This window comes from Quercus robur, chromosome 8, assembly GCF_932294415.1.
Source record: "Quercus robur chromosome 8, dhQueRobu3.1, whole genome shotgun sequence".
NCBI lineage: Eukaryota > Viridiplantae > Streptophyta > Magnoliopsida > Fagales > Fagaceae > Quercus > Quercus robur.
Genome location: NC_065541.1, coordinates 30,600,691 through 30,672,779, shown reverse-complemented (window position 1 = coordinate 30,672,779; position 72,089 = coordinate 30,600,691). Strand labels below are relative to the sequence as shown.

The window sequence follows — 72,089 nt, the reverse complement described above, 5'->3', positions numbered from 1 at the left end:
AATGGGATAGTAAGGAGTTGGGATTACAATTGAGATATTTCCATGGTGAAAAAAAAACAAAAAAACAAAAGAACATGTTAGTTTTATGTCCAAATGCTTTAAGCATGCCCCTATTTCATTTTGCAATTAAAGGGGAGAAGTTCCATGATTTGAACTTCTTGTCATTGAATGAGTTTCTAAAGTGACACAAATCTTAAAATAACCTTTTTGTGGCAAGCGACTGAACATTTGCATAGGTTTTGAAAAATCTTGGTTAGAACCCATTTTTCACAATGAAAATTTTAAGGTACAACACCTTGTCCTTTTTAGGAAAAAATTTGGCACAAATTGTATAGCAAAGGTTTTTACAATGATCAAAGCAAATATGAAGCTCTTTTTTGATACAATATTCACAATGATCCTTGGACGAAGAAATCAATTTTGATACAAAGGTATGTTTGATACAATGAAAACAAAGTTCAATCCTTTTAGCAATTTTGAAGAAAAATTTGGCCTCTCTCTTGTCTCCATGGAAAGATTCGGTTGCTTGTCACCCAATTTTTATCTGTACAATTAGGCGAAAGATATCATCAAATGCATGCATGCCCTTGTAGGGTCGAGGGCCTTTAGGGCTCAGTTGGATACTAATGCACAAGTGGTTTTGGGACCGTCCCTCCAGAGTTTCTCAATGCTGTGAAAGCAAGCAAAGATTATACCTTCATTTGAGAATTGTTTCCCTACAAACGAAATGCTTAAGGACATGCTCCTATCATTTTTAGAAATTTGGCTTAAACCCTTGAACGGGTTTTTATCATGGTGAGTTTCTATAGTGATGTAGAATTAATGCACAAGCTTGGCAAGTAACCGAAACTTTCATATCATGCTTGAAATTGTGGGATGGACCCTTCTCTTTTGATTACAAAGAAAGCAATGCTTTTACAAAACTCTGGCTTTTTACAATGCCCCCGAAACATAGGCTATCTATAATGGCTCCAACAGTGGGCCCAATATAAGGGAATTCAAATTTACAAGATGTGGAGGCTTCATTCTTGATGGCCTTGCCTTCTCGGAGAAGATCTTGGACTCTTAGCAATGTCCTCCTTCCTACGGAGTTACGGCTACTTGCCATAAATTTTGTCTGTACACATGTACATGATGGAGCGATTGGTGTATGCATGCATGCCTTTGTAGGGTTAGAAACCCTTAGGGTCTGGATATGATTTAGTGTGCAAGCAACAGGGTTGCTTTTCGCTAGAGGTTAATCACAGATGCTGTGTAAGTAGGATGGATAGAACCTAGAGTAGAGCATAACTATTTGGTGTAAGCAAAAAAGGCAAACTTGCAAATGGAAACTAGACACTTTCCCTTTGACTCGTTTTTGAAAGCAATCCTAACAAGGATATCCTACCCTAGGCTTGGATGTTCACTTGTCTTGGCTCTTCTTAGTTCTCACGGGTTTTGACTTACTCTAGGCTAACTATATGAGACACGGCTTAACTGGTAAGTTGGTCCTATTCTTAGGGGGGACCTCGATCATCAAATCCTTCCTTTCATAGAAGTTGTGGAATAGAGCAAATCAAGGGGGGCCTTTTCAGCTACTCCTATCCATCCATGGACCTAGAATTGCCTACAAGTCCCAATAACTATCTAAGGTATACGCATCCAGCATTCACTTTAACGCTAAGTCCAGGTTCAACCCAATATGAGGGGTGATGTCATACATTTTGAAATGAAAGGGGAAAGACTTTCCAAGCACAATAGATATATGAACAGATAAAGGTGTAGCAAAAATTAAATCTACTACCCTAGGTTTGCACATGTGAAGGAAAGTTGTAAAACTTGCTTAGGAAAGCAGGAAAGCTTCACATATACGAAAATACCTCAAAGCCGGTTTTTTGGAAAACCATTTAAAAACATTTTGAAAAACATTTTTGAGTTTTGAAAATAGTTTACTAAGGATATTGTAAAAGCACTTTTTCAAAAAGAAAGCCCCAAAGGCTAATGCCAATTTCAGCATTTTTGAAAGCCAATGTCCAAAGATTAAGATTTTATCAAAAGCTTAAAAAGCTAAACTCTCTAAGTATCCCCAGTGGAGTCGCCAGTCTGTCGATGCCTCTCGGCGGTTCGACCACCCATCATGGCAATGCTAGGACACGCCTGAAGCATAAAAGATCGAAGCTCGAGTGCTATGAAGAACGGTTTACCTCTAGCATGTGACTAGAAAATGAGTTAATTTTAACTGAGTTACTAAAGGTAAGTGAAGTTGCCACCAATCATTGAGTTTTTTCTAAGGTGTGATTGGTCATTTAACTCTATTTGATTTTATTACCAATCCAAGGCTAAGAAAAAGGTCATTGTTCTTAATCTAACACAAACAGATAAAAAATCTTGATTCTTGAGTTCGGAAGTCTGGCGTGTGGGGAAGGTGTTAGACACCCCATAATGCATGTCCAAGTACATTCCTTTGTTTTGGTAAAATCTTAATTTTCAAACATTGGCAATCAAAAACAAGCTATTGGCATTAGCTTTCGGGGCTTTAAATGAATTGGGCTTTGAGGTTTGGTTTTGGAAAGGGTGTGGTCTTGATCAATGCTTCCCTAGTGTGTTTGGAATCATTGCTGAATTTCCATGATGAAAATTCGACAGTATTTCGCCTTATTTTCATGGCACAAATCAGGCAGCATTTCGCCTCAGGTGCGTCATAGTACATGAAACACTATTCTCACCAAGCTTTCACCGTGAGAACACAACAACAGAGGTACCCTATTTTCAAGGCAAAAATTCAATAGAGTTTCACAATTGGTGCGTTATGTCACACTGGTAGGGTTTCGTGCATGTGTATATGGCGCGCGCCAACATGCGCATGTTAGGACAAGCCGGAGCCCTTCAAAGCTCCAAACATATTGATGCATGTCACATACACGGGGAAACTGATGTCACTTGGTGACATGGGGATGGACGATCACACTGCGATGATTATGCACACAATATAGCATGAATATGCACCTACAGCAATTGTCTTGGGCATATACCTACTCCACAAAGTCAAGAGCACTCATGACTAGAGAAGGTCACTCACGTAGCCACGAGAGTCCATCACACAAAGTGCGCAATCACCCACATACACGCACACGCACACACACACGCACACACACACACACGCACACACACACACACACACACACACACACACACACACACATATATATATATATATATATACACGTACATCATGCACAATGTTATCACATAGAGTGGACAAGTAATGCAAACATTGCCAATGCTCCAAGGGCATAGCTTAGCAAGGTATAGGAAATGTAAATCAGACATTGCCATACCGAAGGGACGCAGCCCAAGCAAAGTGGAGGAAAGATAAAGGGTACATGGAGAGAAAACCCTAATACAAGATTCTAGGGAAAAAGGCTAGAAGAGGGGGAGAGAGAAAACCACTCAAGGAGACAAGGCCTCCTAATGTACTAAACATTGCCCTTTTTGGGCTTACGTCTTCTTGCTTGCATCCTTGCCCTTGTTGCTCGTGCCTAAGAAGTCGTGTCCTTGCTCCAAGCATGTACATGCAACAAACAAAGAAAGTAGCCAGTAGCAAGCAAAGGGGATAACAAAGAGGTAAAGAAAGCATGCAAAGAGACACACTAGCAAAGAAAGCCAAATGGGGGCAAACAAACATGTTAAGCACACGAAGGAGCAAAAAAGCATGTTATCAAACAAAACGGTGTGTCCTAGGAGGACAAATGTAGGTTTGGATTGTGTATCCATAGTTCCATGAGATTGGAGTATGGACGACACATGTGCCATCAAACAAAATTCCTATAAGATAGTAGGAATTAGGCATGATGACTAGGGGTGTGCAGCCAAACGACCAAAACCGACCCAACCCAACCCAACCCACCAGGTTAGGTTGGTTTTTAGGGCTTGGTGGGTTGGGTTAGGTTACAAAAAAATTTTTGATAGCAAGTCGGGTTGGGTTTGGGTCATAAAATTCCAAACCCGCCAAACCCAACCCGACCTACCCATATATTTAATATTATATATAAATAATATTATATAATTAATAATTTTTTTTTTAAAAATAACTAGCTCTTCCTATTTTATATAAAAGCCAATTAGTTCACACAAACCCTAGTAAATTACTATTGTTATTTAGTCATTAGTGTTTTTGCCTTTAATGAGTTACATTGATACTAATCTTTGGGTTTTATTTAATATATTTATATTTATATTTTTTTCTACTCAATTTAATAATAATAATAAATAAATAAAATTCCAAACCATGTGGGTTGAGTTGGACTTATGTGATGGGTTGGGTTGGGTTTGGTTGGGTTGAAATTTTTTTGACCCACTATGGTGGGTTAGGTCAAAAAATCCCCTTAACCCAACCTAACCCGACCCATGCACACCCCTAACATAAGCAAGCAAGGACTCATGCATGAACATGTAGGAAAGCATGCAAAAATGCAAAGCAAGGAATGCCAAATTGGTGGCATAAAGCAAGCAAGGCATGCATAACATCATTGACTCGAAGTCGATCTCGAGTGGGTCCAAAAACTCTAATTTTGATCCAGCTTTCGAAACGAGCTGAAACTAATGCTGTTGCAAATATTATCAAATTCTCGTTTCAACGACTATTCATGGGTCAAAATCGGAGTTAGAAAGGTCGAGATATTGAGAAAACTGTGAAAACTGCGTCTGCAAACTTCCGAGAGCCATAACTTTTGATCTGATCGTTGGATTTTTGAGTTCCATACCTTTTTAAAAACTGAAAATGAAGATCTATCCAATGGTGTTGAGATTAGCTAGATTAGAGGAGGATTGAGGCCAGCGGCCTTACAATGGCTGCCACCTCGATTTTCGCACTTAGGGCTATAAATAGCCCCAAGCATGCCCCAGATAGGGAGGAGACACATTTTTCTAAAATTTTCCTTTTGCCTAGCTGCTCTCGACATTTTTTCTCTCTCCCAAACACCAAAAAACACCCAAAAACACTCTAAAAAACACATCAAAGTCTCTTGATTCTTTCCTTTTCACCAAGAACACAAGGTATTGCTTTTGCACTCAATCTTCCTTTCCTTGTTTCTACAATTTGGATTTGGGGTTTAGGGGTGTGGATGTAGCTTTTTAGCTATCATCGACACCCCTAACCTTCTAAATCTTTTTCCTAGCATGTTCTTGCTCTTTTTGCCATGATAATATGCTTTTTTGCTTTCTTTGACATGTTTGCTTTACCTTGTTTCTAGCATGTTCTTAGCTTAGATCCATGTTCTTTTATGCTTGCTCACATGCTTATATGTTTAGATCTACATGCTTAGGGTTTTTATGCCATGTTTTGTGCTTAGATCTATGTCATTACAAGCTTATATGTTTAGATCTACATGCTTAGGGTTTTTTATGCCATGTTTTGTGCTTAGATCTATGTCCTTACATGCTTATATGTTTAGATCAACATGCTTAGGGTTTTATGCCATGTTTCTTTTGTTTCGTTCCTCCCTTTCCTTTGCGTTGATTTTAGGGTTATGTGCTCATGTGCTTGATACCATGTCTATGGTTATGCTTTGCTCGAATCTATGTGCTCGTATGCCTTTTGCCATGTTTTATGCTTAGATCCGCATCCATACATGCTTATATGTTTGGATTCATGTTCTTCAATGTTTATGTGCTAGCTTTCACATGTTCACACGCGCGTTGCCATGCCTATGCCTAGATCTACATTTTTACATGCTTGCGTGCTCGGATCTAGGTTTTCACATGCTTATATGTCCAAATCTATATTTTCACATGCTTATGTGCTTAGATCTATGCTCTGCTTGCTTTCTGCCATCTTTAATGTGCTTATGCGCTCCATGCCATGTTTGTGTGTTTAGACCTAGGCTATGTTTGCCTTGTCATGTGCTATTATAGCCCTTTTGTTGCTTTACCTTTCTTTCTTGTGTTTTGGCCATGTGGTTAGGACCCGATCTAGACCTTGTGGTCTTTGTCATCATCCATATACCTTGGTCCATATCAAAGGGTTTGGATCACCCGTGTGCATGCCTATGCTTGCTTGCTTCTATGCTTTATCTTCCATGCTAGCCTTTCTAGTTCTAGGCTTTGCGATGCTTAACACCCTTAACAGGTTGTGGTTGTGTGGTTACATCTGATGCCCATGAGGCCTTGTATGGATGTAACCACTTGGGAGGCATCTCTTTGATGCCGGTTGCTTCATGCATACCTCTCCCTTTTTCACTCCGTGTGATGATATACTTACCATGCTTATTTGCGCCACCCGTTACCTTTCTATGCATCTTTACATGCTTACTTACATGTTCATGCATGAGTCTTACTTGCTAGTGTGTTGTCCATGCTTCAACACAATGAAGTCATGGACATTCGATCCAAACCTACATTTGTCCCTCACGGACACCCCCTTTATGTGTTTTCCTTGCTTGTTTGCCGTCTTTGCTTGTTGGTTAGCTTTCTTGCTTTTGTCACATGTTGTGCTTGCCATATCTATCTTGCTTGTTTACTTTGTAACCTTGTGCTTTTATCTACGTTTTTTCCTTCCATTGCTTGTCTGCTGGTTTTCTTGTCTCAGCCTTTGCATATACACATATGGAGTGAGGACACATGGAGCTAAGGCATGATATCCTAGGCTCAAGCAAAAAGGGCAAGTCGCGAGCACGTGGTTGAGCCAAGTGACTGCAATCAGTAGGTTTAGGAGTTTAGTCTTTTCCCTTTGGTTATTTACTCTTTAAACCCCTTCCTTCCTCCTCCCTTTCTCCCTTAGATGGTTTGTATTAGGTATATCATGCTTTGTACCATTCGTCCTTATCTCTAGAGTATTGCGACCCTTGTTTATTTTCCTGCACCTATATTTTAGGCCATATTCTAGGGATGCAGGCATTTACTTTCTACTTTGTGTGCTAGCATTGTGCATGATGCACATATATATATATATATATATACCTGCTTGCCCCTTTCCGGTGTGACTGTCGCGATTCGTGTCACTTAAGGCTAGCAATGCCTAATTTCTGCTACAAAACTAAGGTGACTTCTTGCCGTATTTTCGCAATGGAAATCTAGCACTATGCTTGAATGCCTTAGGAAAGCATAGATTGGGACCACACCCTTTCAAAAGCCAAAACTTCAAAGCCCCCATGCATGCAAAGCCCCGAAAGCCAATGCCAAAATCATGTTTTTACTGCCAATCTCCAAAAATTAAGGTTTTATCAAAATAAAGGACTGTCCTTGGGCAGGCATTGTGGGGTGCCTAACACCTTCCCCATACGTAACCAAACTTCCGGACCTAAGAATCAAGATTTTTGCCATCGACATTAGATTAGGAAAAATGACCTTTTTCTTAACCTAGGATCGATAATAAAATTAACTTGAAACAAGTGACCAATTACACCTTAGAAAAACCCAATGATTGGTGGCGACTCCACTTACCTTTGGTAATCCCTTAAAATTTGGCCCAAATTCCTGCCATAAAACCAAAGGTAGACCTACCTTCCTCTACCGAGAGAGAGAGCACCCGAAACTCCTCGCAAACCATCCACATTCACATCGAGAGGGGCCTCCAATGGGCCCTACGTGCACGAGCTATCACCACGGCAGGTGATCGAATAACGGCCCATGGCGATGGTGGTTTTTTCCGCTACCTAAAGATCGAGGCCAGGTGTCAACAGACTGGTGACTCCGCTGGGGATCGATGAGAGTTTAGTCTTTAGAGCTTTTGATAAAACCATAATCTTTAGACATTGGCTTTCAAAAATACAGAAATTGGCATTGGCCTCCGAGGCTCTCCTTTTGAAAAGGACTTCTACTATATCCTAGTAAACCATTTTCAGAAGAGCAAAAATCTTTTTCCAAAAGGGGAGGTTTTGAGTTATTTTCACATGGGCTTTACCACTTTCCTCACATGCTTTATCGCTTTCCTCACATGCAAACATAGGGTAGCAAAATTTAAATTTCCGCTACACCTTTATCCACTTTCCATATATATATATATATATATATATATATATATATCTGTTGTGCTTTGAAAAAGTCTTTCCCCTTCATTAAGAATTGCATGACATTTACACCCTTTTTAAGCCAAACCCAAGCTCCGCATCTCTTTGGGGATTTCATCACCCCATCTATAGATGCCCAAATGTAAATATCGGCAGTGTTGCCCATAGTTAGTTTAGGGCTGATGTTGTAGACACTTTTGGGTCCATGGGTGGATAGGAGTAGATGAAAAGGCCCCCTCAATCCTTCCTACCCCATAACTTCCATGAAGGGAGGGGTATGGCGATTGAGTACCCTAGGATAGGAAGCATCTACTAGTTAAGCCTTTGCATAGAGTTGACCTAGTTATGTCAAACTCGTGAGGACTAGATCAAGCCAGAGCCCATCAGGATTAGGTGAAACTTAAAGAGTGAACATCCAAGCCTAGGAAAGTATACCCTTATAGGGCTAGAGGTAAGGGAAAAGTGTTTTGTAACAAGTGTGCTCTACTCTAGGTTCTTTCTATCCAACTTACACAGCATCCATGATTAAACCCCTAGGAAAAGCAACCCTGTTGTTTGTACATGTTAGACCATACCCTATCCCTAAGGGTTCACAACCCTACAAGGGCACTCATGCATACACTAATTAGTTTTATCACCTAATAGTGCAAAGATAAAATTTATGGCAAGTAACCGAAACTTCGTTCAGGAGGAAATGCTAACAAAAAACTGTCAAGAATCCTAAGATATCATGAGTCCAAGAATTCTCCCAAGGAAGACCCAAAAAAGATTGCTTGGAGACCAAGGTCCTCAAAGAGATCCAAATTGCTAAGTGATCCATGCTATCTAAATTACCAAGATGTCAAAATTGCCAAAAGGTCCTAGATGTCAAGAATCCAAGGGCTCCTCAAGAGATCCAAAGGTCCAAGAAATCCATGATGTCCAAGTTACCAAGAGATCCAAGTGTCCAAGAGCTTCCCTGAGAAGTCCACAGTATCAGAAGCCGAGTTTTTCCTCGTAATTGCATTTCCCTATATTGTAAAAGGCCCATCATTGGAGCCAATGAACCCAGCGTTGTAAAAGCAAATCTTATACAAGCATGTAAACAAAAAGGGTTCGTCTTGCATTGCCAAACATATCATGAAAGTTTCGGTTACTTGTCAATCTTGTGCATTAATTTTGCATCACAGTAGAAACTCACCATGATAAATACCTGATCAAGGGTGCAAAGCAAATTTTTGAAAATGATAGGAGCATGTCCTTAAGCATTTTGTTTGCAGGGTAGCGATTCTCCAATAAAAGTATGATCTTTACCTACTTGCATAACATTAAGAAACCCTAAGGGAGATGGTTCTAAAACCGCTTGTGCATTAGAACCCACCTAAGTCCTAAGGGTCCCAACCCTACAAGGGCATGCATGCATTTTCTGATAGCTCCCACCTATTTGTGTAGATAATAAATTGGGTAATAGGCAACTAATTTTTTCCATAGAGACATGCAAGAGGCTAAGTTTTTTCTTCAAAATTGCAAAAAAAAAAAAAAAAAAAAAAAAAAAAAGCTTTCTTTTCCTTATATCAAATGCCTTTGCATCAAAATTGGTTTCTTTGTCCAAGGACCTTTGTGAATATCATTACAAAAACCTTTGCCATACAAATTGTGCCAAATTTTTCATAAAAGGACAAGGTGTTGCACCTTAAAAATTTTCATTGTGTAAAAGGGTCCATCCCAAGACTTTTCAAAACCTATGCTAACACTCAATTGCTTGGCACAATTTGGTCATGTTAAGATTTGCATCACTTTAGGAACTCATTCAATAACAAGAATTCCAAATCATGGAACTTCTCCCCCATAATTGCAAAATGAAACAGGGGCATGCTTAAAGCATTTGGACATAAGACTAACATTTGCTTTGGTATTTGTTTCCGCCATGAAAATATCCCAATCCATCTCGAGGTGTGAGAAGAAATGTGGGAAGTTCAAGATTCTTATGTCTCCTAGCTTATACAAAAGGACATGTGCAACAACAAAGATTGCAAACCAAAGTCTCGGTTCATGTTAGTTAAGAATCTTCAAGGGGCTCTTTAGACGGTCGAAGGACAAGAAAAATGCCATACTGGGGCAGAATTTTTCTCGATCCTTCTCCCATGCAAAAAGAGATGAAGCCAGTGGCAGTAAAAGCATTATGAATCCTGGTGCAATTTTCATAGGGTTGTCTCCGACGGACCAAAGGGTCATCCATGTTCTTCAAATTCACCATAGTTGAGGTCATGATAGAAGCTTGTGGAGCCATTGTTAAATACAAGAGCCCTGAATAGCTCATTCAAGAACTCACTCCAAGGAGTCGAAGATTGCAATAAACTTACTTCGAGTTACCTCATGGATGAGGGCCTAGGTATTTCCAATTTTGTTGGATCCTCTTAAGGCCAAGATTCCCTACTAACTTCAATCTTTTGAATTCCCTTTTCAGGAATCGGCTTTGCCCTATCAAGTATCCAGAGAGGCATAACCTAAGTTGCCTACTCCAATGAATTCTGACTAATTTCTTTCAAGGAAGCCACCAAGGGCCCTAAACTCCCTATCTCAAACATGAGCAACAGCCAATTCTAGTGAAACATTAACATCATGATTGGTGAGATCAATGACCCACAAGACGTCCATATGGACTGGAAGAAGGACAAGCCTTTAGGACCTCTCAATATGATACTGGGGCAGATTTTTAGTGGTCTCATTACCATAAGACCGCTAAAAATCCATCTTGTGCAACCTCCACATTATCCATGAAGACTAGCTTGTCCACATTATCCATGAAGACTAGCTATCGCAAGCCAAGGAGCAGAATTTTGCCAAAAATCAGAGTTGATCTATATAGTTTGCAAACTCCTTTGTTAAGGCATCTCAAAATGGTAAAAAGATCCCAACATCTCTCAAGCAAGGTCATACAGCTCAAGTTTCGTTAGCATCAGCTTGCCTCAGTAGGCTTTTCCTTTGAGTCTCCCTCAGAAAAATCTTCTTTGGCCGTCAGGTAATCTGGGTGTTTCCTCTGGGTATTCCCCTAAGACAAAATCTTCTTTCCCCTTTTTGGGTAGATTAGGGATTTCCATCAGATTCCCCTCAGAAAAATCTTCTTTTACCTTCCGGTAGTCTAGGTGTTTTCTTTTGGTATTCCCCAAGGAGATATCTACTTTTGCTTTCGGGTGGTCTATGTATTTCCTTCAGGTATTCCTCAAATAAGATTTGCACTTGCCTTTGGGTAGTCTAGGTGTCTCCCTCAGGTTCCCCTTAAAAAAAAGATATTCTTTTGCCTCCGGGTAGTCTAGATGGTTCCTTCGGGTCTTCCTCAGAAAAAAATTTCTCTCACCTTCAGGTCTTCCTAAAAAAAATCCTCCTTTCCTCCAAGAATTCTGAGATGTCTTTGGGTTTCTTGATATGTGAATCCTCACACCCTTCAGTTGAAAATCTCATCAAGTTGTAAAAGTGATTGAGAGACCATGGAAAACGCCACACTGGGGGCAGCTTTTTTCGCACGGTCTCTCCCCTACGAATAGACTTCTTTTCGATAGCCTCAACAGCATCTTGAACTTTAGCAAGGACCGCAGTCACAATTTCTTTGCAATGCCATCAGAAGATCTTTTCAGCTTGCTCGAAGCATTCCTTGGAAGCCTGACTTCTGCATTGACAATAAAAAAAATGGCAAACAAAGCCTACATTCAGGGAGAATCATGAACTATCTCCAGTTTTATCGAATATTTCCGTGAGCAAAGCCTTGATCTAACTTGGACCATTTCCTCCTCAGGAACATTCAAACAGTATTGGGACCACCTCAGTCATGGTGATTCACTTGACAAATCTTAAATCCATGAGAATTTAGCTCCGGCTACTTCAGCAGTACAATGTTAGAACTTGCTCGTAATGAGTGCGCACATGTGAACCATGGAGGAAGAGTAAAGGGATTAAATTTGGTCAAATGAGAGCCAAAATGCTTCCAATTTTATCGAGTTTGTCATAGCCCAGACATTTCACTAACTCCCTTCAATCAATTTCCATTTCAGGGATATGCTTTAATCGAGCCAAAAATACGTCATTCACATCGCATTCTTCAATGAATAGTGATGACCAAATATCTGAGCATTTGTGATAAAGCCATTCACTTACTCAACACCCAAGCGACAGTGCCCCATCAAATTTCAGGGAATTGCATTAACATCCCTTATTGTCATTCTCATGTTGCCTTTCTTAGTTCCCTAATGTGGCACACTGCCTTGATAGGTCATTTTGATGATTGACATGAAAATGAAGTTTGTTACTTGTGCCTCACAAGAATCTTCACCACAAATCAGAAAATCTTCATCCCAAGAAGTATGCCAAGCATGGAGTCAATCACTTAAGGCTTCTTTACAAGGGGAAGACCTCCATCCCTTAGGTGGATCTTTGCAAAAGCTTCTGGGTATTGGGAATCCCATCCATCCGAAATGCTGGAACCCAGATTTAGCCCTGTCACTACATCCTGAACACTGTCTAAACAAAACCTTCTCTCAATTCTGTTGGCTTAGGTTTGTTGCAATCTTGTACACATTTTTTCAAAAAAAAAAGAAGGGATTTTTCAAAATAAGATCAAAGCATAAAGGTTCAAATTAAAACATAAAATCATGAAAATCTATGTTTTAAAGCGCATGCATCTTCTAAGAGTGGCAAGTCAATGCCAAAAACCCTTTTGTGGGAAAAGAGTTGTTTGAGTGAAGTGGTTGTCCCTTACTAGAGATAGGGGCATGTGATACCCAAACCCTCACCTCATGATATCCCATCTCAACAACTTCACATTCCTAAAACGTTCACCACTTTTGCAAATTGCACATTTAATTCTTGACAACCAACCCCCCCTTGGGGAGGTCCTACCCAAGATTGGTGGAGGTCCTACTCAATCTTCCTTTCCTTGGTTCTACAATCTGGATTTGGGGTTTAGAGGTGTGGATGTAGCTTTTTAGCTATCATCGACACCCCTAACCTTCTAAATCTTTTTCCAAGCATGTTCTTGCTCTTTTTGCCATGATAATATGCTTTGTTGCTTTCTTTGACATGTTTGCTTTACCTTGTTTCTAGCATGTTCTTAGCTTAGATCCATGTTCTTTTATGCTTGCTCACATGCTTATATGTTTAGATCTACATGCTTAGGGTTTTTATCCCATGTTTTGTGCTTAGATCTATGTCATTACAAGCTTATATGTTTAGATCTACATGCCTAGGGTTTTTATGCCATGTTTTGTGCTTAGATCTATGTCCTTACATGCTTATATATTTAGATCTACATGGTTAGAGTTTTATGCCATGTTTCCTTTGTTTCGTTCCTCTCTTTGCTTTGCGTTGATGTTAGGGTTATGTGCTCATGTGCTTGATACCATGTCTATGGTTATGCTTTGCTCGGATCTATGTGCTCGTATGCTTTTCGCCATGTTTTATGCTTAGATTTGCATCTGTACATGCTTATATGCTTGGATTCATGTTCTTCCATGTTTATGTGCTAGCTTTCACATGTTCACACGCGCATTGCTATGCCTATGCCCAGATCTACATTTTTACATGCTTGCTTGCTCAGATCTAGGTTTTCACATGCTTATATGTCTAGATCTATATTTTCACATGCTTGTGTGCTTGGATTTATGCTCTACTTGCTTTATGCCATCTTCCATGTGCTTCTGAGCTCCATGCCATGTTTGTGTGCTTAGACCTAAGCTATGTTTGTCTTGGCATGTGCTATTGTAGCCCTTTTGTCACCTTACCTTTCTTTCTTGTATTTTAGCCACGTGGTTAGGACCCGATCTAGACCCTCTAGTCTTTGTCATCGTCCATATACCTTGGCCCATATCAAAGGGTTTAGATCACCCGTTTGCATGTCTATGCTTGCTTGCTTCTATGCTTTATCTTCCATGCTAACCTCTCTAGTTCTAGGCTTTGCTATGCTTAATGCCCTTAGCGGGTTGTGGTTGTGTGGTTACATCTAATGCCCATGAGGCCTTGCCTGGATGTAACCACTTGGGAGGCATCTCTATGATGCCAGTTGCTTCGTGCATACATCTCCCTTTTTTGCTCTGTTTGGCATGTGCTATTGTAGCCCTTTTGTCGCTTTACCTTTCTTTCTTGTATTTTAGCCACGTGGTTAGGACCTGATCAGACCCTCTGATCTTTGTCATCGTCCATATACCTTGGCCCATATCAAAGGGTTTAGATCACCCGTTTGCATGTCTATGCTTGCTTGCTTCTATGCTTTATCTTCCATGCTAACCTCTCTAGTTCTAGGCTTTGCTATGCTTTATGCCCTTAGCGAGTTGCAGGGCCGGCTCTATGGTAGAGCAAAAAATGCAACCGCCTAAGGCCCCAAGTTAAAAAAAGGCCCCTAAATTTTAACCAATAGGATTATTTATAATCAATAAATAAAATAAATTTTTTTATTAGATGAAAAAAAAATAAAAAAATAGAGAAAAATGCAACGTCGTCCACAATATTTTTCACAACACTTGTACAACTAATGCTAAGTAGCAAGTTATTACAGCCTATTGTTGATGACAAAAAAATAATTATAGTGATATTTTCAAATAAAAAACAAAAAACAGTTTAAAATCTAGGATTTGTTGTAAAAAATATTGTGAATGTTGCACTTCTAAAAAAAAAGAATAATAATAAGAGTTTAATTAGCAAACTTTTACTAGTTTTCATCTAAATCTACCAGTAACACAACTGTTTTACTTACCACTATCAATCTACCACATCAACAAGTATGAAAAATTTTGTCAAATTTTTTTTGTCTTAAAAATTCAAAAAAAAAAAAAAAAATTCTATGTAGTTCATGTTAATTAGTAGTAATTTTACATCTAAATAAGATGATCAATTTTCGCCTTAGGCCCCCAAATGCATCAAGCCGCCCCTGGCGAGTTGTGGTTGTGTGGTTACATCTAATGCCCATGAGGCCTTGCCTGGATGTAACCACTTGGGAGGCATCTCTGTGATGCCGGTTGCTTTGTGCATACCTCTCCCTTTTTCACTCCGTGTGATGATATGCTTACCATGCTTGTTTGCACCACCCGTTGGTTTTCTATGCATCTTTACACGCTTGCTTACATGTTCATGCATGAGTCTTGCTTACTAGTGTGTCGTCCATGCTTCAATACAATGAAGTCATGGACATTTGATACAAACCTACATTTGTCCCTCGTGGACACCCCCTTTGTGTGTTTTCCTTGCTTGTTTTCCCTCTTTGCTAGTTGATTAGCTTTCTTGCTTTTGTCACATGCTGTGCTTGCCATATCTATCTTGTTTGTTTGCTTTGTAACCTTTTGCTTTTATCTATGCTTTTTCCTTCCATTGCTTGTCTGCTATTTTTTTGTCTTTGCCTTTGCATGTACACATATGGAGTGAGGACGCATGGAGCTAGGGCATGATCTCCTAGGCTCAAGGAAAAAGGGCAAGGATGCAAGCACGTGGTCAATGCAAGCGACTGCCATGCATGCAAAGCCTTGAAAGCCAATGCCAAAATCGTGTTTTTACTGCTAATCTCCAAAAATTAAGGTTTTATCAAAATAAATGACTGTTCTTGGACAAGCGTTGTGGGGTACCTAACATCTTCCCTACACATAACCAAACTTTTGGACCTAAGAATCAAGATTTTTGCCATCCACATTAGTTTAGGAAAAATGACATTTTTCTTAACCGAGGATTGGTAATAAAATCAACTAGAAACAGGTGACCAATCACACCTTAGAAAAACCCAATGATTGGTGGTGACTCCATTTACCTTTGAAAATCCCTTAAAATTTGGCCTAGACTCCTGCCATAAAACAAAAGGTAGACCTACCTTCCTTTACCGAAAGAGAGAGAGCACCCAAAGCTCCGTACAAACCATACACATTCACATCAAGAGGGGCCTCCAATGGGCCCCGTGCGTGAGTTGTTGCCACGGCAGGTGGTCGAATGAAGGCCCATGGCAACGGTGGTTTTCTTTCCGCCACCCAAAGATTGAGGTTGGGCGTCGACAATGGCATAGCAACCAACATGTAGATCTAGACACATAAACATGGCACGTAGCACACAAAGTATAGATCTAAGCATAAACATGGCAAAGAGCATATAAATATGTATATCTAGGCATAAGCATGGCAAAGAGCACATAAACATGTAGATCTAGGCATAAACTTGGCAAAAAGCATATAGACATGTAAATCTAAGCATAGACACAATATTTAGACATATCTTGGCCCAAGAAGTCTAGGCCAACATCATCAAAGTGATAAAGCATGATAGAAAGCAAGGAGACATGCTAGAAAAGCTATAAAACATGCTAGGAAGCAAGATAAAGCAAAAATATATTATGGAAAGCAATCAAACATGTTATGAAGCAAGATAAAGCAGTGTAGATTGTAGATGAAAAGCTACATCTACACCCTTAGAACCTTAGATCCAAGGTCCTAAGACCAAGGTGAAGAAAAAGTGTGCAAGAACACTACCTTTTGATTGTTGAGAAAAGAGAGGAATCAAAGGTTTTTGGATGTGTTTAGGAGAGAATTTAGAGAATAAAAGAGAGAGAATCTGCCTAGAAAAGTTCTCCAAAATGCCCAAAATCATCTCCTCTTGAAATATGGGGGTCTAGGGGGTATTTATAACTGTTTGGCTGCTGGGTTGGGTATGCTGATATTAGTAATTTCATCTTTTTCCTCCAGCTTTTTGGTTCTGACTTCAGTTGCATATTTGAAGGCCTTCATGAACTCCAATTGAGCTAATCTTGGTGTCCCTAGAAAGTTCTAGATGTTTGATTTCTAAAACACTAAAAAAATTGAAAATCCAACGGTTGGATCAAAAGTGGTAGTCAGATCAAAATTAGGATTTTTAGTGCTTTCGGGAGTTAACCTCGGGTCAAACTTGGTCAAAGTTGACAAAAATTTTCGAGTAGTGCGAGTGTGATGTAAAAGCATGAAAAATATTGTTTTGGAATGATTTTGATCTTCAGTCAACCTAGAGTTGACTAGGGGCATTTTGACCTAAAATGGCATTTCGAGTGCTCCGATGCCCGAACAGGTTGTACCATGTCAATTTAGGTGTTTTCGCAGCCACACGGAGAAAAGTTAATATTTTTGAAATTTTCGGGGTTTAGCACGCAAATTGAGAGTGGACAAAATACGGTATCTATAAGCACCATTGGTTGTTGTTTGCGTAGTGATTGGTTTTTGTTTTTATTTTTGATATTTCGCTTGAATCGGTTTTGTTAGAATGCGTTATTACAATTATACTCGTGAACCATATGTTCTCGATTTCTTTGGATGGCCAGTATCCCATATGTTTATTGGATCATCAGATAATGCAGATATTGAAATTCAAGATAAATTCAAGACAACAAAATCAAGCCTATCTCCAGTTCAAGATCTAAGTCTATCTCTGGTTCAACTTCAAAATACTAGGATAACGTAGAGTGAGTGAACTTTTTAGTAACCCATTTTGTGTTAGACATTTTATCAATCACTCTTAAGTTCATCTTATAATGTTCTTGTCCTAAGCCCGCTAGAGACCACTCTTTGCTTTGACATTAACCCACTGGCGTTGCTCATCTTATTCCTTTGCCTCAGGTACACATCCCTCCCAATCTCTTATCACTATAGCAGAATGGAAGTGTTTATTAGATATTGCAGCAACACTTAAAATTTTAAAAGAGTTGAGGGAGGTTATTGTCGGTGAATTATCTACCTATCACAGCTAAGTGCTAAGATTTAGGTTGCATTAGGCATTGGCTTGGAAAGCCATTTTTTTTACTATTTAGCTTATTTTTGTTACTATTCCGCTTATTTTTGCTACTATTTATAAGTCTCATTGCATTTTTTGGTACTATTCATGGGTCTCACTATACCAGTTTAGCTACCTTTTAGCTTTATCTATAGTATCTTTAGCAAAAAAATTTCAATTTCAATTAAATAAGCTATTTCTAAATGGACTCTTCTTTGTGTGTTTTTTATTTGATTTTGTTACATTATCTAATTATTGCTAAGTATTAATTTTACAAAACCACTGCCTTTTGATCTTGTTTTCTTTTGTTTTTGTATGCTATTTTTGTTATAGAATGAGAGAGATATAAAAGGAAAGCAAAAATACATATTTATTCCTGTTTTTAACAAAAATGCGTTACAGAAGACAAATGGAGCAAAACTTAAGTGGGTAAAGTGACAATATTCAAACCACTAGTAGGCAATGTGAATTTGGGCCAAAGTACAGGTAGGTTTTCTGTAATTACCCCTAAAATAAAGGTACGATACAAAAACAAATTAATCACTATTGATGGTACCCTTGTGTGTGTGTTTGTTTCTTTAAAAAAAAAAAAAGTAATTTTCTTACATTGTTTAAGAGAGTGTATTAAGTGTAGTATAACTTGTTGCACCGTCCTTTAAAAGTTACCATAGCTTTTGAATGGAGTTTATTATAAACATTTGTGTTAGAATTATTTTCCCTCTTCCTTGAGTATGTGTTTGTTTAAAAAAATAAATAAATAAAAGGAGTCACCTTAACATTCACATTCATTAGCTTTCAACAACGGTGTGCCACTCGTTTTGCTTTGATATGATTTACAGATCTAGACTAGACATGAATCCGCCTAAGATGGCTTTTTAGTTTCTTTTATAAGTCGAGCTGACCATTTTAATTTAAGGTCCCGTTAGTTGGCAAATTTATGAAATCTTCAATTGACCTGTAGTTGATTTGGAACTTATTAAGTTGACTTAATCTCTATATATATATAAAATCGAAACTTTTGAAACTTCCACATTTTTCCACATCAGTATTATTTAAAAAAATAAAACTATTAAAAAAATAAAACCCTAAAAAAAATATAAAACTATTAATACATCAGCATTATTTTTGGCAGCCATACTCTAATTCTCAGGATTTTGAAGCGAACGCAGCCACAGTCCTCATCGTCCTCCTCAGCGCACTCACCAAATACAAATACAATCTACTAATATGCAGGCTGAACAATGGGTTAATAATACGACCAAAGCTACAGAGAATGAACAGCCAGAAGTAGAATCAGAGGGTCAACCTTATAGGTCAGTATAAGTGTATAACCATCTTTGCTGTCTCTTATAGCTATTAATGTTGATGGGAAATTGTTAGTTGTTCACCACAACCCTTCACATTTTCCGGTAGGCTTGGATTGGGTGCAAAGGTCTCACGCCAAGCCAAATTTGGACCTTCAAACGACCCACTTGAAAAGAAACTACGTGCTAAGTTAAACACTGGAAAAAGAAAAGCTGCTATTATTGCCAAGGAATATACTCCATCTGCTAGAGATGGAGGTGATAATATGAGGATGACGATTTAGACAGCAGAACAAATGCATTTGACAAGAAGCGAGCAAGAGCTCCTATGACTGTATGTTCATAGGCAAATAAAAAACATAACTATTTTTCCGTGTCTGTGGAGTCCTTGAGGGTTCTGTCTCTTTTGTTATCTGTCACATATACTTTTTTTTTGGGAATGCCACATATATTCTTCCTGTGGAAGATTTGATTCTACTGAATTAATTTTATATAAAATATTCATTAGAGGTGTTAACTTTTCATTGTATTGTGATTCATCTATTTGATTTTTAAATAGTTTTTATGTTTGTATTTGTGATTAAAATGAGCCGCACTCACAATCATTTTTGACAATTTTGAGGTGGTGCTCTTGATATCTGCTACGTACGTCTATGACTATTTTCTCCCTTTTTTTGTCTGAAATATTTGACCCTCTTTAAATATACCAGCATAAATAAATACCCTTCTCAACAAAAAAAGAAAAAAAAGCTCAAATAAATACGACTGCGATACATTCGGTGCACCTACCAAATGTGAATGTAACAGAACCTCATTAATGTTGTCATGTTCACATTGTATGGTAAACCTTGTACTATATAATTAACTATGATAGTGATTTTTTTTAAAATAAAATTTATGCTAAAATAGATTTTGAATCTCATAATTTAGAATTGGTATTAAAAAAACAAGATATTAAGTTTTATAAGGATGTGGTGTAAAATTAGGGGCGGCTACACTTGTACTTCGGGGGTTCAAATGAACCCCCAAACTTGAATAAAAAAAAATATATATATATATATATATATATAATGTTTTTTATTAATTTAATTACCCTTAAAAATATTTTTGCACACCCTGTTCATAAATCAACTTTACCCAAAATCAAACAACAACATAGATCAACTTACCCCAAAACTAATTAACAACCCAAATCACAAATCACTCTCCCTTCTCTCATGAATCTCATTTTATCTCTCTTCTCTATCTTATTTTCTATGTATCTTCAACTCTAAGAATAAAATGTGAGTGTTTGTAAGTTGTGAATTTCTCTTTCTTTATTATAAATTTATATTACATGTGTGAGTGCGTGTTTGATACTAATAGTATGCGTTTTTTTTTTTTTTTGTTATAATTTTATTTGTGTGTATTGTGATATGTGTGAATGTGTACATGTATAGTATAAATATAATATAACTCTACATAATTTAATAACCAAGAAATATAGAGGATTTGTTACATGTGTATATTGTTATCATGTTAGAATAACATTTTGTTATAAAACTAGTGATTCAAGAAAGAAAAAAAGTAAATTTAGTGATTGTTGAATGCATTATTTATTTATAGATGAGTGTGGTAATGTGGACCAATGATTAATATAAGGTAAATAATTTATAAAAAAAATAACAAACAATTAATGACAATTGCATAAAAAAAAATGTTATACAAACTTAACAATATATAATTTTTACACCAACATTGACAATAGATAATGACAATTGATAATAAACCATCATGTGACAATTTCAAAATATGAAAATTTGTAAAAAGAAATTGTAAAACTTCATGTATTTGTGTTTTTTTTCCCCCTCTATAACTCAATATATTCAAGTTCTCTTTTTATTAAATTTTGTTTAATTTAAATTCCTAATGACCCTCTTCAAAAAAATTCATGGAGCTGCCACTGTGTAAAACCCAACTTTTACACCTTCCAATCCTAACATACCATATTATCTTATCACATATTAAAAAATAAACACAACCACACTCAATCAATTCTAATACCCGTCTAAAAAAATCCAACCAAATTGAGAGTTTATTAAGATATTATTAGGTGTGGTAGGATGTATTGAGTTTTAAGTAAAAAACTAATGTTGCAATAACTTATTGGATGGTGTAAAAAAAAGTTTACACTCAATCCTTATCAAATTCGGACTAAAAAAACAAAGACATTAAATTCTATAAAGATGTAGTGCAAGATTCAAGTTTTATACCCTAAACTCAGCATTGTCACATTATCATATCATATATTAAAAAATAGGCATAACCACATCAAATCATTTTTTTTTTTTTTTTGATGAATACATCAAATCAATTTTAATACTTATATAAAAATCTAACCAAACAGAGAGTTTATTAAAATGTTATTAGGTGTAGTAAAATATATTGTGTTTAAAAAAAAATTTGATATGACAATCTCTTATTGAATTATGTAAATTATAGATTTTACACCTCATCTTTAACAAATTTAGACTCGAAAAAAAATCCCACATTTTTTAAAAAAAATTTAAAAATAAACACAACAATTTTAAAAAGGTATCAATTCAAATCACATACTCATTTAAGGTGACGTCATTAATAATAATACTTAAATAAAATGAATGTTGTATGGATACTTCACTGCATGTTATTATTTATTATATTTAAATATCATTTCATTTGAAGTCACACTATGCCATTTTTTAAATATATTTTACTCTACACATGGTGAGTTCATATTTTGAATTGAAAAGTTTTTGAAAAATTAAGATTTTATATGAATAATTTAAAAGTATGAATCTTTATTTGAAATCCTAAATATATATATATATATATATATATATATATATATATATATGATGACGTCGATTACCGTCACCAATGGGTCACACCGTACTCGCGACTCGAATTGAACCTGCACGACGAAACAAACTAAAGAATCCTTCAGAGAGCACCGGTGTGGTGCCGGCCAAAGACTCTCCGACGGTCAAGTTAGACTTCCTCTGTTTTACTTAGTGCGTTAGAGAGGGTTCATAAAAGCATACCTCGATTTCTGTGGGTATTACGCCTTTTATAGTGATAAGGGGTTGACTTTCCCTTTTTGGTTCCCACATCTTTTCAATGTGGGACTCTATTCCCAATTCTTCCAAACGTGGTGAGCAAGGATTCTCATTACCGGATCATGGGCCCTTGCTGCGTCAGTAGTGATGGGCCTCCAAAGCTGGGACCATACCTACGCAGGCCCAAGAGACCCAATCCGTCAGGCCCATTAAGGTAAGCCCATCATGCCCAATATTTTATCATCTTCAGTTGCCCCCTTCACCCCGATGATCCGTCACCTTTAAGGTCAAAGGATCAGTGGGGTGACGATCCTTACATATGGATATGACGGATTCATGCAAAATAGAACGACGGTCCTAGCTGGATCAACCCGTCAAAGGGAGAATCATCCAGTTGACGGATACATGGCAGGTACAAATCTGTTGGTACGTACTGACAGGTTGTCAGCATTTATTAAGCATGCCACGTGTCACTCTCTGAATGGTCGTTGTATAGGATCGAAGCGTCGCTTCGTCTTCCGTGCACTTCCTATATATATAAGGCGCCTCACTCTTTCATTTTTCAATTTTCACTCAGAAAACACTTGTCAGAGCGAAGCCGTCAACCCTGTCAGAGCAAAGCCGTCAACCTTATCTGTGCAATCCGTCGAGGACGAATACTCGCTGATTACACCAACCGTCACCTGTCCTCTGCTAAGTTCGGTAAGTGCTTCTAATTTACTATAGTCAAGTTACATTCTCTTCCATGCATTGTTGTTAGGCTTTCCATACCCGTCAACACTTTCAAACCCGTCGGTCTTAGGTTTTATTGTCAATTGTAGGAAATGTCTAGTGCGTCAAGTAACCAGTCGGTGGTTCGTGATGGGACGGAATACGAGGATGTATACCCGTCCGGTCATAAAGACCAAGAGAGCCCCGGCGAAAGTAGGAGTCCGTCTGCCTCCTCTTCATCCTCAACAAATGAGGATGTGGAGATAGTCGAAGTAGAGGGTTCCGATGATGACGGGGATCAACAACTGGAGTCCGTTGTAGGCGCTGATGGACTAAGGCAGTTCATCATGTTGCCAGAGTGGACTGTTCATAGGTTTACATCCGTCATCAGGGAGAGACATTTCAGCACCTTCAGGACCAACTTCCAAATCCCAGACTATGTCTCCATCCATCTACCATATGTGTCGGAGAAGTGTTATTACGAAGGGGTAGACGGTGTAGGAGTGTACGAACAGGCATTGAAGGCTGGACTTCGATTCCCGCTTTCTACCCTTCATAGGGAACTCTTGCAGTATCTGGGGTTGTCCGTCACCCAGATATCCCCTAACGCCTGGAGGGTCTTCATAGCCATGGAGATTCTCTACGGTGCAATGTCAAACGGGGAAAGGAAATTGACGGTCCGTGAATTTCTTCACTGTTACCGTCCAGACGAGATTTCTGGATCAAGGGGGATGTACAGTTTTGCCAGTCGGAGCCCCTTGTTGAAGGTGATCTTTGAGACCCCAGACTCAAATAGAGATTGGAAGAGTCGGTACTTCTTCCTGGAGGGTGATAGATGGATGAACCATCCAGGGGAGACGGAGTTCATGCCCGTCGACACAACTTGGGCAGTTATAAATCAGACACGTATGCATCCGTCTAAATTTTGTGTTGCTTTTCATATCCGTCCAGTTATATGTGTATATCTTGATCATCTTTCTTTGCAGGTAGACGGCGCCCACAAGTCAGCCTCGAGGAGTTTAGCTTCCTTGAAAAGGTTTGCAAGAAGACTACGCCGGAGGAAAGGACTTGGGCGAAGTTGGTGAACCCGAGGACCATACATTGGTACTGCGACGGTCCTGAGCCCACCCAAGAAGCGATAAGATACGACGAGCGAGTTCACAAACGTAAGCCCGTCAACTTTACTTTGTCATTTACTTTGCTCTATTTTGTTTTAATTTCATCCGTCATTATTTGCAGAGATGGATGACGCAAAGAGGAGAGCTTTGATCAAGTCCCAAGCCGTCAAGAAGAGGGAATCCGGCGAGGAGGTTCCTAAGGCATCAGCTTCAATCCCTAAAAGGAAACTGACGACAAAATCCGACCGTCCCTTTAAGCAACCAAAGGTCTCTCTTGAACCTGTGGTTGGCTTAATGGCTGAGGGTAACAAGGCCGTCACCCCAGCGAAGCAGGGGAAGGGCAAAGGATTGATGGCGGTCCCAGACGGTAAGCAAGAGAGACCCCCTTCCCTTCTTCGTGATGACTCCAAGTATGCATTGGAGAAACTGTCGTCCATCATCACGGCAGAAGACTATGAAGACCTGGGAAACCATTCGACGGAGGCCATGGGGGAGACGGGCCTCTTCGCCGTCGCTCAGGTTGGTTATGTTTGTCAAATAAGTTTTTGTTTTTCATTCTTCCTGTTACTTACATTATGTGACGGTCTCTTTTCTACTTGCAGTCCTTGGTCATGATGAAGGGACTACTTGACCGGTGTCTCAACCGTGAGAGTAGCTTGGACCGGGTGCGCGCGAAGGCGCAGCAGACGGAGGAAGAGCTCGGACAACTTCAGAGATGGAGGTCCAAGATGGGGAAGAAGCTGGAGCTTTCTGAGCAGGCGAGGAAGGAGCTTGAGGAGAAGACGGCCACTTCGCTGACGGTCATAGAGAACAAAGAAGCTGAGATAAAACAACTCAAAGAAGAGATCCGTCAGGCTAAAGTGGCAGCCGTCGAGGAGTACCGATGCTCAGAGTCCTGTTTGGGCGAGCTGTCGGACTCCTTCCTCCAAGGATTCGATGATTCCCTCCGTCAAGTCAAGAAGGCTTATCCAGAGCTGGACTTGACAATGGTCAAACTTGAGGACCAAGCCCAGACTTCTGCCCTCCCCGTCGCCTCCGAAAATACGGAGGACCTTTTTGGAGACGGTGCTGCTCAGGGAGACGGAGAGTCCGCCCCGTCGAAGGATGTCCCAGATGCTGAAGAAAAGAAAGATTGATGCATATGTACTTTATTTTGTGAACAATCCGTCTTTCTTTTTTATTCATTTTTTAAGACAAACCGTCCCCTTTTTTTTTGTATTGAACATTTGCCTTTGGGGCTTTTGGCTTAAAAGTTCACATGCTTTTTATAATTGTTTGGTGCTCTGTTTAAAACTCCGTCTACCTTCTTGAGGGATTATTTTTGTGAGAATATTTGTTAATCTGTGATTATCCGTCCACATTGCAGACTTGTTATCTTGTGTTGATTGAGCTTTTACATCGGTGAGGATTTTCCTTCTCCGTCTGTTTTGAGGGGTTTATTATGCGGACCGTCCACTTTGTGGCGTTGTTCATCACTTTTAAATATATCGCGTATTTAATGGACTTGTAGATAATTTTAACGTAGCCAGTATACGTCCACTTTGCGAAAACGTCCATCTATTGTATCCGTCCACCTTGGGACTTTATTTCATGTAGGACAGTCCGTCCATCTCAAGGACTTTATTTCATGTATTTCAACATCTTAGTGATCTGTCCACTTTGTGGACTAATTGCATCACCTTTGTGATCCGTCCACTTTGTGGACCTATGTCACATCACCTAAGTAGTCCGTCCACTTGGTGGACTTACGTTTCATCACCTTAGTGATCCGTCCACTTTGTGGACTCGTATTTCATCACTTTAGTGATCCGTCCACTTTGTGGACTCATATTTCATCACCTTAGTGATCCGTCCACTTTGTGGACTTTTGTTTCATCACCTTAGTGATCCGTCCACTTTGTGGACTTTTGTTTCATCACCTTAGTGATCCGTCCACTTTGTGGACTCATATTTCATCACCTTAGTGATCCGTCCACTTTGTGGACTTTTGTTTCATCACCTTAGTGATCTGTCCACTTTGTGGACTTTTGTTTCATCACCTTAGTGATCCGTCCACTTTGTGGACTTTTGTTTCATCACCTTAGTGATCCGTCCACTTTGTGGACTCATATTTCATCACCTTAGTGATCCGTCCACTTTGTGGACTTTTGTTTCATCACCTTAGTGATCTGTCCACTTTGTGGACTTTTGTTTCATCACCTTAGTGATCCGTCCACTTTGTGGACTTTTGTTTCATCACCTTAGTGATCTGTCCACTTTGTGGACTTATGTTTCACTACCTTAGTGATCCGTCCACTTTGTGGACTCAGGGTGATCGTCCCTGTAGGACGATCCGTCCATCTTGTGGACTTCATATTGTGTCCGTCCATCTTGTGGACTTATGGTTATCATCCCTGTAGGATGATCCGTCCACCTTGTGGACGTAGTGGGATCGTCCCTGTAGGATAATCCGTCCATCTTGTGGACGTAGTGGGATCGTCCCTGTAGGATAATCCGTCCATCTTGCGGACTTCTATCGTTTCCGTTAACTTTTGTGGGCAATTGCAATGACATACATTCAAGTAGAAGATCAAAAATTGCATCTGATTGTAGAATGCGTAAAGGAAAAGTGCCTGCCCCCTTGGGCTTAAAAAAGGCACGACAATATTGTAGCAAAAATAGTTAAACAGTGCCAATAAAAGTTAATAATTCCCAAAAAGTCTTAAAAGAGAAACTGGTTGTCGTGTCGCTATCACTGGTAGTATTTCCTCAAGTGCTCGGCATTCCACGGATGTGGTAGCTTTTCTCCGTCTATTGTCTCCAGGTGGTATGTCCCTTTCCTTTTCCACGACGTAACTCTGTAGGGTCCTTCCCAGTTGGGGCCGAGTTTTCCTTGTGTAGGGTCTCTAGTTGTACCCATGACCCTCCTGAGTACGAGGTCTCCAACTTGGAAGCTTCTTTGTCGGACCCGGGAGTTGAAATGTTTGGACATGCGATCCTGGTATCTAGCGATCCTCTGTTCTGCTTCCGACCTGACCTCGTCTATAAGGTCCAGCTGTAGCCTCATGGATTCGTCATTCCTTCCCTCGTCGTGGTTGTGAACCCTGTAGCTCGTGAGCCCAACTTCCGCTGGGATGACTGCCTCGCTCCCGTAGGTCAGTCGAAACGGTGTCTCTCCTGTCGGAGTCCTCGCCGTTGTCCTATATGCCCACAGTATGCTTGGCAGTTCTTCTGGCCATATGCCCTTTGCCCCCTCGAGCCGAGTTTTGATAATCTTTAGCAAGGATCGGTTTGTGACCTCAACCTGACCGTTAGCCTGAGGATGGGCGGGGGATGAGTAGTGGTTTTTTATTCCTAGTTGTGAGCAGAAATCACGGAAGGGGCCGTTATCGAACTGCCTCCCGTTATCTGAGACAAGGACTCTAGGAATACCAAACCTACATACTATGTTCCGCCAGACAAAACTTCTAATGTTCTTTTCTGTAATGGTGGCCAAGGCTTCCGCTTCTACCCATTTCGTGAAGTAGTCAATGCCCACTACCAAGAACTTTAGCTGCCTTATCGCCGTTGGGAAAGGTCCCATGATGTCCAGTCCCCACTGAGCGAACGGCCATGGAGCCGTTATGGGGGTCAGCTCTTCAGCTGGCTGTCCGATAAAATTGCTGAACCTCTGGCATTTGTCGCATCTTTTAACATAGGACTCAGCATCCTTTTGCATGGTCGGCCAGTAATAACCAGCTCGTAACAGCTTGTGCACCAACGACCGCGATCCAGAATGGTTCCCGCATATTCCTTCGTGTACTTCCCTCATCACGTAGTCTGCCTCTTCAACCCCGAGACATCTTTGGTAAGGACGGGAGAAACCTCTCTTGTAAAGAATGTCTTTTATCAAGACGAACCTTGCCGCTCGGACTTTTAGCTTTCTCGCTGCCTCCTTCTCCTCAGGCAATATCCCGTCCTTTAAGTATGAAGCTATCGGCGTAGTCCAGTTTCTTTCGGAGCGTATCTCCTGCATGTTGTCGGGGTCTATTAGCGGAAAGATTTGAACAAAGGGAAGTACATTACCCAGTGTTATCATGTGTTCTGCTGAAGCGGCTTTGGCTAGCCGATCAGCGAGCTCGTTGTCTCCCCTGGGGATCTGGACGAACGTTGCTTTTAGCCCGTCGACTCTAGCCCTCACTTGATCGAGATATCTCTTCAACCTTTCCCCTTTGCATTCATAATCTCCGTTTACTTGATTGGTCACGACTTGAGAGTCGCAATGCACGACCACACTTTCAGCTCCGGCGGCTTTGGCTAGGTCGAGTCCTGCTGCTACTGCTTCGTATTCTGCTTCATTGTTGGTAATGGGGAAGTCGAGACGGACCATACATTCAATCTTGTCTCCTTCAGGTGACAGCAATACTATGCCGGCTCCTCCAACTCGCTTATTGGATGATCCGTCGGTGTAGATGTTCCACTGGGGGGGTTCTTCTGCCCCCTTGTCCGCGTCATGCGTAAACTCAGCTATGAAGTCGGCTACAGCTTGTCCTTTGATGGCCACACGTGGACGATACTTGATGTCAAACTCACTCAATTCTATTGCCCACAGCGTCAGTCGACCTGCGGCCTCAGGATTACTTAGTGCCCTTCGCAAGGGCTTGTCGGTCACTACGTTCACGGTATGGGCTTGAAAGTAGGGCTTGAGCTTGCGAGCCGCCGTGACCAACGCAAAAGCGAATTTCTCCATAGGTTGGTATCTTTCCTCGGCACCGCGGAGCGCCCGGCCGGCGTAGTACACGGGCTTCTGTGCCCTGTCCTCCTCTCTGATTAAGGCCGCGCTGACGGCCACAGTGGAGACGGCCAAATAGAGGAAGAGCTCTTCACCTGGTTGCGAGGGGCTCAGTAGAGGTGGTGAAGATAGATAGGTTTTTAACTCCTCGAATGCTCGTTGACACTCGTCCGTCCACTCGAATGACTTTTTCAATGTTCGGAAGAAAGGTAAACATTTGTCCGTCGCTCTCGACACGAATCTATTCAATGCCGCTACCTTGCCGTTAAGGCTCTGTACTTCCTTCACGTTTCTCGGGGGGGCCATCTCCATTATGGCTCGGATTTTGTCCGGGTTAGCTTCAATCCCCCTTTGAGATACCATGAATCCTAGGAATTTTCCTGCCGTTACACCAAACGCGCACTTTCCTGGATTGAGCTTCATGTTGTAGGATCGGAGTGTGCCGAATGTTTCCTTGAGATCTTCCAAATGGTCTTCCTCCTTCCGGCTCTTCACCAGCATGTCGTCGACATAAACTTGGACGTTCCTCCCGATTTGCTGTGCGAACATCTTGTTCATTAGTCTCTGGTATGTTGCCCCTGCATTCTTCAGACCGAATGGCATTACTTTGTAACAGAAGAGACCTTGACTGGTTACAAACGAAGTCTTCTCCTGGTCGTCCTCGTGCATGCGGATCTGGTTATAACCCGAGAAAGCATCCATGAAGCTTAGCAATTGGTGTTGAGCCGTCGAGTCCACTAGGATGTCGACCCTTGGGAGGGGATAGCTATCTTTGGGGCATGCTTTGTTAAGATCGGTGAAGTCCACGCACATCCGCCATTTGCCACTCGTTTTCTTCACCATTACCACATTCGCCAGCCAATCGGGGTAGTAGACTTCCCTGATAAAGCTTGCATCTTGGAGTTTGCGGACCTCTTCCGCTATTGCTTGGTCTCGCTCCGGGGCGAATACTCTCTTCTTTTGTCGGACGGGTGGGAACGAGGGCAACACATTCAACTTATGTACCATGACCGAGGGATCGATTCCTGGCATATCGTCATGGCTCCAAGCGAACACATCCTTATTGCTCCTCAAGAAAGCTACGAGCTCTTGACGGATTGCGGGTTTGACAAGCGTTCCGATCCTGGTAGTTCGATCTGAATTGGAACTGTCGAGAACTATCTCCTCTAGCTTCTCAGTAGGTTCTGCCGTCGTTCGGTGTTCTTCTATGTTCAAGGCCTGGATCTGGTCTTCCGCCTCCATCATAGCTACGTAGCATTCTCGTGCGGCAATTTGGCTTCCGCGTAGCTCTCCTACCCCATACTCCGTTGGGAACTTGATCATCAGGTGGTATGTTGATGTTGCCGCCTTCCACGAGTTGAGAGTGGGCCGTCCAATAATAGCATTGTAGGCTGACGAGCAATCGACCACCAGGAATGTTACGTCCTTCGTGATTTGTTGGGGGTAGTCTCCTACCGTCACCGGTAACGTGACGGCGCCCAAAGGGAATATCCTACTCCCCCCGAAGCCAACGAGCGGGGCGTTTGTCGGTATTAGCAGTTCTCTATCAATCCTCATTTGTTGGAATGCCGGATAATACATGATGTCGGCCGAACTACCGTTGTCGACCAACACCCGGTGGATGTTGTAGTCGCCTGCCCGCAAGGTGACGACGAGTGCATCGTCGTGTGGATGGTGTAGGCGTCTTGCATCCTCCTCCGAGAACCCGATAATGGGGCCTTCCCTTCTAGCCATCTTTGGTACCGTGCCTGCCAGCTGGACATTCTGTACCATCCGAAGGTACGTTTTGCGAGCCTTTTTGGACGATCCGGCCGCAGCTGTTCCTCCAATTATCATCCTTATGTCCCCTATTGGGGGCCTTGGCCGCTCGTTTTCTCGACGGGGGTGTTGTTCTTGTTGGGGTTGATCCATTCTTTCCTTGCTGACGAACTTCTTCAGCTTTCCTTGTCGGATAAGGTTTTCGATTTGTTGCTTCAAGTCGTAACAATCGGCAGTGTCGTGACCATGGTCACGGTGGAAGCGGCAATATTTGTCTCTTGACCTTTTGTTGGGATCACTCTTCAGCTTTCCCGGAAACGTCAGGGATCCTTCGTCCTTAATCTGCATTAGGAATTGGTCTATCGGAGCGGTCAACGGGGTGAAACTTGTGAACCTTCCACCCATGGGTTTTGGACGTCTCTCGTCCCTTCGATCTCCCATCCGTCCTTTTTTTCGCCCCTGGTCCTGTCGGGGATCCTCTTGTCTGTCTCTTTTCTTCGGTCTGTCTTCTCTTGCTAGTAGAGCGTCTTCAGCGTTCATATACTTGGTGGCCCTGTAAAGCACCTCCGACATTGTCTTTGGGTCGTTTTTGTATAGGGAGAACAAAAACTTACCCCCCTTCAGCCCGTTTGTGAACGCGGCCACCAATATTTTGTCGTCGGCTTCGTCGATCGTGAGCGCTTCTTTATTGAAGCGTGATATGTAGGCCCGTAACGTCTCCTCCTCTCTCTGCTTGATGTTCATCAGACAAGCCGTGGATTTCTTGTACCGATGTCCTCCAATGAAGTGTGTAGTGAACTGAGCGCTCAGCTCTCTGAAGGTGCCGATGGAGTTTGGTGTCAGGCGGCTGAACCAAATCCTTGCCGCGCCCTTCAGGGTTGTAGGGAATGCCCTACACATAATTGCGTCCGCCACTCCCTGGAGGTGCATCAGGGTCTTGAAGGTCTCTAGGTGATCGAGGGGGTCCTTGACTCCGTCATAACTGTCCATGCTCGGCATGCGGAACTTACTCGGCAGGGGGAAGGAGTTGACGGACGCCGTAAATGGCGAGTCAGTCCGGTTGACAAGGTCGTCAAGATCGCTGGACACTCGCCCCTTGAGAGCGTTCATCAGGACTTCCATCTGTTCCTTCATCGCCTGCATCTCTGCGATGATGGGTTGTGGAGCTGTGTCCGTCACTGAGGGGATGCTAGCGTCCCGTCGCACTTGTTTGCTCGGTGCGTTGCTCTCCTGCGGTCCGTCATTATTTCTCCTCTCCGCACTGTTCCCTTCTTGATCTCCCTGGCTATTCACGGCTGCACTCTTTTGATTCAGCTGTTCCGTCAGGTCGTGGTTTTGTTTGGTGAGGCGCTCCACAGCTGCGGCGAGCGTCTTGACCTGTCTCTCAAGGGCAGTCGTAGGAGCTTCTTCTTGGACGTCATTTGTGGTTGCCATCGAGCGCGTGAGTACCATGTAACTCCTTTATCTAGGAAATGTTACCGTACCCGGTCGTCGATTTCCCACAGACGGCGCCAACTGATGACGTCGATTACCGTCACCAATGGGTCACACCGTACTCGCGACTCGAATTGAACCTGCACGACGAAACAAACTAAAGAATCCTTCAGAGAGCACCGGTGTGGTGCCGGCCAAAGACTCTCCGACGGTCAAGTTAGACTTCCTCTGTTTTACTTAGTGCGTTAGAGAGGGTTCATAAAAGCATACCTCGATTTCTGTGGGTATTACGCCTTTTATAGTGATAAGGGGTTGACTTTCCCTTTTTGGTTCCCACATCTTTTCAATGTGGGACTCTATTCCCAATTCTTCCAAACGTGGTGAGCAAGGATTCTCATTACCGGATCATGGGCCCTTGCTGCGTCAGTAGTGATGGGCCTCCAAAGCTGGGACCATACCTACGCAGGCCCAAGAGACCCAATCCGTCAGGCCCATTAAGGTAAGCCCATCATGCCCAATATTTTATCATCTTCAATATATATATATATATATTATGGAATTGGCGGGTTAAACTCGGTTGACTGGGAGAACGCTACCAAAGGAGAGTGACTTAGGCTGGGTTTGGATCCAGCGTTTAGCGTTTGCGTTTACGTTTCTTCAATTTTTTTTTTTTTTTTTTTTTTTCCTCTGCTGCTGCGCACTCAGTTAGGGAACAACGGCTACTGTTCATGTGAACAGTAGCCGGTAATTGTTGACTTTTCAGTTTTTTTATTAGTTTTGTGGGTCCCGTGAACAGTGTACGGGACCCACAAATCTCACTTTTGCATAACTTTTTCATTAAAATTGGGTCCCACAATACTATTCACACATTTAAAAATTATTTTGCTACAGTGTTTTCAGTTTTCAGTTTTCAGTTTCAGCAAAATAAGTTCTATCCAAACAGACCCTTAGTCTAAGGCTATAATTTAAGTTGACTAAAGGTCAATTCTGGTCATCACCTATATATATATATATATATATATATATATATATTTTTTTTTTTTTTTTATGGAATTGGCGGGTTAAACACGGTTGACTGGGAGAACACTACCAAAGGAGAGTGACTTAGTCTAAGGCTATAATTTAAGTTGACTAAAGGTCAATTCTGGTCATCACCTTAAAAAGTAGGTACTTGCGTATCAACTCCTCTTAAGAGTCTATATGAGAATATAGCTTATATAGTTGAAATTAAAATTTTTTTTGTTGAATGTAAATAAAGCTAAAAGCTAGCTGAAGTGGTAAAATAGGACTTATGAATAGTATCAAAAAACGTAATAGGACTTATGAATAATAGTAAAAATAAGTTGAATAGTAGCAAAAGTAAGTTAAATGATAAAAAATGCTGACTTTTTAAGTCAATACCAAACACAACCTAAGTATTAACAAGGTTATCGCTATTAAAAAAAAAAAAGTATTAACAAGGTTATCACTACCGCGCACTTTTGATGTGATGGTCACTCTACAAATATAAGTACTTGTAGGGGTGTGGAAGGCAAGGGACAGGATTCAAGTCTCCAAGAAAGAGTTTCACACACATATACACTTAAATTAAACTAGAGTATAATTTCTATCATGTTACCCTAGCTAATGTTCATAAATCATTTTACTAAGAACACTCACATTAGCATGTGTAAAATAACATAAGGGGTGAATTTTACATAATTAAGCTCAAAAATCACTCACATAAGTCAATCTAAAAGTGTGTAAGCTTACATTGTTGTTACTCTAACCATATAACTATACATGACTACTGTAATTTTATATCTAAATATTTTATTAATTTCTTCAATTTTCTATTATTTTCTTATTATTCCGTCTCTCTCCCTCTCCCCTCTTCTGTGCCCTCACTGACTCTTAGATAAATCCACCCTCCACTGCACATAACATAAGTCAATCTAAAAGTGTGTAAGCTGACATTGTTATTACACTAACCAAATATATATACATGACTGCTGTAACTTTATATCTGAATATTTTATTGATATCTTCAATGTTCTATTCTTTTCTCATTTTTATAAGTTCTCATTTAGGTTCACCACTAAAATCATATTTTTACTTACTGCTATCAAATCTGTCATATCAATAGGTGTGAAAAGTTTTGTCAATTTTTATTGTGTCTATAGACTTTCTTAAAAAAAAAAAAAAAAAAAAAAAAAAAAAAAAAAAAAAAAAAAAAACGTAGTTAATTAGAAATCTTGTATCTAAAATAAAATAATAGAATTTAAATAATATTTAATTTTTTTTAAGTCACATTTAAATATATATAAAAAGCCTCATTTTAGTTTTTACCTAAGGCCTCCAAATACTTCAAGCTGCCTTTGGGTGGCTAGGTGTTGTTGGGTTGCGGTAGTGGATGGATTTATCTAAGAGATAGTGAGAGCAAGGAAGAGGGGAAAGGGAGAGAGATGAAATAAAGTTTTCCAACTTAATTGTTGTTAAAAATATTGTGAAATTTTTTTGTCTTGCTCTTTTTAATATATTTTTTTTTTTTAAAGAAGTGTTGCATTCATAACATTTTCATAACAAATCCTAGGTGTTAAGTTGTTACTAATTATAACTTGAACCAATCACTGAAATTACTTTTTTACTCACTAATAATAGCTAGTAATAATCTGCCACTTAGGATTTGTTGTGAAAAATGTTGTAGACGCATTTCTCTCTCTCTCTCTCTCTCTCTCTCTCTCTCTCTCTCTCTCTCTCTCTCTCTCATTTGATAAAAAAATATTATTTTATTTATTGACTAATATTTGAGCTTAATTAATACTACTACAATGAAAAAAAATAACTCTATTAGTTAAAATTTGGTGGCTTTTTTTTACTTGGGCACCTTAGGCGACTGCATTATTCGCCTATACTATCGAGTTGCCCCTATAGCCACCATCACCACAAGTCACAACCCATTACAAAATTTGATCATCCTATCACAAACCTCGATTGACCCATCAACTGAGAAACCCAAATCAAACCCAAAACCCAAAATCAAATTTGATTAGCAACCAAAAAAACTATAATGGTAATTCAAAATCTATCCCATTAATGGAAATTTGGTGATGTGGGTCTCACATTGACAGGAGACATACAATGAGAGAGACCTAAGGTCTTGCTCATTTTGGTGATGTGGGTGTTCGGTCTTGTTGTGGTCGAAGTCACTGAGAGAGAGAGAGAGAGAGATAATAATAATAAAAGAAAAAAAAAGTTATTTAAATAAAATAGAATGTAGAATAAATAATTTGATATAAGTATTTTTGTAAAGTAGTTGTGTAAAATAAATTTTTTTTTTTTTTTAAAAGTAAATTCTTATGCTTAAATGGACATAAATTTTTGCATGAGCTGATATAAATTTTTTAATGACTAATGGACAAAATGAAAATATAGAATTTGGGATAACTTTGGCAGAGAAGCAAATCTCTTGTAAAAGAAAATTGACTTAAACTTCAAAGTTTACCTGGAAGAGGAGAAGATGGGATGAGGATTGAAGACGGGTTAATAATTGTATATTTGTATTTAGCATTATATACTATTATTCTATCCCTTGTAATAGCAAGCTAATTGTTTCTTGTCCATGGAATTATTAAATATGATTTGCGAAAAAAATTGACTTGAACTGGACTCAAATAAGCCCGAATCATGTTCTGTTGGGGTATTGATGTGGGACAGGGATGAGCCTCTTCTGATTAGACCCGCCCTGCATTCTATTTGTTGCTATCCCAAAGAAACTGTGAAGACAAAGGAATTTCATAAAGTGAGAGAATTGAATTCTACGTCTATGCTTTCTAGTCTTGATGGTGTTGTAATGTAAGACAGCTGGAGAATTAACCGTGTCACAAGACCCGCTCTTCACTCCAAGTAAAAGTCTTGAGAATTAACCGTGTCAGAAGACTCGTTCTTCACCCCTAGTAAAAGTCTAGAAGGATTACTTGGTTTGGCTCCCTAAAAAATAAAATAAATAAGTTGTTGGCTGACTTGGGGTCTTTTTCTTTCCTTTAAATGTACTACCCAAGAGTCCCTTTTTCTTTACTTTTTTTTTTTTTTAAATAATATATATGTACAAACACCATGCTCCTTCATTATATATAGTGAAGTGAAGCAAGATTTCAGCACCTCTCAATTCAATAGTCATAGCTCCCTTTAAGCTCTCCCCAAAAGTTTCCTTTTCTCCACACGCCAAAAAAAGAAGCTCTTAAATTTTGTTGTTATCATAAAGATCATGGATAACATCCCGTCCCAGCATCCATACATCCAAGCTGCAAGTCAGTTCAGCCAATTGGCCCAATTCTGCTACCATCCCAACAAAGCTATTAGACTCTTACTCTCAGTCTCAGCCTTAACTATCTTATTTTCTAGCTTTTCATTACTCCCTTTCCTTCTCCACTCCTTTCATGTCTACACCATTTCTACTTTACCCATAAAACTCTCTGGCTACACAATTGACAAGAACTACGTGTTCCTACTTTGCAATGGACTCCTAGTTTTTATAGTCAAGAATTCCGGTCTGGTTGGGAACTCTCATTCCCAATCAGGGGATAATCTTTATCTTAATGAAGAACATGGCATCAAAAACGGATATTGGCAGCAATCAGTACCTGAACAATCAGAGAATAAGGCATTGGATTTGGATGAAAGTAAAATTGTAGTTATGGAGGTTGAAGAGGAACAAGTAATAGCAAATGGGTCTTTGTCATTGACTACAGTAGGAGGAGGAGGAGAAAATGAGCTTTTGACTATGCAAGATGAAGAAGAAGAAGAAGAAGATGGATTTGGGCTACTGAGTACGGAAGAGCTAAACAAAAGATGTGATGATTTTATAAGAAAGATGAAAGAAGAAATCAAATTTGGAGCCAAACAATTGATCATAGTTTAGTTTTGGCAATCAAAAGTCACACTGTGCTAGTCAATCACCCCGTTGGTGTGAGATGTCTGTGACTTGTAATTTAGTTTTCCTTTTTCTGGAGGGTCTCTCTATGACTTGTAATTTCTTCTTTACATGTCCCTAGATTATGAGTAGAGTTTTACTCTCCTAAGTCCCAGCCCTCTATTGTTCTAATTTTAATTTAGTTTAAGCCTGTTTAATAGTAATAATCTTAAGCTTTTTAAATTCTTGGTCATTTCCATCAACTTTTCAGTACATTAGGTATCTTTCAGAAGCACAGCATGAGGTGGGTTTTTACTTGTAATCAACGTCATTAAATGTTAAATATAAAGACCATGGCAGTCTTTTTAAGTTAATTTCAACAATGGACTAAGGGCTGTGCATAAGACTTTGAAGGTGTATAATATATGTGGATGGATTAAAAAATATATATTATCAATCATAGAATAAATAAATTAAGTAACTTGTGAACAAATTCGAGTTTGTTTTGACAAGAAAATAAATAAAACTTGAACATGTAGTCTAACTTGAAAATAAACTCAAATATGGTTTATATTTAAAATAAAATTAAAATAATCAAATCAACCCCAATTTCTAATACAAACCTAGTTGAAGGTGAGATAGTCCTGTAAATTAAGCCCTAGTTTTGTTATTTGTTTCTAAGAAAAAAGGACTAGGAATTAAAAATTAAAAAAAAAAAATTGATTTCATATGGTCCAAGTCTTGATTTGACTGTTATTCATTCTTTCACGTGATTGACAAAAGAAGCTACCAAGCAAAGTCCCCACTTGACTTGAGACTTGAGAGGCCGGGTCATTCGGAAACAAACAAATGCAAATGAGTCTCAAGTCATTCATTCACACCAGAGACAGAGACGAGATCGAAATTAATGCATATTCGATGCCTCTAATCTCTATCTCTAAAATAGATAAAGCCAAATTTGCAAATATTAGTATTATTTTTAATGAATGAATCTGCAGACCAGGAAGGATAGTCCCTTTCCCATTTCATTGTCTTAAATTTTAGATGATATCTTTCTCAAAAAAAAAAAAAAAAATTTTAGATGATATGGCGTCATATATACTATATAATACTCCTTCCATCCTAATTTGTTTGTCATATTTAAAAAATCAAACTTTTTAAAGGAACATCATTTATTGTCTTGTCTGCCTTATAAAAATGTATAAGTTTACAAAACTATCCTTAAATAAATTTATCAGTTTTTTTTTAAAGAGTTATTTTTAATGAGGCAAAGTTAGGCAACTAAAAAGGTGCCCCAACAAGATTGATTTTTTAAATATTTGTTAGTTTTCTTTTCAAATAGTTTTGAAAATAAAGTAGGGGTATAATAGAAAAATTAATAAATTAATGACTTTTATTTTTAAAAACAGGACAATATTTTGGGACATCCTAAAATGGAATAGAGGAAAAATAAATGGGGACGAAGAGAGTAATAAATAAACAGTACTTTTTAAAATTCATTTGAAATGGACTAGAGCCTAATGGGCGCATAACATTGATAAGTTCTATATCCAAGACATGGGGGAGGTAATCACACTCACAGAGACAGATAATTTTATTGTGTGCAAGTGCAAGAAATAGACTATAATATAATAAATGAATACTTTTTCAATTGAGCTAGCTAGTGAGCCTAATTTGTGCAGTGATAACTGATAAGTTGTAGTATATAGTATGGGTATTATACCAAGCTAAAGAGTAGAGGCACTAATTAAGCAAGACATCCAGGTCCAGCATGATCAAACATTTCCCTATCTCGGATTCTATGCCTCTCAATTAGCGTGTTTTAATGTTTACAGGACAGCCATATTCCGCGCATGTGTTTTTCAAAATCAACCTCAAGCACACATGGTAAGGAAAAATCAAAATAAAGTTGAAACAAAAAGGATAATGACACTGACAAAGACTTTGCATATGCCTAGGTCTCCTCTCCTTGGTTCCATACTCGACTCCAATCTCAATCTATATTCTACAACCGCGCATAGTGGGAGACATGAACTTCACCGTATTTGACCTGCCCGCATCAAATGACCCCCACTATTAGATTTGAGTCTATTTTGTGGTTAACATACAGACACTGAATTTAGAAATCTAATCAACCTGTTCCCTAATCAAGAGTTTAGACTTAGACCAAGGAAAACAATTTTTAGTACAAGTTAGACAAATTCTGGGACACTGAAGACATTGAATTAATTTCATGGCTTAATTTCTATACATCTTGTCCATTGAATAGTAGTCAATAACTGCACTTCAGTCCATGCGTTCTTACCATGCAAGTTTAAGATGCAATTAAGTATAACTATGAGGTTAGGATTGTTTTCATTAAGTATAAAAAAAATATAATTAAAAAAAAAAAAATGATATGAAGCCAAGAGCTTTGTGGCTCAACTAACACCTCTTGGTATTTCCAATAAACATGTTCAGAATTCAAATCCCCCTTACCACATTGTAGTAACTATCAAATTATTCAAAAAGAATACAAATAGGATTTTCTTTTGAATTTTAAAGAGAGAAGTTAAACAAATACAATAACCAAGATTTATGTACTTGTAAAGTAGAATTACGCTCAACCTAACGAAGCCTACTCCCAGTAGCTATTTGCATGCTATATGCATTCTAATCCATCAATGGCCATAGTTATAGAGCCCTGACATCAGATCTACTCATATGTACACAACCAAGGTTGTCAAAATCGAAATCCTATGTAAGATCGTGAAAGGTAGGTGGAATCATGGATCCTACATTATTTGAGAAAAAAAACAAAAAATACACATTGATATATTAAATAATCACATAAATTATATATTCATTGATATAATTATCATATATCACTACATCCATTTGTAAGCATCATCTATAAACATCCTTCTACCAAGTTAAAAAAGATTATAAGAAACCAAGATCATTTAGGATCGTTAGAATCGTATGATCCTACCGATCCTGAACGATCGCAAAGATCTTTGAAAGATCCGGATCGTTTAGGTAGATGGATAGAATTATAAAATCATAGGATCGTAGAATCCAGATCAGGATTTTGATATCCACGAACACAACAACAATACAAAAATGGGATGTTTATAGCAACTGAGGAAGAAATCCAATGAGTCTGCACCTTGATCATTCCCATCATCCCATGCATCCTAAAATAAACAATTGCGAGTTATAGTGTTGAATACCCACTCTCAAAATGGGTAAAAATTTCACTCTTAATTCACACTCTTAAAGAAGAAACACCAAAAATTTCACTCTTAATTCAAGGAAGAAGAAACACCAGCTTCTTAATTCACCCTCTTTAAAAAAAATAAAAAATAAAAAATAAAAATTACATTTACACTAACAGATGATCAGTCCTCACACATTTTATCAACATTCAATAAATAATCAAAAGAAAAACAGTAAGGGGGGAAAATAATGAAACTGGTGGGGACTCATTAAAAAAGAAAAAAAAAAATCTGTACTTCCCTGACCCTACTTAGTTTGAAACTATCAAAAGGATGAGCTTATAAATGTCAGTAATTACTTTTTGCTGCCTTCATCATGACTTCCTTTCATCTTCCAGAAATCCCTAAATCTCTGAATAAATAGGTCCCCAAGTGAAGCACTCACATTGGCCAGCATTGCTAATTCAGCAAAACCTAAGATTCGCTGACATTGTTAGCTGCTATATTCAAAGCAAATTCATCAATCACTGGCATATTTCTAACATGCTCAAGTAGTCCTGTAAGTTCTCTATGAACATAATTAAAACGTTCCTTGGAGATTAATGACTCCGTCAATAAAGTTGCTGCAAGAGAATGAAAAGCTTGAGTGCATTCATCGCTGCTGCTTGGAGCATGTTGATCATCCATAGGAACTAAAGAACTTTCTAACCGCCAACGATGTAGACAATATTTTTCTGGTAGTTCAAAGTAGTTCTTCACCACAAGTACTCGAAGAGAGTGCCTGCATAACATTCCTGAATGTTCAAACTCCTTACATGAACAGTGAATTTGCTCACCGTCTGGTATCCAAATCACCAGATACTCCCCATCCATTTTCTTGTAGTGTCGCACAAGATAAGATCCATTTGCCATTTCTGTTGTCGCATATTCCATGGAAAGCACAATTTCATGTTGTAACACATTGAAAGCATAAGGTGTGAGAATGCTCCGTGCATGTTCTTCAATAGGCATGCATGTCTTGATATGCATAGACTGCATTTCTACTCTGGGTCGATTTTGAAGGTTAGCAGCAATTCCTACCTGCAAGGTCCAAAAACAAATCCAAACAATTTGTCAAATAGAAGTACAGAACCATGTGTTTTTTTTTTTTTGGGGGGGGGGGGTTGGGTTTGTGTTTGGGTTACTGGGTTAGTCCTGTAATCTGCATACCTGCTCAAAGAATACTTGCAAACATGTATGTGCACTTAAGATTCTTTTCAAGAATGAGTCCAAAGATTGTGAAAACTCGGCTGTCAACATATGAGCCAAAAAGTAACTTCTAATGTAGGAAAGTGGCCAGGATGCTCGATATGAAAATAGTAATGCAATATGCTTATCAGGAACGAGTCCAAACCGAGCAACCAAAAGATTCCATTGATGCTCAAAATCTTCCACACTCTCTAGATGACACAACATATCAAAATCAGCTTTAAAATCTGCATACTGAGACCCAAGAGGCAAAGAGAACCAACTGGATAATTTGGACAGAATATGCGATATAGAAATCACATGTTTAGTATTTGGCAACTCCCTTGCTATAGCATCTCTGAGTCCAGAATCTATATCAGTTAGAATAGTCTGTGGGCGTCTTCCTCTCATAAATCGAACAAAAGTCTGTTTAAAAAGAGAAAATCATAAAAAATTACATGAAGATAGACGCAAATTGATCATAAGAATTTGCGTCCACAAACCTGTAAAGCCCACGCAAATGAATGAGAGTTTTCTTCTTGTAGCAAAACAGAACCAAAGAATATTGCCTTGCCATGACTATCTATACCAAACCACGCTCCAAGAAGCAATCCATAGGTAATAGAACGATATGTGGTGTCAAAAGTAACTACATCACCAAAAACTGTATATGCACGTACAGAGTCACCAAATGTCCATGCAATATTTTCAACCTTACCATTTTCATCTGTAGTACAGTCATAAAGAAAATCTGGATCCCTCTCCACCATTGCCTTGCAAGCATCTACAAGTTCCATCATATCATTCTCCCTTTTCTCACTGAGCAATGCATCATTTTCTTGGACAGTCTTTTTACAAGTCCGGACAAAATTTCTAACATCCTTCTCTATGAAGGGCAACTGTCCGGGTTGAACTCCTTTTTCTAACTCCAACACTTTCACTATCCGGTTCACAGGAAACCCAGCTTTGGAGAGTAATAGTATGCGTTCTTGATCGGCCTCCTGTATTTTCCGATAAGCAGGAAGTAGGCGAACTTGGTCATCTTCCAATAATTCATGGTTATGGACATTACTAAATTGTGAAACATACCATTGAGTAACACTGTCAATGATTTCCTTTGACAAGTATAATTTTGCATCACATCCACATCGTACTGATTTACGGTCCCTTGGATGCTCCACATTGGCTTTTTTCCTTGGTTGATTAAAGCCTGACCGATAACAAACAAAATCTCGTCTATATACCCCTAAATTTTGGCTTTCAGTTGAACGTGCTTTTCGAATTGAAAACCCATTCTTCCGGGCAAAATTGCTATAGTATTCAAAGGCATCATCGTCACTTTTAAAAATTTGACCCACATAAGGAGTAAAGACTGCCTCTGAGGATGATGATGATGAAGCCGTTGTTTCACTCTTTACTAGCTGAGAGCTTACTGAACTCTGATCATCTCCTTCGTACTTGATATAGCACTTCCAATCTCCACATGGACACTGTTGCCTTCGAATCCAGATGTTATTTGATGGCTTCATTGACATTTTATCGGGAAAAAAAAATGTCCCAAAACTATTGTTCTTCTGCTTGGTGCTGAGAAAACACAAAAAGAATAAAATATAAAAATTTTAGAATCAATTTTTTTTTTTAAAGAAAATTTATTATTTGCTTCAAAAGAAAATGATTTCATTCACTCATATTGAAGTAAATATAACTATTTTCATTAATTCAGCTTATATTAAAACCACAACAAATATAATTTTACAATTTTTCTGCATTATGTATTTTCCTTGTTTATCTTCAATTGTTCACTTGTTTCTAATTAACCATGGAGGAGAGGCATTCAAGAATCAGAATGTGAACCCTCTAAACTAAAACATATCTTTTTGAAATACTGCAACGAATTGGGCTTTGCACTGTGAAAAATGAAGTAAAACAAACAAGCCAGACGTACCTTCACAGCAAAGGTTGAATAACAAAATGTAATGATTCAATTCAATCTGGTTTCTAGGGGGAAATGAATGGGAATGGATAAAATTTGACTTAATTCAAGTTAGTTACCCTCCAAGAAGAAGAAAAAGAAAGGAAGAATTAAGACATAGATGTGAGAATATTATGACTAATTCCTTGATTGTAACTGTCTTGACTCCACTTCTTGCAATCTTGCAACTACCCCCACTAACAGATTCTTGGTTCTTCTTGACTCTCTTACAAGAGTTACACTGGTAATGCTCTCACTTGGACACATTACACAAAAGAATTTTAAAAACAAAAACAAAAAGATTCTGAATATACCCAATTCAAGGTTTAGTTTGACATAACATAAAGTAGAAAACACAATTAATAGGACCAATTTGAAAAAAAAAAAAAAAATCTAAATTTAGGATGGGTTCAGGGCCGGCCCTTCCCTTAGGCGAGTTAGGCAATTTAGTTTCAAATGAATTACAAAAATAATCTGGCACATCCTTTTAACCAAAAAAACAAAAAATTTGGTAAATCCTATTAAACATTGGTTCTAAACAAAATCATTGACCAGATAAACTACAAATCCGGTCTAAGAGATTAACCACAAAACAATCACAAATCAAAACCCTAAAAATTTTACCTTTCTCTCTAGTCTCTGCTCTCCGCCTCTCTCTAGTCTCCAGTCTCCACTGTTCTCATCTGCTCAACAGACAACAGCTCAAGGCTCAAGGCTCAAGCAAGGCAGCAAACTTGAAGCTCCTCCGCCTGGACGGCTGGTCCAGCTGGACCGCCTCAGCCTCTCTCTGATTCTCTGCTCTCCGCCTCTCTCAACTCTCAACTGCTCACCCCACCTCACCGTATCAGGCTCTGAGGTTCAGGAATCAGGTATAAAATTATAAATATTTGGGCCATTTTATTTGTTAGAGAACTTAAGATAACTTTGTTTATTTGGGCCCTCCCTGTACCTGGCTGCTTTTGTAACTTTGTTTATCACTTATCAGTTTATCATTATGGCTGCCTGGACCCTCCCTGGACTGGGCGTTAAGTTTGGGCCTTCAAGGTTTTTTTTTTTTTTTGGTTATAGAAAGGATTTGCTTTGTGTTTTTTTTTTTTTTTTTGGGTGGGTCTTACACTCTTATTAATAAGTCTTGTGCCAGTGTTATGGTCGTGCTTAAATTTTTGTTATGCTTGTACTTAATTTTTTTTTTAATTTATACAGGTTGAGATTACTAAAATCTTGTTATTGTTCAGTCAAACTACAACAATACTTTTTATATAAATCAGGTTCTATTTCTCATTTTCTCTACACTTGAAAGTTATTTTTTATTTTAGTCTTTATAAATATATTGTTTGATTAGAAATGTCTACTAGAAAATATGCATCTGGATATGAAAAACTTAAAAAAAGAAAAAAAAATTAATTGAATCTCAAAAATGATCAATGGATAAATTTGTTATTAATAATAAACAAAATATAACACAAAATTTAGATGAAAATATCACAAATGAGCAAGAAATTCACCAAAATAATTTAGAAGCAAATGGTGTTCAATTTTGCAATACAACAAATCTTGATAATGAACTTCAAAATAATTTAGAAGAAAATGAAAATAATAATGAAAAATATAATATAAAAATATTAAATAAACATTAATTTAATTAATATATAAGTATAAAAAAGACCTCATTTTTAGTTCTCGCCTTAGGCCCCAAAATGTCTAGAGTCGCCTCTGTTTCCCTTTTATCCTCTCTCTGCCTCAACTCACGTCAAACCGTGCTCCATGGCTGACCACCAAGCTCTCCTTCTAAACCTCCATGGCCAGAGCTTTTCAAGCTCATCACCTCCAACCACGCACCACTACCGAAACCTAGCCAAAATCAAATCACGACCACCACCACGGCCAAAACCCAGCCAAAATCAAATCGCAACAAAAACCCAGAAGCTTACGAAATCACAAATCAAATCACACCTATCTAAATCAAAGCACAAAACCCACAAAACAACCAAAATTACAAAATGAAAACACTGAAAGTGAACCCACCGTTAAAAAAGCATATATTGATTTTGTTATTATATTTTAGAAGAAGAATCATCTTGTTGAATTAATTTTAGATCCAAATTAATCAAACACATACCACAAGCAAGAATGATAGACTGAAAGCAAAGCCAAAAAAATGGTATTTCCTAGAAATGTGTTTTCAGAAAATAGAAAGGGTAAGCAAAATATAAAAACTATTTGCTTCATAATCTCAAATAAATAAATAAATAACCAAAAATCACACATCATAATCCGGTGAAGCCTTGTAAGCCGCAATTTCACCTAAGAAGATCGTCTGAGTTAAAAGGAAGAGATTTTCATAGTCTTTGGCTTGGCAACACAATCTTCGATTTCTTTTCTTGACGTGACTTTCGCTCACTCCTCTCCTGTCAACTTAGGCGACGTTTAAAGAGAAATATAAGGAAGAAGAACAAAGCACCGCTTAAAAAAGAAAAAAAGAAAAATGGTGAGAGAAAAAAGACGGACTGAGATCAAGTGTACTGTCGTAGATATTTTTTTTACATTTTTTACTCTTTTTTTTAAAACTTTTTAACTCTCCTTTAATATATTTTATTTAATGGTTAAGATTGAAAGTTGTTTTTTCAACTTCTAATCTCAGCCATTAATTATAATTGTATCAGAGTATTGCACCTGAATCTGAAAAAGATAAAGAGACCTACACATACACATACACATACAAATACACATACATATGCATATACACATACACATACACATACACATACATAAGCACACATACACATACACATACACATATATAAGCACGCATAAACACATACACATACACATACATAAGTACACATACACACACATACATAAACATAAACATACACATACACATACACACACATACATAAACACACACATACACATACACATACAAATACACATAAACATACATACACATACACATAAATATACATATACATAAATATAAACACACATACACATATACACGTATAAGCTCACATAAATGTAAACATACACACACAAACTTAAATATAAACGTAAACACACATAAATGCTCGATTTAGCACATCAAAGTAACTAACGAAACTTTTTGAGGATTGATATTAGTTTGCAATTTTTTCCGGTCTATATGAGGGTTTAATTTTTCTCAGTCTGTATGTGTGTTTATGTCTATGTATGTTTATATTTATGTGTGTGTGTGTTTATGTGTATATGTGTTTATGTTTGTATGTTTTTGTGTATGTTTGTTTGTGTTTGTGTTCATTTATGTTTATGTGTATGTGTGTTTATGTTTATAAATATAAACATACATAAATATAAACACATACATAAACATGCATAAACATAAACACAGATGCACATAAACATAAACATACACATACACATACACATACACATACACACTCATACACATACACATATATAAACATAAACATACATGCACATACACATAAACATAAACATACACATACACACACATAAACATAAACATACACATACACACACATAAACATACACATACACATATACATACACACTCATACACATACACATACACACACATAAACATACATTCACATACATTTTTAGTTCTTGCTTTAGGCCCCAAAATGTCTAAGGTCGCCCCTGGATGGGATTGTTCATGCACCACAATTTCACAGCAAACAAACGCAAGTCTAAGAAAAATGAGACAAACTCAGTTCAAAACAGATATTAAAACTTACGGCAGAAATCATAGAAACCCTAAATTTAGCATCAGACAGTGAAAACAAATAACTGACCAAAAACAAGGTAAATTATACATAAAATATGAAAATTGCACATACCCAATAAGAAAATTGTAAGGAACTCCCACAAATGATTCAAAATTATATTCTCTACCTTTGTCAATGTGGTGTTGCAGAGCATCTGCAAGTACTGATTGAGGAAAATTTTATAAATTAGGGAAATGAATTTGACGAAAAATACATAAATTTAAGTACAATAATACAAAAATTAACACTAAAAATAGATTTATTAGACATAAATTATGTACCAGGATGAAGATTGTTTTTTAGTAACAAAACAATAAAACCCTAATTAGAACCCATTTTCAGATACTTTTTTTTTTTTTTTTTTTGGGTTCCTCATGTTATCGTCCTCTGCACTATTCTTTTTCTAAATTAGTAGTTGTGGTATTGTTTGTAGTGTAGGTTGGTTGAGGCCCAAATTTGAAGAATGGGTCTAGTTGGGTAAAGGTCCAATAAGCTTTCCAAGTAAGTTGATGGACATGTCATTTGGTGGGCCTAGTGATGGGTCTTGGGCTTTTAGTTGTGAAAATTGCAGAGGTTGTTCGACTGACCCATTTGTATCATGGGTCTTTGTACCTTTTTTTTTTTTTTTTTTTTTCTTTTTTTTTTTTCACCAAGATGTATGGGTTGAACTACAAGGATCTTAGCTCGAGCCTTAACATTTACCATCATTATTTTTGTATCTAATCCCACACAAAAATATCAAATAGAAAACTACAAGAAAGAAATGGCATGAATTCAAGAAGATTAGTGATGGGTAATTAAATACCAAATATCGTCTATAGACGGTTGTTCAAGTCTGCTACGTCTAATATTCATCCAGAAAGGAAGGAAGAAAGAAGTAACACCATAAAGAAAAAGTGTTGTACATGACAAGAAGAAGGTCGTCTACAAATAAAGACCATGGACAACCAACACTTAGTAAAATCTGAAGTCTTCTGCAAATCGAGAACAGTTACACCACGATTCACTATTCCAAGTAATGGGGCAAGCTCCCTGAAATTCGCTCCACTCTCCTCACTAAGCCCACACATCTCCCACGATGTTAGTGACACCCAACAAGTAGACCCACATTCTCTAAAAAAAGGACTCAACCTTTTCAAACCAAGGTATGTTCTACTATTCATCCATTCACTATACTTAAGTCCTAGAGAGAAACTGACTTCACTGTTGGAGGGTCCTTGGCCAGTTCACCCCGGCCACCTTCAATAGTCTTTCTTTCTTATTCAAGTCGTCAATCCACCATTGAAGTTTGGAGCATACAGCCCACTGATTTCAAACATCATCAGTTGGTGCCATTTGTGGGAACAAGTGTTTGCCACTTTGCTCTCTAAGACAAAAGGATGTATAGTCTAGATTAGGTTAATGGCCTTAAGTCCAAAGCACCAAGAAAGTGGAGATGCCTCCAACCATCCAAACCACGTACCAAGCCATCCAAATCATGTACCATGGTGGCTATATTTGGGGAACTAACCTAGCAAAACCAAGACTTGACTAGAGAAGTCCACAAAAAGAAGCACCATCAACACCAACATGCAAAACAGGAGGAACTTGAGCAGAACCCAAAAGAAAGAAGGGCAAAGAGTGGCGTTGAAGGAGAAAATCAATCCAAAGGTACCATTACCCAGAGGGTACCACATTTGGAGAGAGAGGTAGATCAAATGAAGATAGAGATGAGAGAGATGAGAGACTATATGAGAAGAACAACACACATAGACGACCTCATCCACAGAACTTATTCTCCTTTCATCACATCAATCACAACTCATCCCCTACCCTCCAAGTTCAAAATTCCTACCTTAGATTCCTACGATGGAACGCGAGATCCTTGCAATCACATTGTTACGTTCAAGTCGACGATGCCCTTCCAAGGTGCAAAGCCTTTCCTATAACATTGAAGGGCCTAACTAGAGTATGGTTCGACAGTTGCCACCAAATACTATAACTTCATTCCAAGAGTTGAGCAAGTTATTTGTCAATTGCTTCGTCGGAGGCCAAAGACATAAGTGCTCTTTGTCCAACCTATTGAACATAGCAAGGAGAAAATGAGAGTTTACGGTCTTTCATTTGCCGTTTCAACAAGGAAGCCATGTTGGTACAAGAAATGGACAACAAAATTCTCCTAGTGGCTTTCTAAAATAGAGTCACTTCATACTTGTTCATTCACAATTTATATGACCGGGAGTCTCAAACGATGGTTGGGCTGATACACTCAACGCAAAGTTTCATGAATGCTGAAGATGCAATCATTGCAAAAAGGAATAAGAAAGACGAATGAGTTAAGGCTGGGTATATGCATCATCCAAAGCAAGGTCCTCGACCAAAGAAGGCCAAGACAAGAGAAAAGAAAGACTGAGATGGCAGGAAGGCAGGATCTTCCTTAGGACAATACTCATGCTACACACACTATTGAACACTTCGCTTGATCAAGTGCTGAGGCAAATTAAGGATGACCCATCCTTGAAGTGGCTAGAAAAGCTTAAAGGAGATCCTAGCAAATGGGTGAAGAGCAAGTATTGCCGATTTCACCAAGACCATGGACATGACACTGATGAGTGCTATAATTTGAAGTAGCAGATTGAAGTTCTCATCAAGAAAGGGAAGTTGAAAATTTTCGTTAGATGAGAGCACAAAGACGAGAGACGACCACCAGAAGGTAGAGTAGAGGAACCAGTTCGTCCATCCCTTGGAGAAATAAGGGTGATTGTGGGAGGAACGTCAACAGGAGGTTCGTCCAAATCAAAGAAGGCCTATATTCGAGCAATTCAAAATGCCTAGCTCACTGATTCCTACGCACAACAAATCACCAAGTAAACTTCCTCGTCGATGATTATTTGTCCTCGCACAATGCCATCATAGGACGACTAACTCTGAACAATTGAAGAGTTGTTGGGCGCAAGCGCTCGCGACATGGTGTCATCCTCACAATTGAGAAGTATGCCTTGACCTATGGTGGACTATGGTGTAGGGTGTAAATGGAGTCGCCACCTAGTTTAGGTCTAGGAACCAAAAATATAGCACCCTTCAAGGAAGGACTAATCTTTTACCAAAATACGTGTCCAGAGTTTAAGAATGGGGATGAGAAGATGTTAGGCACCCAACCCCACTTGACTTGTAGGTTAGCTTCCACTTATTGTGTTCCAAATATTAATCTCATTAAATGCAATTTTAATATGTTATTCTAACCTAAACACATACTAGATGCATCTAAGACACACAACATGGCATAATCATCCCCAAACCTAAAATATTACACGACAGAATCAAATAAGCATGTTATGACATCCAAACATCAAAGGCATAGCATTCAATCTAAGAATATTCATGTTATTTAATCAAGACAAACTTATATTCAAACCAATGCATGTTCATGTGAATGCATGACTCACCTCACTACATCACAGAACCTATACATCAATGCATATTCATTTTCATATGCATGTTCATGGTATTCAAACAAATTCAAACCCTAATAGACATAAAAGAGGTAAAACAAACAAAACAAAAAAGGCAGAGAAACAGAGACTCAAGGACAGATAAAATATGTTAAATAGAAGTTAGAACATATAAATAAGACAAGGGAAAAGCAAACAGGAATGAATTAAGATTTCTGGGCAAGAGTATACATGCGCGTACATAGAGTATGTGTGTGCATCCCAACTGTATGCATAAGCATACTTTGAGTATGCATACGCATGCAAGAAGCATGCACACTCAAAACCCTAACCCAAAAACTCAGAACAAGAAAACTAAGAAATTAGAAAATCTAACAACCTAACATGCTCAGAACATAAACACAAAGTAAACCTAAACTAAACAAACATATTATAGCAAATAATACACATTATAAACACAAAATTAAAAGAAAAGCAAAAGAAAGTGAAGTGCCAAAGTTAAAAACTTTACCTCAACACTAGAACTCTTTAGAACTTGATTTTGACCGTTCCCCTTAGTCATTCTAGTTACAACCAATTCAAAATAAGTTAGTAAACTTCATAACTCAAAGATCAAGACCAGAAAAGGTCCTACTCAAATAAAATTTGACTTGAGGATGTTTTAGGGTGACTCCTAAACAAAGTGGGATTCGTTCCAAACCTATTTTAAATGTAGAAAATCCTTCCTTTCATAGTTTCTAGAACCCTAGCATGCGTATGCATGCATGAAGCATGCATACGCAAATCTTGAGCATGTGTGCTCATACGCGTGTATGCGTACGCATGTCCTAGGGTTTTCTTGGCCTTTTTTTTTTTTTTTTTTTCAAAAAATAGTTTATTTGGTTCAAAAATAAGTTATATTTTCCATAAACACTTTCCTCAAATCAATTTTCGGGCCCTAAACCAACCTTGAGCTTTAGAATTCTTACATCATTGGGAAACGGGGGCCCAAGTCGTAAGGGGTACAAAATGCGATGTCTACAGATGCCCTTCTTTTGATTCATGAGCTTTACTAATAGAATCAAAAGAATAAGAGACAAAATATTTTGTTTCGATGTATGGCTTGAGCCCTATAGACACTACATTTTGTACCCCTTACGACTTAGGCCCTTGTTCCCCAATGATGCCCAAATTCCAAGGCTCAAGGTTGGTTTAGGGCCCAATCAAATGTTAAATTGACTTAAGAGGTGATAAAATGGTAAGTATAACTTTTAATGAGCAAAAATCTATTTTTGGAAAATAAAGGCCAAAGAAAACCCACGGTTTGCGTACATAGGCCACACGCTGCGTACGCAGGCACACGCTGCGTACGCAGGCACAAGTCTATTTATGCAACTAGGGTTTCAGAGACATAAAAAATGAAAGTTTTTTGCATTAAAGACCGAGATTTGGAATGAATCCTACATCATCTAGAAGCCATTCCAAACCCTTATTTTTCAACTATATAAAGCCTTACATTGTACTTTTTCAAGACACAGAAAATCCTAAGGGAAAACCTAAGATTCACTAGAAATAGTGAATCAAAAAGAGAGTTTTTCACAAAACATCCTCAAGTCAATTTTATTTGATGTCTAAATACATCTTCCATGCCCCTAACTCAACATCTAATATTTTTTCATCTAGAAAATCTTCTTTACCATTTTCCCCCTCTAAGGGATTCTCGGTACAAAAATCTGACATGACGCTTCCTATGATAGTTTTCCTAGCCACATACTTCAAATCGAATTCTGCCAGCAAAATCAACCATCTTAACAATCTTCCACTCAAAGAAAGCTTCTCAAAGAGGTACTTCAATGGGTCCATTCTTGCTACCACCCATATTTGGAAAGGTAAAACAAAATGTCTCAATTTATGTATGGCCCAGACAAGTACAAAGCATGACTTTTCTATGGGAGTGTACCTAGTCTCGTAATCATGGAAACTCTTGCTCAAGTAATATATAGCCCTCTCATTCTTGTCATCGTCTTCTTGTTCAAGCATACTTCCAAACGTATCCCCTATGATAGAGCAGTATAGGAGTAAGGGTTTTCCATGTTGTGGAGGCACTAGGATAGGTGGGTGGAGGAGATATTCCTTGATAAGTTCAAAGGTTTTTTGGCACTCATCATTCCATGTATGTGGTTCATTCTTCCTTAGGAGTTTGAAGACGGGCTCACAAGTAGAGGTAAGCTTAGCAATGAATTGACTAATGTATTGTAGTCAACCCAAGAAACTCCTTATTTCTTTCTCACTTTTGGGTGGCGGCAACTCCAATTTGGCTTTAATCTTGGATGGGTGGGTCAACTTCTATCCCTCTATCACTCATTAGGAAGCCTAGCAATTTTTCGGTGGTTACTCCAAAGGTGCACTTTTGTGGATTCAATCTCAATCTATATTCTTTAATCCTCTCGAAGAACTTCCTTAAGTTTGTGGTGTGGCTTCCTCTATCCTTGGACTTTACTATCATATCATCAACAGACACCTCTACCTCATTATGCATCATATCATGTAACAAGGCTGTAGCTATCCTTTGGTAGGTTGCCCCAGAATTCTTGAGGCCAAATGGCATTACCGTGTAACAATAGATTCCCCATTTGGTAGTGAAGGTGGTCTTGGTCATGTCCTTCGGAGCCATCTTGATTTGGTTGTACCCCGAAAAACCATCCATGAAGGACATCAATTCACTTCCTGTAGTGTTATCCACTAAGACATCAATGTGAGGGAGAGGAAAGTCATCCTTAGGGCATGCTTTGTTCAAGTCCCTAAAATCCACACACATTCTCACCTTCCCATCCTTCTTAGGTACGAGCACAACATTGGCTATCCATTTGGCTTGGTGTATGGGTTTGATGAACCCCACCTTTAATTACTTAGTGACTTCCTCTTTGATTTTTAAGAGCCATTTGGTCCTCATTCTTCTCAATTTTTGCTTAACAGGCACCATGTGGTCGTGAATATCAATGTGATGTTGAGCTATCTCGAGGTCAATTCCAGGTATATCTTCATAAGACCATGCAAACACCTCTTGAAATTCCATGAGAAGTTCTTGAAAATCTTTCTTTTCTTTTTCATTTAGAGTTGAACTAATTTTAATTAAGCATGAATTCTCATCATTTCCCAAATTAATAGTTTCAAGAGTTGGATCCATAGGTTCAATTTTCTTTCCCAATTGTTTATTAATTTCATTTTCAAACTCATTTGAATAATTTAAGTGCATAATTTCAATGTTATGGGACACATCCAAAGTAAGCCAAATCAGAATTCATCTTATTGAAAATATTGAAAAGTACATTGGAACTTGCATTACAAAACTGTTTCCCTATGTTTTCAGAAATCCCAACCCAAGTCCAATTATTAATGGGCCCTATAGTAGGCATGATGAATTTGGAAGGATTACTTGGCTCTTCATTGGTGATGGCAAACACGTCCCCACTCATCTTCATCGTGGTCTTCACTACTTCAGCATCCATGTAGTTCACCTCATCAACCTCTTCTTGCATTTCTTTGATCACTATGGTAGGCTTCTCCTTGAAAGTGAGTTTTTCATTAAAGAACATTTCCCAACTTGGATACATCCTTCCATCTTTACCTACCCAAGGTTCGGGGAAGCCACATTAAGGGAAGTCTCCTCCTTTTACGAAGTTCCATTAAGAGTGCCATGGTTTTTCTTGATTCCTTCGCAGCCTTCAAGGAATCCTAGACCCGTCTTGGTCATTTAAGTCTTAATATTGGGGAACTCAACTACCCATTTTCCTTCCTTTCCAAGGCCAATACCAGGCATGTATCCCATGTTCTTCATCATTGCAATCACCTCATGGCTACAATATGGGAACAAATCGGTAGCATACTTTTCATCCTTCAACCCATAGTTAGCCATATTTATGAACTCAAAGCCACTCATTTGAAGCTCACTCCCTCCTTCCTCAAGTCCACAAATTGGTGCTAGGATCTCACCATCTCCAAGCACTATGGCAATCCCTCCTTTCCATGGGATCTTCATCTTTTGGTGTAGTGAGAAGGGGATTGCCCCATTAGGGTGAAGCCAAGCCCTTTCCAAGAGAAGGTTGTAATTTGGGGTGATATTCATGACATGAAACTCCACAATGGTTTCCATTGGCCCAATCTTACAAGGAGCCTTGAAAGTACCCATGACCTTTCTTGAAGTGTTGTCGTATGCCCTTACAATTAAGGTAGAAGGAATGATGGTCTCCATGTTCATCAGTCATAAAAATTGGAGGAATATATGCAGAAGGGCTCCAAATGATTCCAACATAATCAACTTGGATACGTGTATATTTATCCCAAATTACCTTTTTTCCTGTATATTTGTTCTAAGTTTGATTTCAATATTTTGCTCTTCTATAACCGCCATTACAATATCAGATTAGATGCTTTAGCAAAAAATCATGAAAAGAATAATACAAGGAACATGAAGCAGAAAATAACAGTTTAGCTGGAACTCAAGAAGCAAATGAAGTTGTACGAGATAATCAGTCTCCATTTGGTAAACCTGGTACATAATGCTTATATATATATATATATATATATATATATATATATATTACAAGTCACAACAGAGTTGACCCCAAAATTTTGGGACTAAGGCTTGGTTGCAGAAGTAGTTGTCAACAGGATTGAATGTATAACTGTAATTTTCCATTTAAACCGCATGCTTTACAGAAAGTGTGGTTAATGTACAATATCCTTTTATTTTCAATATTCACTACATTTTCAACAATTCGTTGAATGGGACATGACATAATTAATCTTATGCTGTTAAAGGAGTGGGTTAGGAAGTAGCATTTAAATTAAACATGGCAAAAGCATGAATAATTCGTCTGTTCAGAGCTTTTTGAAGTTCATAAACTCAGAAGCGATAAAAATAAATAAAATAAAAGACCCAAGTAAAAGTCTAAAACAGAAGCTCCTAATTATTGGGAAACTAAATGTTAATTTATGTACGTGTTTACTTTCATTTTTTGAGTCCATCTGATAAAATGCATCTTGATCTTCAGGCATGAATGCATAGGTAAACAACCAACACACGGATTCTGACCATACCCAAGTCAAATACTTCGATCTAAATAACATGCACATAGAGGTACATATGTACAAATCTGTGTCTCCAATGGAACATTCACAATCATCTTGGACTCATCCACAATATCATCTTGCAAAGATACTCTCAATATCAGCTGCAAGGAAAGGATGGCATCCATTTCCACATCTTCCCAAGGCCGGCTACACCGCTTGACTATCTCCAGAAAAGCCTTGAATGACGACCTGGGGTGCATCTTTCTTCCATCGTCCTGGTCACCAGGGTCAGGTTTTGCACCACCCCACTTGATTTCTTTTGCAGTGTGGGACCAGTGGCAGCATGCTTGACCAGAAAAAATAGCAACATTTATACTCCCTTATCAAAAATTGGTCTCTGAATTCTGGTATAAAGAAAATGTGAATAGACTTTCAGGTGAGCATAACATAATAAAGGTTGAAAACCTGATAACTCAAGGAAGTTTCTCCATAATGTTCTGCTAGCTGACCATTGGTACTCCCTCTACGGTCAATGCTGCTTCAGTGAATGTTGAAAAAACAAAAAATATTGAGGATGTTTACAGTCTCCTAAATGATGGATTCTACATCATATAACCTCCATGGATTTAAAGTTTCCAGTAGTCAACTACCAGTAATCCCCACATGAACACTTACCATCTTCAAAATGATGAAATCTATTTGAATCCCGTAACACTATTAGCCGCCCAACAATGCTTGATATATATTTAAAGGCAGTGTGGCAGTCACCACAAATCCGGAGATTTTTCATTATCCTTATTGGCAATCCTGATTGACGAGTAAGAGCAAAAGCAACAGCAAGTTTCTCACTGTGATAGCTTAGGAGTTCTTCCTTGTTCTCCAGTTCAAGATCATATAGTGCAAATTTTGTCTCAGGCACATATCCGGCATCTCTCATTTTCCTGTTAAGCTCCTTCAGTTTTTCATATATCAAATCATTCTCTGGGTGTGAATTGTCTCCAGCCACAAAAACATGAACTTCATCCTTCATGGTTACCCAACTACACCCAGCTTCCTTCTTTACCGCTGCATTCCTCATTGCCTTTCTAGCCTTTGCCACATCTTCCCACTTCCCTCCAGAAGCATACATGTTGGAAAGAAGCACATAGTTAACAGCATTTTGAGGTTCCAATTCCAAAAGCATTTTAGCAGCCATCTGACCTAGCTCTGTGTTGCGACCATTAGCTCGGCAGCAGGCCCCTAACACTGTCCTCCAAATAAGAACATTAGGTTCCATTGGCATCTTATTGATGAAGTCTTCTATCTTATTAAGTTCACCTGCCCTGCCAAGGAGATCCACCATACATGAGAAGTGCTCAACCTGAGGAGCCAAACCATATTCTTTACTCATGGATCTAAAATTCTTGAAACCTTCATCCATCAAACCCACATGGCTACAAGCTGATAAGACCCCAACAAAGGTGACATGATCTGGTGGCTGACCATGTAACTTCATTTGTGAAAAAAGCTCCAAAGCTTTGTGTCCATGTCCATGGCGTGCATAGCCTGATATCATTGAATTCCAAGAATAGACATTTCTCACAGGCATCAAATGAAAAAATCTTGAAGCATAATCTATTCTTCCACATTTGGTATACATGTCCACAAGTGCACTGCCAACTACAACATCATATTCCAAACAAGCCCTTATTGTGCAAGCATGGACTTCCATGCCACGCTCTAGTGTCGCAACTGAGGCACAAGCACTGAGAACAGTAGCAAAGGTGAAACAGTCCAATCTCTGACCCCTCTGCATCATAAACCAGACCAAATCCATGGCCTTGGCCAAGAGTTGATTGTGTATGTACCCAGAAATCATAGAATTCCAACTTACTTCATCCCTCCTGTCAGTCATCCTAGAAAAGATCTTCTCACATTCATCTATCTCTCCACATTTACCATAGCAAGCCAAAAGTGCATTCTCAATAGCAGTGTCATTTGCAACACTATATTTTAGCACTAGACCATGAATCTGATGGCCCAGTTGGTGAAGTGAAAGGGATGACACTGCTGCAAGAATATTTATAAAGCTTATTCTGTTAAGACTCCATCCAGCTCGCATCATGTTTAAGAAGTATTTTACAGCTTCTACAACTGATGCCTCTGAATCAGCAAAAGCCCTAATTACTGAATTCCATGAAACTTGATCATAGTCTGGCATCAAGGAGAAAACCTTTTCAGATTCAGTAAGACATCCAGTTTCAGCATACAGTGCAAGAAGAGCATTAGAAACTGAAACATCCAAATCAAGTCCCAATTTAAGTCCTTCGCAATGTAGTTGTTGTCCCAGCAGCTTCCACCCCAAGCTTGCACAAGAACTCAAAGTACTAATCAATGTGAAATTTGAGGGCATTAATCTAGTTCTCCTCATCACACTGAAGTTAATGACTGCATCTTCGAAACACTCATTCTGGTCAAGACCAGCAATCATGGTGTTCCATGAGACTGAATCTTTATGAACCATGAGTCTGAAAACAGAGCAAGCATCAGCAATAGAACCACATTTAGCATACATATTAACAAGCCCATTCCCAATTTCATGCTTTATGTCAATTAAGCCTGTTCGGATTACGTACGCATGGACCTCTGTACCCTTTCTTTTGCCATCCTCCAACACAGCAAATTCGGGAAGAGCACTTAGTAGAATCACATACGAATCAAGATTGCAATCAACCAAGTCTCTCATCTCCATGAAAATCTGAGCTGCTTCTTCTCCTCGTTTTTGCCTCACCAATCCAACCATCAAACCATTCATGGAAACTGCATTCCTCTTGCTCATCTGCTCAAACATCTGCTTAGCATAATCAATCAGTCCAAACCTGGCAAACCCACTTACCAAGGCACTACCAACATACAGGTCCACAAGATATCCCGACTTCTTAACCCTGGCAAGCATCTGCTTAAGCAAACTCAAACCAGTATCAAATGATGAACAAGCAACGGATATTAAGCTTCCAAAAGTATATTCATTAGGTTTCAAACTGAATCCGGAACCCTGCCATTCCATTCTTGAAAAGAGTTGAAAAGCAGAAACTGCATCTCCTCTTTGAGAACAAACTGAAATAATTGAATTCCAAGATATTGAATTTCTGATCTCAATCTGATCAAAAACACGGCGAGCATCATCAGCAGAACCAAGAGAATTACCATACATCGATATCAGCACATTACATACCACCACATCAAATGCAAACTGAGTTTTTGAAACTAATCCATGAATCTGCATTCCAAAAGTAACACCCCATGGCCCACATTCCTGGCAAGCTCGAAGAGCACTACCAAAAGCATAGTGATTAGGTGAAAAACCAGAACCAACCATCCCTTTAAACAACAGACATGCCTCTTCAGGCACACCATTCTGGGTATACCCCGAAATCAAACAAGCCCATGTAACAGAATTTCTTAGAGGCATTTCATCAAATAGCTTACGTGCAGAAAGCAAATCAGCAATTCTAGAGTAGATATTAATAAGGGTATTGCATAAAAAAATATCATTGGCAAAGCCATATTTGAAAATCTGCAAATGAAGGTGTCTAGGAGAAGAAGAATGTCGGTATGGAGCAACAAGAAATTCAAATGATTGGGAATCTGAATATGATGAAAGTTGTTGGGGCTTATTAGATGATTTGTAGTGATGAAGTAAGTTTTGTAATGGGATTAAAGGAGGGGATGAAGAGGATGGTGTAATGTGATTTGGAGGTTTGAGGGAAAGAGTGATGTGTGGTGGTGGTGGTGGTGGTGGTACTGCTACTGCTACTGGTATGGGTGAGACAGTGAATGTAGTTGTAGTTGTATAAAAACCAGAGTTTGAAATTCGCCTAGTATTACTATTACTATGACTATAAAACCAGCGAAATGAAAACAACACCATTTTCAGGTTTTGCCATCAAACTTCCCAATTATCAAAGAAAAGAAAACAAATACTACTGCTACTACTACTAGATTGATTTTATTTTTAAACGAGGATAACCTTTTTTTTTCTATAGCTCTGTCTTTTCGGTAATTCTATTGAAAAATCACACTTTTTACAAATTTTGCCTAAAACTTTCAATTGTGATTTTAAATTTGCTTTCTCAAATCAGCTGGTGCTCTAGTTCAAAGGGCTAAGACATGGTCCATAAGTAGTCATCAAAATATATTGTGATGACGCATTTGGCCAAGACAAATCATATGTTGCTATAGTAGTTAGAGGAACATTGATTTTTTTACTCATTCCAAGAGAGTAGAAACCACTACCTTATCCAAGCTAAATTGAAGCAATTAATTGATTCACTCATCAGATACCGAATCACAATATTTCCCAAGCCATAGTTGCTTGAAAGTGATGTCAAAATATTTGAATAGATAATATAGTTTTTTTTTTTTTTTAAAGATAAGTAGATGGTGAAAAGAATGTTTAAATTCTAAACATCTCTATTAGATACATCAAGAAATTCCAATTGAGTTACAACATTTTGGCTATAGTTGATCCATCCAAATTTGCATCATGGAGAATATCGGTGTTATGCTCTGGCAACACCTGACTCTGAGACCGGCCTCTTAAGTTCTGGATCTTCACTTCAGAATTCAGATGGGCTCCAAGGAGAGGCCGTTCATGTTTTAGCATCCTGGACTGGTATCTCAACAAAAGGTTGGAAGGTAGTTTTGTTTTAGGCACTGCCCTTCTGATTTTTTCTGATGTAATTTGTTGGAGAAGGCCCAGCTTTTGGGATCTTAACTCTACTTCTCGCTGTTTTCAATAAAATTTTTGTTGATTTAAATCACTATGGAGATGCAGAGATTAGCTGATCTTATAACTGTCTTTTGCACAAGTGTTCCCATTCCCATGCCAGTTAAAAGATTAATTGACATTACTTGCCCAGAGGAAAAGAAAAAAAAAGACTAAACTAGTCCTAAAAGCCGAAAAGGTCAACTTTCAATCATAGTCGGAACAAGATTTACAAATAACTTTAAACTTTTAGACCACACATGCGCAGCGAACACCAATATATATATATATATATATCAGGTGCTTCAAAATGATATTTTTCCATATAGAATGGGCTAGCATTACTATGCCCAAGGACCTTTAGTAGCTTTCAAAGTTCAGTTGGAAGATATATAATTTCACAACGTTAGTGTGTAAGTTTGGATTGATGCAGTACCAAACATGCTATCACCCTTGCTTGGCTTATTGAACAACCCAAACTGCACGCACCACTGCTAGAGTAAAATGTGTGTGAGAGAGAGAGAGAGAGAGATCTTAATTTACAAGGCTTTAGCCATTGAGCTTTTCCATTAAACTAAGAGAACCTGATTGAGGAATGATGTTACAAAAAAGATATTAAAGAACGTCAGAAAGAGTATGTCTGGCTTGAGGTTGTGAGAAGGGTTCCACTGAACTTTATAATTAATTATTCAGTCTCAGAAACATCAAAATGGACCCGGCTATTCAACTTTCACCTGTTTTGCATTCTCTGAACAACAATCATCCAGTTTCCCAAGTTGAGCAGGCAGCACTAATTCAAGCATCATCCAACCTATGAACAATCCCTGGGTCAACTATAAGCTATTTAGACACTTCTTTTGTGCGTACACCAATAACTGGATTAGTTGGCCAGCAGATGTTGGTTGTGTTAGAAACCTCAATAGACCATCGGATTCATTGGTCAATGGGACAAACCAATGGGAATTCTATAAGAATTATAAAGGATGATCTCTCTGCCTCTCTTAGATATTGTACAGTGCCATTCATGATCTTCACAAGCTTCTGGCAAATGTATAGGCCAAGCCCTTCCCTTGAGACACCATGGTTGTGGTGAAACATCTCCTGAATTAGATCTTCTGGAATCCCAGGTGCCGGATGGGTGATCCTGCCATGTTAAGCACAAATAAATTCATCGACTTCGGCAAAGAATATTAAATACAATGGGGAATTTTATGTATAATGATTTGTTCTATTTTGTTTCAGCCACATGTACTTTATTTTAATAATAAGGGGTAACTAAACAAATCTAAAGAAAGAATGGCAACATTCGCATATCACTTTATATCCTAGAAATCGTCTAATCTGTTCTCCAAACATTTAACCCAATATGCTGTTCCAAGTTTCTCGTTTGATGCCATACATCAAATAGACCAACTAGCATACAGTAGATCTATACATCATAGTCTTTGTCCTGGATCTTTTATTCTCTCATGCATTCAACCTTGTGATGCAACATATGGAAAGGATGGGAAATACAACATAAAGGCATGAGGATATGAAAGGGACACTTAGCAAGGAAGAAACTAGGGTTTGGAAAGGGCTACATGTGGCAAAGCAAGGGTAAAAATAACCGGTGTACTTGGAATACCATCACAAGCAATGTTTACCCTGCATTTTTTTGAAGCGACTCTAAGTTGGTATCTATTCATTCTAAAATCTATCTTCCTGCATTTTAGGGCATTTCCAGGTCTGGTTCTGAATGTGCTTTCCCATTTTTGAAAACATAAATAAGTTTCTCGTTCATCCTTATTAAAATGGACAACTATGGTTCAACCTATGTAATAAAGGCACTACCATTTCAGCCTTTCTTCCACATCATGTATTGAGAAGCAACAAGCATACTCTTATACATGCATCAGAATCCATAATTAAAAAAAGAAGTGGCCTTTGCCTATTAATCAATTATCCACCTTCATGTCCTTGTCACACAGTATCTAAGTCATAGGGCTTTAAAATCCTATATTGGATAAAGACCCTTATGGCATTCAGTATAAACAAAATATTGGCACATTCTTTGATTTCTTTTTACTATATTTATTTTATATTTTCAGTGAAGAAATCATCTTTGAATGGGTGATATTCTGATTACTCAAAACTGATGATGATACTCTATAGGTAATTTAGATATTGCTATTAGTTATATTTAACTAGTAGCTGTCATTGAACTTAGACAGCAACACATATCTAAGCAATATAAACCCCAACACTCAAGCAAAGGAGCTTTAACTCAAATGACACTTCCTCCATAATAACGGGTTGGAAGGTGAGGTTGTGGGTTCAAGACCCATTGAGTGCATGTGTAGCTTACCAATTAAGAAAACCATAACACTTATTTATAAATATGTAAAACAAATTACCTAAATTCAAGATGGACAATGTGCATTTTCATCCCTATACGCTCCTTCCTTGGAATCACTCTGAATGCAACAGATGATCCTTCGAATGCAGGGGTGAAGTGGAGTGCATTAGTCAAAAAATCTGAAAGAACTTGCTGAAGCCTCAAGTTGTCTCCATATAAGTTCATTGATGAAACTTCAGCAGGTGAATCACGGATGACCTGCACCTGGCACTCCTGGCTCAAAATCATAACTTGATTTATGACAACTTCAAGAACTTCCCCAAGGTTGAATTCACCAGAGCTCATTTCCATGTAGCTGCAAACAGGTATACCAAAGATCAAAGGTGTTTCAAAAGGCATAACAATCTATAAAATCAATGAAAGAAAAGCAAACTAGTCCAATATACACCAAATATCAAAAAACATAGAATCAAGAAGAATAGAAAGAGTGATTCACAATGCAATTTGAAAACTCAAAATGCACATATATGATATATATGGTAAAATAATGAGTAAACATGCAACTAGTCATAATTTGTTTTTTGATAAATTCAATATGTACAACAATAGGGGTGGGAGGATTTGAACCATGGACATCTCTGTTGGAAACACCAGAGGTGCCAGTTGAGCTTCAAGTTCTTGGTTGTAACTACCCATAATTGATTGACAAGGAAAGTAGAAACATGTGGAGACAAGAACCAATAAATATTGATCCTAGAAAATTGTAGCATACAAACAGCAATTGGATCTGCAGCCCGTAATGAATCAGAAGCTACAATCCTTTAACCAAATCATATGAAAATAACAAATGGCTCTACGGAGAGGTCATAACGTAAATTGACAATAATTGAATCTTGTGGAAAACAATGACTTTAGATTTTCCATTCTTTTCTCATTGTCCTCTGTATTTCTTTCTTTTCCATATCCAATATCATTTGTATTCTAATTGCGACTTATCAATTTAAATCATCATTTTGCTCCTCAATTACTCCTGCTTGACAAATTAGAAAGACAAGGTAATTGCAACTCATACCCAGTACACAAAGATCCCACTTTTTCATGTCTGGAAGAGGCAATTGGTAACTTAAAACTACAAATTTTGCAATTAACATTCTACTTTGAGATTAATTTACAATGTCCATACTGCTGTTCAAATTAGTGGATATATTAATCTCAAATTAGGGTATTAATTGTAGTATTTTTTTAGTTTAGGGTGCATGTTGGGAATGGGCTCCATAATTTAAGGGGTATAGTTACCCACTAGTTAGACAATGATTGTATAGTGAGGTGGAAAGTGCAAATTAATCTTGAATAAGGATATTGATTGCAACATTTTGTAGTTTAAGATGCATATTGCAACCATAATTTAGGGTGGATAGGCATTTAGCCGTTCCATGCTGCAAAAAGAACACAAGTATCCAACATAAAGTTTCAATCAATGAATTTGAGTGGAACTTCTATAAAATCTGTATGATATATTTGTAATCTTATTATTTTTATGAGACAATACTATATTTTTTAACTTTTTTTTGGGGGGGGGTGGGGGGCCAAGGGGAGACCATGGCCCCTTTTAGTCTTTTTCTTGATAGGTTTAACTCATTCATATATCTTTAGTCTTACTGTAGTCTTACGTATGCAAGCATTGACACAGCTAGATTTAGAGAGTCTATTGACTGTTAACAACCGTTAAGAATATTAATCAGAACTTAAATCATTTCTAAATGTTCAGGAAAATATAACAATATATTGGACCATCTAATTCAATATGGAAACAAATAAACTGATTAAGCGCACAAGCATTCGAAGAAGTAATTAAGCTAAAAGACCATACCATTCCTCAATTCTTTCAATATCAGTATCATCAACAACCTTGGCTAATTGTTCCTGACACAATGAGCTTATCTTTATTAGTTCCTTCTGCTCTTTACTTAAATTAGAGGATCCCATTAGATTCTGCATAAACATAATCCCATTCAAAGGCTTGCTGATTTCCTGACGAAAATATGACAATTTCTTGATACTATCAGCTTCAGCCTTTTCTGATATTCTCTGCACCTGCATAGCATACTGAAGTTCTGGACTAGCCACATGCAAAAAGAACAAAGCCCCAGTAATCCTTCCCTCTGCATCAGTCCTTTTGTTTGCAGAAAGTAATGCTTCAACATAATTACCCAATCGATCATAGAATCCAAATAACAACTTATCAGCATCATGGCCAGCAATTACCCCATTAAGTAGTATCCTAAGCTTGGTCAATGTGTCATGATCTTTAACCCGACAACCAAAATTTTTTACTGTGAAAACTTCCCCAAGAAGCATCCGCTCAGTTGCCTCTTCCCTCCTCAAACCAGACAATTTCTGCATTGCATCATTCCATTCCAAGCATCGGCCATGCTCATCAGTCATGAAAATTGGAGGAATAAGTGCAGAAGGGCTCCGCATGATTCCAACATAATCACCTTGGATACGAGTATATTTGTCCCAAATCACCTTTTGTCCTGTGACATCTTGGCCGATAAAGCAAACCCCTACAACATTTTCTTTTGTGTCCCGGCTGCAACATGCATTAACTACCAATATTACAGGACCGTTGTTTTCTTGAGGACCGAATGTTTTAAGTTTGATTTCAATATTTTGCTCTTCTATTCCTGCCATTACAATATCAGATTAGATGCTCTAGCAAAAAATCATGAAATAAATATTGCAAGGGACATGAAGCAGAAAATAATAGTTTATCTGGATCTCAAGATGCAAATCTAGTACAACATATAAGTAATCAGGTAATAAAACAAGTAATTGACTGAATAAAATATATCAGTCTCCATTTGGTAAATCTTCATATTACAAGTCACAACAGAGCTGACCCTAAAATTTTGGGTCTAAGGCTTGTTTGTAGTAGTAGTTGTTGTACTTGTCACAACAGGATTGGATGAATAGCTATAATTTTCCGTTTTAAACAACATGCCTTATGGAAAGGGTGACGTTAATGTCCAATATCCTTTTATTTTCAACATTCACTATATTTTTAACAATTCGTTGAATGGGACATGTCATAATTAATATTATGCAGTTAAAGGAGTAGGTTAGGACATAGCATCCAAATTAAACACGGCAAAAGCATGAATAATTTATCTGTTCAGACCTTTTTGAAGTACATAACTCAGAAGTGATAAAAACTACAAAAATTAAAAACCCAAGTAAAAACCATAACATAAGCTCCTAATTATTGGGAAAATTCTAAATTTATGTACATATTTACTTTCATTTATTGAGTCCATCTGACAAAATGCATCTTGATCTTCAGGCATGAGTGCATAGGTAAACAACCATCCAATACACTGATTCAGACTATACCCAAATCAAATACTTCAATCTAAGGAACATGCACATAGAGGTATATAGTGCGATTTCTGTCTCTCTTGATAAGTACAAATCTAAAACCACACAACACCATGAATAGAAAGCTAGATCTCAAAGGTAAATAGAAGGATCACCTTGTGAAGCTGAGTTGAGCAGATTCTTCAGCACTTCAACCGAATCATCGGAGACAAGATCAATTAAGGACATACCAATGGCTTGCTCGACAGACAGTCCTGTTAGTTCAGCTGATTTGGTATTCCACCCATTTACACTACCAGAGCCATCAACAGCCAATATGGGGACTGCAGCTGTTTCAATAAGGCGAACCATTTCACTTGTGACCACTCGCAATTCATCCACTCTCTGAATCCTGTCATCAACCGATGGAACATTCACAATCATCTTGGACTCATCCATAATCTCATCTTGCAAAGATCCTCTCAATATCAGCTGCAATGAATGGATGGCATCCATTTCCACATCTTCCCAAGGCCGACTATGCCGCTTAACTACCTCCAGAAAAGCCTTGAATGACGACCTGGGGTGCATCTTTCTTCCATCATCCTTGTCACCAGGGTCATGTTTTGCACCACCCCACTTGATTTCCTTTGCAGTGTGGGACCGGAACCAGAACAGGAAATCCTTTGAAGTAATCCTAACAGCCGCCATCCCACAAACTTCATCTCCAAGAACTGAAGCAGCTGGGTAGCCAGCTTCCATAAGGCTATCAGTACTTAAACCTGTGCTCCCATTATGGTACTCAAGAAGCCATTCAGCTATATCTCTAATTTGTGCCTCTGTTGGGGTGACCCCAAGCAACCAAATTTTTTTCCTGTAGTATAGTGCAGCTCCATCACACTTAACAAGATCCATTACATTAGGTGATTGAGTGACAATACCTACAGGAGCATCTCTAAGGAGCATGTCACAAAGCACAGTTTGAGTTCGCAAAATATGCTTCTCCCTCAGTTGAGCAGCCAACTCCACTTCTTTGTTGATCTGTACACCAAAAACTTGAATCAAGAACTCACAGGCATACCTCAAAGGAAATGGAATAAACCTAGGACTTGTGTGATGACAAACAACCAAGCCCCACAATTTTCTTCCCTTCTGCTGATCACTCTCCACCTCATTGTCATCTTCATTGATAGTCACAGACATCACAAAAGATGCAATGGAACCCATATTTGCCATATACTGTGCATGACAACCATGAGGAGATCTCAACGTAGATCCACAAAGGCTCAATGGCTGAGACAATCTCTTGTCTTGAATTACCTTCACTGGAGGTGCCAAACAATCACATATCATCCTAACTTTGTTTCTCATGAATAGAAATCTTGAAGCTTGTGGTATGTCAGTAGCCGGGTAATGCAAACCAAGATAAGGTTCCAAGTCAGGTCTACGGCTCTCAGCTACAACTTCCCCATGCTCATCTTCATGAAATTTATACACCATTACACGATCATAACCTGTCAAATCACTAACTTCCTTAACTAAAACATCGCATAACAATGATATATTCCCACTTGGCAAGGACTGCAATTTTGAGATGGCTTTGGCTGCTAGCTTATAAGATTTCAATGCCCCAGCAGCAGTCACAGGCACATCAGCTGGATTCACTGGTTCCAAATCTATAACTAACCCAACATCAATTCGGTGCAGAATTGCATAAAACGGCTTACCTGAGGTTTTACAATGAACCAATATGGGATTAAGAAGATTTACTTCACCAAAATTGGCTGCTTTCTGCAAAGCAGTGGCACCTGAGGAGCGAAAGAGTGTTCGAACATCTGTTCCAAAAGTGAGAGCTTCTTGCTGCTCAATGCTTGGAACAGCATGTGGAGCTAAGTCCAACATTTCGGGGGCATTTTCACTATAGGCAAGAACAGATAAATTTTCATCATCCACAGCAATGATGCAACCAAACGGTTGAATGAGGCTTCCTCTTTGCATCTTTTGGAGATAAGCTGACACAGAGGAGGAGGGGACATTACTAGTGGAAGATGAGAGGTTGAAGTCAATTGAAGTGGAGTAATCAAAAAACCGTTTGGTCTCTTCAAAGTCCACATGAAGCTTTGCATCGATGGGCGTCTGTGCAACTACACGAGCCCCATGCTTTGATAGAGCAGAACTGCTCCTAGAGCAATTCGTCTTGTTCGAAACCGATTTTGATGACATCCCTTAATCCTCAACCCTCAACCCTCTCCAATTCCTCTCTTTTCCTCCCTCCACTACCAATTTCAATCTCAATCAACCCAATCGGTGTACATGAAATCATGGAAACCACTGAACATATGTTTAAATCCCCAAACATTAAACTCCCAACTATGTGCTCCTAACAAAGAAAACAAAGAAATTATCAGCATAAGCCAAAATCAAATTCACAAACCCATATTAAATTACCTACTCTTTTTATCACTTGGAATCTACCGGACCCAGGAATCATCATCATCATGAAAAGTTGAAAAGAGTGAAACCCACCACCGGTTAAATCAATACCAAAAAAGCAGTCCCCTTTTTCATTTAAAAATAAAATCCCATGATGCAGTGTGAATAGGTTAAACTGAAAAGAAGGTACTTCAACTCACATAGTCCTCATGATTTTATTCTCAACAAAAAGAAAAGTCTATCAATAAATTTTTTTTTTTTTAAGAAAAAAAAAAGTATCATCTATAAAGGATTCTGCTGGATAGAACATCTCCAAAGTGGGGGTGTCCCTAACTGAAGCCTTCACAAGACCTCTCTTTTTTCTTACACATCCCACATAAGATAGCTACAAAATCTGACAACCCATTATACAAAACAAAACCACTTGCACAGCCTAATTTTCAACTTCTTCACAAATCACAACATTTAATAAGTAATTCAAACTGGGTTTTGACATTCACATCTATACTATACAAACAGAATTCAAATCCCAAGACCCAAACTTCACAAAGTTCCAGAAATATAAAAATATTAGCAAACCGAACTACTTACGATTACAGAGGAGATAACCAGCAGAGAGTAGAGAGCTAGGTAAAGACTACATAGTACATAATAATAATAATAATAATAAGACGGTGGGAGTGAGAGATATGGGCGTTACTGACCATCAAATTTGCAGTTGCAGGGCATGGATCAGTCAGCAACACGTGAAACCGACCTGATTTCTTTGCCTTACCCTTTGAATCAGCAAGCTTTACCAAAAAAAAAAAAAACCAATAACAAAAACAATAACAGAAACAAAAACAAAAAGAAAAACAAAATATTATAATATACAAAAAGTTTTCCCCTTTTAATTCTTTTTCTTTTCCTTGCTTAGAACTCAGAACTCTCTATATGACTTATCACTGCTTTTGTTAAGTGGAGTTTGGTATAATTTATTTTCCTTTAACATGACGAAATAAGCTGAGCTGAGTAAAAAAGTACAATATAAAAAATGGGAGAATTTTTTTACATTAAAACACAAACAATTTAGCACCTGATTGGTAGGGTAGATTGAGTAATGTCAGTAGTATTTTTTTAAAATACATGTAATTGAAAAGATATGTAAAAATACTTATAATGTTGTTTAAAAACTAAAAATATATTGTTAAAATGTTCTATCAAACGGGGTTTTAGTTAATTAGCACGTATTCAAAACTATTAACCAAACTCACATGACACCACGTGAGCTGGAGAGGGCATTGCTTGTTTGTACTTGTACTTTGTTAGTATGGATGTGTTCCAATGTTGGATTGGAATGGGAAACTGAACAAGCACATAGTGTGGGTTTGGATATACGTAAGACGTTTGGCGTTTTGAGCCTTGCATTTTCTCTTTTATTTTTTTGGCACGCGTTTCAGAAGACAAACGGCTACTGTACATGTATTGTTCATAAATAGTAGCCGCATTATTTGACTTTTTAACTCCTTTTCAGTACATCAGTGGGTCTTGTATACTGTTCACAAAATCCATAAATCTCACTTTTTAGCAACTTTTTTATTAAAAATGGGTCCCACGATACTATTCACACATTTAAAAATTATTTTACTATAGTGTTTTTAGTTTTCAGTTTTCAGTTTAAGCAAAATAAGTTCTATCCAAACGAACCTATAATGACTTGTGTATATCACTTGTCTACTGCATACGATTTTGTTGTGCTATATAAAATTTGGACGTAGTTAATAGTTATAATTTATAACTCCTTAAATAAATAAAAAATAAAAAAAAGGACAAAATTTAGTTACAAAATTAGTTATAGCATTAAATTACAACTTTACTTAATATCTTTTTATTGGAGCTGAATTTTGATAAATCCATCATTGGATTACATCTTCTTCTTATATTTTTCATGCTTACAAAATTTTAAGAAAATTAAAGATCAATAGTTATGTCATCAATAATTTTTTTTTTAATTGTAAGTTTTTGTAATTTAAAATTATGCATAAAATATAAGCTTATAAATTATATAGTAAATAATATCCTATTAAAATAAAATTTGACGTGTGTATTAAGAGCATAAAGAACATGCAATTCAACGGTTAGATTTTCAAATATGTTGTAATGTTTATTTTATTGAGTGAGTTTATAGTATTAACCTACAACCAATTTTGTAACTAAACTTTTTCCAAAAAAAATATATAGTTTGGTTCTAAACATGTTTGGAGTTTTGAACTTCAACTACCAATGGGAAAATGACATTTGTACTTTGCATATAACTCATTTAACCCAACCAACCAAGTGAGTCATGTGCATTGCACATAACAGAGCACATGTCATTTTCCTATTAGTGGTTGGAACAAAAGCCAAACATTTTCACTAAAAAAATTAGCATGACTAAATATTTTGAAAAAATGACTACATATTTTGAAAATCTAATTATTGGATTATATGTTCTTTATGTTATTAACACGTGTGAACATCCCAAAAAATGGGGAAAAGACTGGTTAGGGCTTTTCCCTTATTTCTTTTGGTTTATCGCATATTGGGTCTTTGGCGACATGACTCTTTGTGTGCTTGTGTCTCTAGGGTAGAGTGTCTGTGTATGTGAGTTCTTTTTTCTTACTTTTATTTTAGGAGTTGCCACCAACCATTAGTTTTGTATTAGGTGTGATTGGTCACCTAGGGGTCTAATTCATTTTAGGTTGCCTAATTAACTAAACCAAATTTTAAGAGTTCATTAATTAAGACAAACCAAAGGCTCGAACCAAAGATCTTAGACTCGGAAGTTCGTTTATGTGTGAGGAAGGTGTTAGCCACCTCACAACGCCTATCCGAAGATAGAACCTCATTTTAATTTATTTCAAATGTTATCATTTTAGTGAAGAAATAAAATACTTGGCATTTTGATTTTTGAAAGAGTTTTACAAACAATATATACATATATACATGTGAGTAATTATTTACTTATAATATATCATGTGAATACTAATGTCAAAGAATATTTACAACCAAAGCATGTGATATATATATATATATATATATATATATATATATATATAAGTAGCATGTGAGGAAGCATAAAAGAATAGTGTACAATAGCATATGAGTATTTATTTACTAAGTAGGTAGCAAGTGAATACTAAGTACTATACACAAACAAACTACAACACAAAAATAAAGAGAGGGAGTTGGAAGAGTAACACCTTGTTGTCATCTACAAGTTTCTCATTTTTGTTAGAACATATGTGTTTCACTTGTTAGAAACATATGTCACTACTTTATGTAATTGGCTTATCTTTTGACAAAACGCACTTTACTTGTATTTGGGTAGATTTAGGATGTGTTTAAATACTTCAAGAAATCATGTTTCAAGATCAAGTGTTAAAACCTTCAAGTCTGTCCAAGAAAACAAGCTAATAGTGCAGATTCATTAAAACTTGACAGCTGCATCTATTGAGCTTAAGAAAGTTGTTCAAAGACTGGTGTACTCAACACCTGCTCGACATCTGCTCGACACCTCCTATTTGTCGAGGTTTAAGAATTTCAGAATTTTAATATGATTTTCTTGGGATCCGTGAATATGTTTTTGGGCTTTCTTTTCTCCTAACCCTAGACATATAAAATGATTGTTTTAAGGGCCGTCAAACAGTTCACAAGTTGCACAAGCATTGAGCAAACTCTGTTCAAGCAAATTGTGACCGAAGATGAAGTTCTTACCCTAGTTCATCTCTTTCTCTTGAAGAAGTTGCAGTGTATGTGCATCATAGGGTTTTGTGACCAAGCA

General features: G+C 38.1%; 5 protein-coding genes across 7 annotated transcripts; 2 read left to right on the top strand and 3 right to left on the bottom strand.

Annotated features, from left to right (window-relative positions):
• The first annotated feature begins 23,631 nt into the window (after positions 1 to 23,631).
• On the top strand, positions 23,632 to 25,322 carry LOC126696138 (uncharacterized). The gene is made up of 5 exons (XM_050392923.1): positions 23,632 to 23,721; positions 23,802 to 23,981; positions 24,055 to 24,452; positions 24,536 to 24,830; positions 25,300 to 25,322. The coding sequence occupies exons 1-5, from the start codon at positions 23,655 to 23,657 to the stop codon at positions 25,320 to 25,322; spliced, it is 963 nt and encodes a 320-aa protein (XP_050248880.1). The 5' UTR covers positions 23,632 to 23,654.
• A 10,658-nt stretch (positions 25,323 to 35,980) lies between these two features.
• Positions 35,981 to 37,019, top strand: LOC126695186 (uncharacterized). The gene has a single exon (XM_050391849.1). The coding sequence runs from the start codon at positions 36,122 to 36,124 to the stop codon at positions 36,773 to 36,775; it is 654 nt and encodes a 217-aa protein (XP_050247806.1). The 5' UTR covers positions 35,981 to 36,121; the 3' UTR covers positions 36,776 to 37,019.
• Positions 37,020 to 40,031: 3,012 nt separating this feature from the next.
• On the bottom strand, positions 40,032 to 44,064 carry LOC126695185 (putative protein FAR1-RELATED SEQUENCE 10). Its single transcript, XM_050391848.1, has 4 exons — positions 43,787 to 44,064; positions 41,694 to 42,774; positions 41,173 to 41,616; positions 40,032 to 41,043 (listed from the first exon to the last, which is right to left on the bottom strand). Exons 2-4 carry the CDS (start codon positions 42,723 to 42,725, stop codon positions 40,438 to 40,440), a joined length of 2,082 nt encoding a protein of 693 aa, XP_050247805.1. The 5' UTR covers positions 42,726 to 42,774; positions 43,787 to 44,064; the 3' UTR covers positions 40,032 to 40,437.
• An 11,147-nt stretch (positions 44,065 to 55,211) lies between these two features.
• On the bottom strand, positions 55,212 to 60,544 carry LOC126695184 (putative pentatricopeptide repeat-containing protein At5g09950). The gene is made up of 2 exons (XM_050391847.1): positions 55,878 to 60,544; positions 55,212 to 55,758 (listed from the first exon to the last, which is right to left on the bottom strand). The coding sequence occupies exon 1, from the start codon at positions 59,320 to 59,322 to the stop codon at positions 56,059 to 56,061; it is 3,264 nt and encodes a 1,087-aa protein (XP_050247804.1). The 5' UTR covers positions 59,323 to 60,544; the 3' UTR covers positions 55,212 to 55,758; positions 55,878 to 56,058.
• Positions 60,545 to 60,693: 149 nt separating this feature from the next.
• On the bottom strand, positions 60,694 to 69,233 carry LOC126695183 (phytochrome C). Of its 3 annotated transcripts, none has more exons than XM_050391844.1 (5): positions 68,879 to 69,233; positions 66,031 to 68,234; positions 64,368 to 65,184; positions 62,556 to 62,852; positions 60,694 to 61,303 (listed from the first exon to the last, which is right to left on the bottom strand). In XM_050391844.1, the coding sequence occupies exons 2-5, from the start codon at positions 68,075 to 68,077 to the stop codon at positions 61,093 to 61,095; spliced, it is 3,372 nt and encodes a 1,123-aa protein (XP_050247801.1). In that variant the 5' UTR covers positions 68,078 to 68,234; positions 68,879 to 69,233; the 3' UTR covers positions 60,694 to 61,092. The 3 variants fall into 3 exon arrangements, with proteins under 3 accessions (XP_050247801.1, XP_050247800.1, XP_050247802.1); XM_050391843.1 differs by having other exon boundaries at positions 68,992 to 69,233; XM_050391845.1 differs by having other exon boundaries at positions 66,031 to 68,224; positions 68,992 to 69,233.
• Positions 69,234 to 72,089: the final 2,856 nt, after the last annotated feature.

Excerpts from the sequence above, each read along its gene's own strand:
- LOC126696138 (XM_050392923.1), top strand. The coding sequence starts at position 23,655 with ATGAACCATCCAGGGGAGACGGAGTTCATGCCCGTCGACACAACTTGG. Across the intron at positions 23,722-23,801 it reads GGCAGTTATAAATCAGACAC|GTAGACGGCGCCCACAAGTC; the intron begins GTATGCATCCGT and ends CTTTCTTTGCAG. Across the intron at positions 24,453-24,535 it reads GCCTCTTCGCCGTCGCTCAG|TCCTTGGTCATGATGAAGGG; the intron begins GTTGGTTATGTT and ends TTCTACTTGCAG.
- LOC126695186 (XM_050391849.1), top strand. The coding sequence starts at position 36,122 with ATGGATAACATCCCGTCCCAGCATCCATACATCCAAGCTGCAAGTCAG.
- LOC126695185 (XM_050391848.1), bottom strand. The coding sequence starts at position 42,725 with ATGTCAATGAAGCCATCAAATAACATCTGGATTCGAAGGCAACAGTGT. Across the intron at positions 41,617-41,693 it reads CATTTGCGTGGGCTTTACAG|ACTTTTGTTCGATTTATGAG; the intron begins GTTTGTGGACGC and ends CTTTTTAAACAG. Across the intron at positions 41,044-41,172 it reads TGCAAGTATTCTTTGAGCAG|GTAGGAATTGCTGCTAACCT; the intron begins GTATGCAGATTA and ends TGGACCTTGCAG.
- LOC126695184 (XM_050391847.1), bottom strand. The coding sequence starts at position 59,322 with ATGGTGTTGTTTTCATTTCGCTGGTTTTATAGTCATAGTAATAGTAAT.
- LOC126695183 (XM_050391844.1), bottom strand. The coding sequence starts at position 68,077 with ATGTCATCAAAATCGGTTTCGAACAAGACGAATTGCTCTAGGAGCAGT. Across the intron at positions 65,185-66,030 it reads GCTCAACTCAGCTTCACAAG|GAATAGAAGAGCAAAATATT; the intron begins GTGATCCTTCTA and ends TTGTAATGGCAG. Across the intron at positions 61,304-62,555 it reads ATTGTCCATCTTGAATTTAG|GATCACCCATCCGGCACCTG; the intron begins GTAATTTGTTTT and ends TTAACATGGCAG.